Source organism: Lepisosteus platostomus, chromosome 5, assembly GCF_059453375.1.
Source record: "Lepisosteus platostomus isolate fLepPlt1 chromosome 5, fLepPlt1.hap1, whole genome shotgun sequence".
Taxonomy (NCBI): domain Eukaryota; kingdom Metazoa; phylum Chordata; class Actinopteri; order Semionotiformes; family Lepisosteidae; genus Lepisosteus; species Lepisosteus platostomus.
In genome coordinates this window covers 66,123,928-66,196,016 of record NC_142615.1, presented here as the reverse complement: position 1 = coordinate 66,196,016, position 72,089 = coordinate 66,123,928, and the positions used below count along the sequence as shown (strand labels likewise).

At 42.2% G+C, this 72,089-nt stretch overlaps 1 protein-coding gene and 1 pseudogene across 1 annotated transcript; one reads left to right on the top strand and one right to left on the bottom strand.

Annotated features, from left to right (window-relative positions):
* Nucleotides 1-18,614: 18,614 nt before the first annotated feature.
* LOC148671507 (5S ribosomal RNA) lies at nt 18,615-18,733 on the bottom strand (annotated as a pseudogene).
* A 21,793-nt stretch (nt 18,734-40,526) lies between these two features.
* Nucleotides 40,527-67,891, top strand: LOC148671506 (antigen WC1.1-like). Its single transcript, XM_088631053.1, has 15 exons — nt 40,527-40,570; nt 41,005-41,360; nt 54,348-54,653; nt 55,408-55,722; nt 56,636-56,863; nt 57,088-57,186; nt 60,202-60,516; nt 60,908-61,257; nt 62,771-62,975; nt 63,568-63,711; nt 64,046-64,144; nt 64,932-65,003; nt 65,504-65,590; nt 65,962-66,048; nt 67,740-67,891. Exons 1-15 carry the CDS (start codon nt 40,527-40,529, stop codon nt 67,889-67,891), a joined length of 2,859 nt encoding a protein of 952 aa, XP_088487179.1.
* The last annotated feature ends 4,198 nt before the right edge of the window (nt 67,892-72,089 follow it).

The following is a 72,089-nucleotide window of genomic DNA, read 5'->3' as shown; positions in this document are numbered from 1 at the left end:
GCGACAAGCAAAAAGGGTAAAAAAAACAGGTAGTGATGGGCTGCGAGAGGTGGTGATGACGGAGAAGAATGTGAGGTGTGGAGAGGACAGAAGTATAAGCCTGGATGGGTGATAGAAGAAAGAACTGGAGTATAAATGTAAAGAATAACCTTCTGCCTTCCACCTTATAACCCTGGTGAGGCAAGAAAGAATAATACAGCACACAATAGCAGAGAACGTGTGCTCAAAAGTACGATAAGCAAAAAAAAAATTGATTGCAATCTGATTGGAAGTAACAAACATTGCTTGTTGGAAAAAAACTGAATGGAATACGTGATACTGTGTTTATTAAAAGTTACACAGCTGTTAAAATAGATACATGTAAAAGTAAAATGGACGCTGTCATTTCGTATAGTTTTCACTGGAATGTTATTTTGTTCAATCTTTTTATCTGTTATCTACCCGTAGAGTCTACAGTTTTAATCGATAATTTACTACTTATGTCTGTGAAACACAGTGAGAGGGATCTCCCATTGCCTTTCCTCATTCACACTAATCAAAGCCACTGATGAGGAAAGAAAGAGTTGAGTAACTATAAATAATTTCCCTCTTCAGGTAAAAAGTGTATAAAACACGATTGTGATTTGCAGAAAACTTGTCAATGATTTATTATGACAAAAGTATTTTACGGTCAGATTTGAGTGTATTTGTTAAATTATATCGAGTTATTAGAACAAAGTTGGTAGCGCCAATCCTCATGGTTAGCATAAATGCCATGTATTTGGTATATTAAATGAAATGTGAATGTTTTAGTGATTAGCAATTTAGTTAATGTTTGGTAATAGCCTTAGATTATTTCACTGTTCCTGGTTTTCTTTATTTATTGGTGTTTTTTATAATAACCAAAGTGCTCCACATTTATATTGCTAGTGAACATTATGTTTTTAAAGAAATACTAACGTGGTCTTGTGATATCGCCGATTTAGATTGTGTTTTACTGAAATGTAGAATATACTAAGGAGAAGACTGAATAAGACATAATGCAGAATATTTTCTTAATGTATAATTAGAAAAATATTAAGAAGCATTTGTGTAACTTTCAGCTTATATTCTTTGTTATATTGTATTACTGTAAATTGTTTATCCTATATAGAATCACACTAAAAGCCACTGATGAGGAAACGAGTTGAGTGACTGATTATTTTATCATTTCCCTCTTCAGGGGCGCAACACTTCCCCTCTCATGGCAAGATCTCGACTTCTTTAACACCTCTGGATAAGGTTCTTCTGTGGAGCACGCTTCAGACCTCTGCGTACAGCACCCTTGATGTCATTTTATTTTTACAGCATCCGCAATCAGTACAATCAATACAGCGTTCGTACTGGATTTGACTAGGATTCTGAAATGTCTCTTGCAAAGTTATTCAGGTCTGCTTGAACCTTTAATAAAAAAGTGATTTGAAACTACCCAGCTTACAATCTCTGAGGTAGTTGTCACTAAACTCAGACGTGATGTGCCGTGTGCCTTTACTTTTTTTGTGTTCAAGAGTATTCGTTGTGTGAGCTCCACACTGCGTGTCCTGTACTGTACTGTAATTTCGTTTAGATTATCTACGAAGAGTACAGCGACTAGAACACCTTGAATGTCTATAAGAATGTGTATATATAAAAATGCTAAAGAATATGTAAAGTGATTAACATTTTCTTGATGTCGATTTTCTGATTATGTCTCGGCGTCATTTAATGAATTCTCTTAGTGACAGGTCATTTCTTTCCGGTATTTTATTCTGGTGCTGTTATTGATCGCATACGAAACCTTATTCTCATCAGGAAAATGTCACCTACAAAGTCACTGTGAAACTTGTTTTGGGAAAAGTTTCTTAATATTTCTTTTGATTAGCATACAAGAAAATTTGATCATAACCTATGGAATTTCCCGCAAGTGTGGAGCTTGAAATCACAACCTTAAGATTTAGAGTTTAAGAGTCACAGAAGAGGTCGGCCTGGTGTTCAGTTCGCCAACGATAAGCTCCGGCAGTGCTCCTCTGTAAAGCAGATTGTTCGGATCGGTTATGTGGGACGGCACTTCGATACTAAGATGGTTTGCAGCACACGCATGGTTTTCCCCCTTCACGCAAAAAACATAGACGAAGGAAGCTCTCTTGTCTTGGGCTGCTGTCTCCTAGATTTAAAGCACTCTGGGTGCCAGCTAAGTCTCTAACAAGCACACTATAAAGACAGGAATTACACTTTGCTCACGTCACGCATGGAATGGCGAGGCTACTTGTATTCATCCAAAAATGCCAAGTTTCCCACTGGTGATACACACAAGGAAATGAATGTACATTTCCCGCCCCCCCCCCAAATCAACCAGTTTAAAATCAAATACCTCCCTCCTCATCTGTAGGTGGAGAGATTAATGTCAGAAGAAATACAGGTTTAAAAGTCAGGAGCATTGATAGTCCTATTTTAAAATGACACTAAAATGCTCACAATATATTAAAAAGCTCTGTAAAATGCAATAATAATAAAAAAAATATTAAAACAAGGTAAAAAGAAATAATACACAGCTAGAAAGCTCAGGAATTATCAATGGGAAGTTACAATGGGTTGATTGTGTTTCATATGATTTAAAAACAATATGTTTGAAAAATATCCACTTACAATATGCTAAAAATGGCAAGAATACTTAAAACAGGTGTGTATTTTTTTTTACAAAAATAAATAAAACAAGTTAAAAATAAATACTAAATGCGTTTAAAATTCAGGAATGTAATTGGTCAGATGCTTACGATGAGTGATGCTGGTGTTTCGTGTGATTTAGTGAATTCAAAAAAATATTCAAGAGTAAGAGCTCGTATGAAAGTTCGTAAGTATGTACGTATACATTTGAAATTTTTCATTCTTCTCACGATGGCACACCTGTGTCTGTAAAACAGAGTGAAAGCTCTATTCACATTGTGAGTATTTCACAGCCCTGGTTTTACATAGATCTTTTTTCTTTTCTGTAAAAATATGTATAAATAAGTATAAAATAAGTTTTACAACGCACCAAAAGTCACGTGTAGTATTTTTCAATCTACCTTTACAAGTAAGGAGCGTACATACTCATATGGCGAGCGGTCGTCAATTATTTTTCTCAGCAAGTGCTTTATACTCCGCTCAGTATCATCTGTAAAAGTACAGATGCAGCCATTCAAAGTTCGCGTTACAGACACGTACCGCAGGTGACGTTGCTCAGTATGACGCAAGATGACGCGCGGCACCGCAGTACGTGATTGGTTGACCGACAGGGGCGCTCGTGGTCCGTTGGTCTGTCGTAGAAAGACTTACAGTAAAAACGTCTTTGCTGTGCCCGTTGTAGATATTGAATTTTACCACTGAAGGGAAATCTTAGTAGCTGAGCATAAAAAGAATAGGAGCATACTGTAACGCGTGTGAAAGCCATAAACGATATTAATTTTGGAACATAAACATACAGTATATAGCTGGTCTTGGTACTTTAAAGAAAAAAATACACACCAGTATTCCATTTCTCCCTAAACATTGTAAGCTTCGAAGTCTTTAACGTGATACCGGAGTCAACAAGCATACTTTTAGAATTTGATTAAAAGGGAATATAGTATGGAATCTCGTATCTCAAGAATTTAATAACGGTATGATTATATCCGTGTACTGCGGCAGGGCTGTGTAGGGCTGTTTCGGCTGCCTGCTCATGCGAGCTGTCTTGTAGCCTACTGGTCTAGGTGCGTGACTACCAACTCGCAGGTTGTGTTTGAATCCAGCTGGTGCTGGACCTTCCAGTTTTATTTATTTATTTTTTAATCGCGTAACATAAACATATTACTGTATGCAAACTGTACTGTATACACTATGTATATGTATATTTAATGTCTTAACTGTGCCCGTTTAATTGAATTTAAAAAAATTATTTAACACGAACATTAAGCTGTTTACATCTTCCGCCTGAGAACAGTCACCCGTTGCTACCCAACGCAGAATGTTGATTGGCTGACACCATCTGACACCCCTCTGATTGGAGAAAAAAGACGTGCTGGTCTGCTATACATACTGTACCAGGAAGAGGATTTCTTTCTATTCAAAACGTGTATTTTAAAAGTTTAAGAAGTAAAAACCTTACAGCGTACACAGATTTCTAAACTGATCAGGATCGTTATCTTTGTCTTATGCATAATAATATTCACTGCTCTGTCCAGCAAATTAATAATAAACTTTATTTTATATAGCGTTTTAAACGAATAAGTAATTAGATTGCTCATAAACCTAATCACTTGCTTTTTCTTTTTATTTAGGCTCAGATTTCAACTATAGATATAGATTAATAACCATAATAACAACCAACCAACAAAAACAACCATATAAACATAATACCAACCAAAAACATAGATAACAACCACAATACAAAATCAAATATATCAAACCATTTTACTCTCGCAAAGTCCTTCAATTATCATAATCCCGCCCCTTATGCAAAACCAAACCTTCCTCCCATCCCAGTTTATCCTGTTTATCATAAACAAAATCCACCTCAATTTTCAACATAAAGCATTACACAAAATCAATACCTCAACACTCCATACTCAACAACGATAATTCACAAACAGCCAGAACATGTAACTACACATTCCCAAACAGACCTAATTTCCATAGCCCCGCCCCTTATGCAAAACCAACATCCCTCCCCTGTTCTCTCTCTCCCCTGGCGGTTGTAATTGTTTTTATTTTCAAATAAATTTTAGCAAAGTCATGTATTTTAAAAATCTTAAGATTTTTATATTTATGTCTTTATTTAGTAGTTTCATTAGTGACAAAGGCTAAACTTTCTTGGAAAAATGTCTTTTATGTAAACCATGTTTGCTATTAATTCATTCAGGGCTAAAATATGTTCATTGTATTCTAATGAAAGAAGGGTTCCTTTCGCCGTAGTCGGGAGCCTAGCCTTTAACTAGTAAGTACTGTACTTACTGGGTTTTTGAGGGGGGGGAGTGTCTTTCGCTGGAAATCTCGCCTCCTACTTTGAAAATACCTGTGAAACCGGTTCAATTCGTCACAGCCAGCACTCCTGCAGAGAGGGGGGTTGTACTTGCAGTGTATGCAGTATACGCGTTATGCTCTTCGTTAATGTCTAAGCCGGAACATATCATTATATCTCATTTTGTATTTCTTAAAAAAAAACGTTTTCCCAGCCTAACAGTATTGTTTTTAACCTGTAAATTTGCTGGACAGGGAGGTGAACATTATTACACAGAAGACAAAGATAGCGATTTACAGATGCAGCCATTCAAAATGCGCGGGCGATACCGCATTATTTTCCGGTATGCTGTGCGCAGTCTACCGCAAGTTACCGGTAAATACCGCAAGTTACCGGTAAATACCGCTAGCAAAATAATAGTATCCGGAATTTCCGCAAGGTGGAGCTAATAAAGCTCAACCTCTCATGTTTGAGCTGTAGCCATCAAAGTCTTTAACGAAGATATTAATAATAGTATTAATAATAAATGACCTTGGACAAGCTGTAAACTCAAAGTATTGCCCTGGTCCACAGTCTTTTTTTCATTGACCGTCTTTGTAAAAGTAACACCACAGCATTTCGCAATCACGCATTTTTTTCCAATCATGCAAAGTACAGTAATTTTTGAGAATCGATTCACCATGCCTTACACATGTTCATAAAAGAGATTGATTTAGGAACATAAACATATTACCGTATGCAAACTGTACTGTATACAGTATGTATATGTATATTTAATGTCTTAACTGTGCCCGTTTAAGTATTGAATATTCATATCTAATTTTACCACTGAAGGGAAATCTTAGTAGCTGAGCATAAAAAGAATAGGAGCATACTGCAACGCGTGTGAAGGCCATAAACGATATTAATTTTGGAACATAAACATACAGTATATGGCTGGTCTCGGTACTTTAAAGAAAACATACACGAAACATGGTATCATTATGACCAGAATCTGTCTTGAGATATTTTTTAACTTGATTTACAGTATTTGAGAGGTATGTCTTAACACAGATACTACAGTGCTTAAGTACTACTCACGTATATGTTTCTAGGTTTATATTATGCATTTCATACGGTCAAATTACTTTTGAGCAACTAATAAGAAGCGCGAAATGGTATGCGTTTTAGTTTCGTTTCGTGCTGGGACCCGTGGATTGATTAGAGATATCAAGTACATACAAGTCATTTTTTAAATGTTGTAGTTCGTCTTGAAAAAATGTTACGAGTACATCATCTATCAACAATTACACAGGTTCTGTTTCCATATTGCGGATTTTGGTTACGTAATATTATTTTCTAGATTTCACGTTGTGAATATATGATTTGGGCAAACAGAGCCGCAAAGAAGTACATTATGGGTGGTTGTTTTTTTTTTTGCAGTTTTATCTAGAACAAGCGATGCTTAAACCTTTGTCTGATTCTTGTGAAACTATCCACACGACAGTTACAGTACCTAGGAGTTGACTTCAGTGATGTCACTGATGGGATGTTTCTAAACATCCATCCTCTGTAAAACGTCTTCTCTAGTTGTCCTGCATATGTATTCGCTAATGAAGCTGTGTGTTCTGAGCCTGGATCTCTACATTTCTGTATGAACCAGCTTAGAGGGCTAAAGACAGCTTGTGTTTAAATTGAGTGTAAGGCAATTTATGCTTCTAAAGTCATGGTCAGCATTTTTGTACTGTGCTGTAAACTTGTTCTGTGCCAAGTCACATTATTTTATAGCGTTTTTATAGCGTTATCAAATCCGGTGGCGCGGTGTTAGTTTCCTGACTCCCATGTCACATGGTCTGTGATTGAAACCTGTAATACCGGTTTAATTCGTCACAGCCAGCACTCCGGTTGTAAAGTAGAAGCAGGCGAGATTTCCAGCGAAAAACACCTCCCCCTTCTTCAGGTGTGAGGGTCTTCTGCTCAGAATGAAACGCTAAAATGTAATGTAGGCTCTGAATGGGTTCAATTGTGATTTGGGCTTGATTAAGGTCGCTGCCTTTCATCTAAAACCCTACTTGAATCCTTCTAAACTAAAAATCAGTGTTAGTGAGTTCTAAATAAAGAGGTATCCAGGTAACAGTGAAACGGGCGGACAGTCTGGGGAGATCGCCCGTTTTCCATGTAAATAGTTCCCTGGTTCCGCACCCCTTGGTGTTTCTCTCGCTCTCTCTCGGGTCACCTGATCATTAGCTCGAAAGATTTGAGTGCTTTGTGTATATTCTAATGGTAGTGGGGGCAGGGTGTGTGGGAACAGGTTTGGTTGAAATTGCATTGGAGATCTAAGTTCTTCACACCTGAAACATTTTCTCTGAAAGCATTTTCTTCGCTGTTTAACCGATCTTGTTACAGCATGTTACAGTTTACTATTATTAACCATATTAATTTTAAGTGCTTAATGTAAAATCTTGTAAAAATATATTTTCATTGTTCAAATATACATTAAGTCTGACTATCATATAATAAGTTAAATACAAAACTAAAGAAAAAATAGGGTTAAATATAATTCAAAATATTTTGCTAACAATGTTAACTGTTTATGAATAATAAAATGTATTAGCTAAGGAGTAGGATGGCACAGTTGTTAGTATGTTTTTTGTTTTGTTTCTTTTTCATAAATACAACAGTAGTACCTGATGTCTCAGTGGCTTTCAAAATTAAATTATACATGCAAACCTGTGAACTAGAAAGATAACTAAGATATCCATCCATTTATAATGGTGGCAAAGTGGTTAGCATTGCTATCTTGCAGCACTGGGGTCCTAGGTTCAATTCCTGCCATCCTGTGTGTGTGGGGTTTACATGTTCTCTCTGGGTTACATGGTTTTTCTCCATATGTGTGATATGACTCCCTCTCGCACTCCAAAACATACTGGTAAGTTAATTAGTTTATGGGAAACCTGGCCCTGGTCTGTGTGTGTTTGTGTCTGTCTGTCCTGTGATGGACTGGCGCTATGTCCAGGGTGTATTCTGCCTTGTGTCCGTTGCTTACTGGGATAGGCTCCAAATCCTCTGTACTGGATAAAGAGATTAGAAATGGAAGTAAAGGCACTGTGTGGATGGAACTATACACAGTGTTAGAAACCCACTATGAAATGGCAGCATCTCACTGAGAATAAAATATTTTATACTGCTGGCTTAAGGAAACAGCCTTTCCACCTCTCTTGCACATCAGTATCCATACCTAGTTATTTAAACAAATTGCCTCTAATTATAAACATCTTAATATGCTGGCTCTGTGGATCCGCATCAGCTATGTTTGCCCATTCCTTCAATTCATGTGCATCCAACACACAGTTCAATGCCAGCAACTACACATAATCTAAAATACAATCCTTATTTCAGTATCTATGTAAACATATAGTCTGTTAACTTCATCATCTTCATCAAAAGTATGCCTAACCCCATTAGGAAGTGTTCTTGTTATAAGTGTATTCCTCAGCTTTCCCCAAACTATCTTCTTCTTGCCAACATCTCTAGTCTTTTATCCTGCAATAACTCAGCCAACACTTAAATCTCCAAAAGCTGCTTGTGTTAATTTCTTGAAATCACAAATATCATGTGTAAATACTGGCCATGTAATACTCTGCATTGTGGAATAATAGTTTATTTTAAAGGGAACTAGAGAAACTAAGAACTAGAGAAATCAAGAAAGGCTTTTTTTCTAGAATTAATAAATGCACATCCTGTTCACTGGGGAAATTAAATCCACACTGAGCAATCTTCAATATGTTCAGAATATGACAGCAAGACTCCTATCAGGGATGCATTACACCTGTTTTCAAGTCCTTGCACTGGTTACCTATCAGATTTCGAGTCAACTTCAAAATCCTTATCCTCCTTATATACTGTCCTACAACTGTTATTATTGATCTCCGAATTATTGTACTTGACATGACTTCATTCAGCCTTTCCTGAACGTCTATGACAGGCAGAGAGAGTGCTGTTTCTGGTGCGATCTTTTACAGGTGACATTTCACTGTTTTAAACGAACAAGAAATTAGATTGCTCATAAATCACTTATTCTATATAAACACAGCGTAATTGCCCTCCGAAAATCTTCTTTTTCTTGTTCGTTTTAGAGACCTTGATCGAAACTGATTTTAATGTCAGAAAGGATTTATTTTCTCTGTATTTCCTACATTGCTTTGTCGAGATTTTAACTTTATATCTAACTTTATATCTAGGCTCAGATTTCAACTATAAATCGTACAGTAATTAATAGCAGTAAATACTGATGTTTATACATAAAAAAGTCATGCCTTGGAGTATAGACCCCCAAAGGAATGCCATAGACTCAAACTGCAAAATAAACACATACAGAAAGAAAGTATTTGTATTGTAATTGCAAATCCTGGTACTGTATGAGTGATTGGTATGACTTTCCTCATTACAAATCTCTTATTAGAATTTAAATTTCTCTGTAACTCCAGGTCAGAACAGAGAAAATGTAACTGCCTTAAGGAGTTTACGATTATGAAAAATAGAAGGATAAGCATGATACGTATGTCTTCTGTCATTTTCTAAGTCATGTTACTGAGCACCAAATCTTATTGAGAATATGAATCCATTTAAGGTTTATACCATTAAAGTAACGGTTTATTCCATGCTGAAAATGTTTGTACCAGACTTTTTTGAGGCCTGTTTAATTGTGTCTGAAGTCTGATGTTGTAAATTTTATTGTTAAAAAGATCCATGAAAATGTCACTACTAAAGTTAGCTGGTACTGTTGGTACTGTAAGTGGCAAGTAGAGCTCATATTTTAGATTTTGTGTAGTTGCTAGCGTTGAACTGTGTGTTGGATGCACATGAATTGAAGGAATGGGCAAACATAGCTGATGCGGATCCACAGAGCCAGCATATTAAGATGTTTATAATTAGAGGCAATTTGTTTAAATAACTAGGTATGGATACTGATGTGCAAGAGAGGTGGAAAGGCTGTTTCCTTAAGCCAGCAGTATAAAATATTTTATTCTCAGTGAGATGCTGCCATTTCATAGTGGGTTTCTAACACTGTGTATAGTTCCATCCACACAGTGCCTTTACTTCCATCCATTTCTAATCTCTTTATCCAGTACAGAGGATTTGGAGCCTATCCCAGTAAGCGACGGACACAAGGCAGAATACACCCTGGACATAGCGCCAGTCCATCACAGGACAGACACAAACACACACACACCAGGGCCAGTTTAAATCTAACCTCAGAACCTTTCTTTTCAGAAGACTTAGTGTCTGTATCTGCTTCATTTTCTAATTTTGGTAGCACCTCTACCTGCTTGTCTTTCTTATATGCATTTACTTTGTAATCTGTGGTCCTTTTATCTGTTTTTACATCTACTGTATTGCTTTGAGATGCCACCTTTAATGGTGATATATCAAATAAAGTTTTTTATTATTGTTATAGGGAAACATGATCAGATTGTCCCTGGTTCAGAAAAAAAAGATCTAAAGTATACTAGTTTGTCACTCTTCTAATTCCCTTTGCGAAATGACTTTTCATACTCATCTGATCAATCTAAATGCCAGTTTTCTGTGCTTTCTCTATCCTGCTAGATTTGCAATTATTCTGAAAATTTTCATCTTGAAATAACTCATTTCTAAATACCTTTTTCACTGTTAACATCTTGCAGCAACTTTGCGAACAAAATATACACTCTGACAGTTCATCCTGCTACCAACATTAAATAAAACAAATCTTAAGATTTCTATATTTATGTCTTTATTTAGTGGTTTCATTAGTGACAAAGGCTAAACTTTCTTGGAAAAATGTATTTTATGTGTTGCGGAAAAAACTGACTTGCTTTAACAAAATATGTTTACAAATCCTTTCACCTGGCATTTTCGTAGTTAGAAATTATGGAACGCTCTATTAAAAGCAAGGGAGTTTTTATGTCCGTTGCAGTTCTTTTGCAACATGAATATAATTATATCGTTATTAATTTCTTGAGATACGCGATTCCATATTATATTCCCTTTTAATCAAATTCTAAAAGTATGCTTGTTGACTCCGGTATCGCGGTAGTTAAAGACTTCGATGCTTAAAATGTTTAGCGAGAAATGGAATACTGGTGTGTATGTTTTCTTTAAAGTACCGAGACCAGCCATATACTGTATGTTTAAGTTCCAAAATTAATATAGTTTATGGACTTCATACGCGTTGCAGTATGCTCCTATTCTTTTTATGCTCAGGCACAAAGTAAAAGGAGATGCTTCATATTGCTTGACTAATTTTAAAAACTAAGTTAGAAATGCAGACGCTCCCTCGGTGCGCTGCTCTGGTGCGCCGGCTCTTACACAGTGCCTGTCTGCCGTAAGCGTTACAATATACATACCCAACACTGCTTGTACCCATCTGTCATGCAAATAAAACACCTTGAATTGAATTGAATTGAGGGGAGAGGGGGGGAGTACTAAAGCCAATACTGGCTCAATACCCTCGATGGGCTTTGACGTGCTAATGCGTTGGTTTAAGAGTCCGGGTGTGGCAGGCTTCCAATGTCAACTCGACTCGATTGGAAGACAATGAACGTATTTTGAGATATTTAGAAATATAAATTTGTTTGGTGCGAGTGAGGTTTTATTTAATCTCTGACCAAGGGAAACGTTTCATTTTTTCAAAGAAATGTTTGTTAAAAAATAAAGTCATAGTTCTATGGGATTCAATCACAGACCATGTGACATGGGAGTCAGGAAACTACTGTAACACACAGCGCCACCGGATTTAATAACGCAATAAAAACGCCATAAAATAATGTGACTAGGCACAGAAAAAGTTTACAGCACAGTCCGATAATAAATGCTGACCATGACTTTAGAAGCATAAATTACCTTACACTCAATTTAAACACAAGCTGTCTTTCTGTATGAACCTCTAAGCTGGTTCATACAGAAAATGTAGAAATGCATTAGCCTGATTATGATTAAAAAACACATAATTAAACACGCGTTTGCGATTTAAATCAGAACACGATTTAAATCAATAGAAATGTTTATATTGTAACGCATACTGTCCAGCCTCCATTTCTCTATAAAAATTTACTCTGTTGCACACACACACACAATAGAAGGAGGAACCGCTGTCAGAAGGGAAGATATGTTCAAAATATCGCAAATATCGATTATGTTGCGATATTTTGAAATATAAAAGTCAATTGATTGTCCATAATATCGCTATTCTATTTTTTCGAAGAAATGTTTGTTAAAAGAGAAGTCCGGTACCAGCTGGATTTGAACACACAACCTACTAGTTGCTAGTCACGCACCTAGACCAGTCGGCTACAAGACAGCTCACATGAACAGGCAGGCGAAACAGCCCTACACAGCCCTGTCACAGCACACGGATACCATTATTAAATTCCTTACATACGCGATTCCATATTCTATTCCCTATTAATCAAATTCTAAAAGTATGCTTGTTGACTCCGGTATCATGTTAGTTAAAGACTTCAAAGCTTAAAATGTTTAGGGAGAAATGGAATACTGGTGTGTATTTTTTTCTTTAAAGTACCAAGACCAGCTATATACTGTATGTTTATGTTCCAAAATTAATATCGTTTATGGCCTTCACACGCGTTACAGTATGCTCCCATTCTTTTTATGCTCAGCTACTAAGATTTCCCTTCAGTGGTAAAATTCAATATCTACAACGGGCACAGCAAAGACGTTTACTGTAAGTCTTTCTACGACAGACCAACGGACCACGAGTGCCCCTGTTGGTCAACCAATCACTTACTGCGGTGCCACGCGTCATCTTGCGTCATACTGAGCGACGTCACCTGTGGTACGTGTCTGTGACGCGCACTTTGAATGGCTGCATCTGTACGTTGCATTGTGTATCGTGCTGCTTTAATACAGTTTTAAATAATTGAAAGTCTAAACAGTATCAGCTTTATTTATGGGTTTTAAATAAAGGTGATTTAAACGCGATTTAAATCAATATAAATGTTTATATTGTAACGCATAGGTGACTATTCACTGTTATTAAAATGACTTAAATTCGATCATGTTGTGATATTTAGAAACATACATTTGTTTGGTGCGAGTGAAGTTTTATTTAATCTCTGAGCCATACTGATTCTTCTGGAAGCCAGTTTCCGCCAGGGAGTAAAAAAAAACACACTATGGTATTCTCTCCAATGCAGTGCAGTTAAAAACATACCTCTGACGCTGCTCCTAAATGAATATTGTTTATGACCATCAGAAGCTTTATGCTCCTTTTCTTTTTTCCAGTGGATTGAACAGGGAGAGGCATTTCATGATGTACTTTTCACTGATGAAACAACAGTGGCTCTGGAACAGTTTTCAACCATGTCGTTTTATAAAAAGGGGAGATATGTACACGTTACTGAAGCTAAAAGTTTAGCCTTTGTCACTAATGTAACCACTAAATAAAGACATATAGAAATCCCTAGGTTACAGACTGTATATGGCTGGTATTGGTAGTTTAAAGAAAAAATACACACCAGTATTCCACTTTCTCCCTAAACATTTTAAGCATCAGAGTCTTACATGTGGTTATTTATTGCATAATTTAATTTTGAAAGCCACTGAGACATCAGGTACTACTGTTGTATTTATGAAAAAGAAACATAACAAAAAACATACTAACAACTGTGCCATCCTACTCCTTAGTTAATACATTTTATTATTCATAAACAGTTAACATTGTTAGCAAAATATTTTGAATTATATTCAACCCTATTTTTTCTTTAGTTTTGTATTTAACTTATTATATGATAGTCAGACTTAATGAATATTTGAACAATGAAAATATATTTTTACAAGATTTTACATTAAGCACTTAAAATTAATATGATTAATAAAAGTAAACTGTAACATGCTGTAACAAGATCGGTTAAACTGCGAAGAAAATGCTTTCAGAGAAAATGTTTCAGGTGTGAAGAACATAGATCTCCAATGCAATTTCAACCAAACCTGTTCCCACACACCCTGCCCCCACTACCATTAGAATATACACAAACATTTTAGCGTTTCATTCTGAGCAGAAGACCCTCACACCTGAAGAGTGCTGGCTGTGACGAATTAATCCGGTTTTACAGGCTTCAATCACAGACCATGTGACATGGGACTCAGTAAACTAACAGCGCCACTGGATTTGATAATACCTAATCAAAATCCGCAATATGGAAACAGAGTATTAATGATGATAGCATTACTGATAGTTTTAGTTTTAATGCTAGTATTTATGTAATATAAGTGATACTTATAGTGTTAGTGTCAGAGTATTAACACTCATCATCATCATGTTAATTTTCATGAGAGTATTACTGTGTGATTGTTGACAGATGATGTACTCGTAACATTTTTTCAAGACGAACTACAACATTTAAAAAATGACTTGTATGTACTTGATATCTCTAATCAATCCACGGGTCCCAGCACAAAACGAAAGTAAAATGCATACCGTTTCGCGCTTCTTATTAGTTGCTCAAAAGTAATTTGACCGTATGAAATGCATAATATAAACCTAGAAACATATACGTGAGCAGTACTTAAGCACTGTAGTATCGGTGTTAAGACATACCTCTCAAATACTGTAAATCAAGTTAAAAATATCTCAAGACCGATTCTGGTCGTAATGAAACCATGTTTCGTGTATGTTTTCTTTTTCATCTTGAAATAACTCATTTCTAAATTCCTTTTTCACTGTTAACATCTTGCAGCAACTTTGCGAACAAAATATACACTCTGACAGTTCATCCTGCTACCAACATTAAATAAAACAAATCTTAAGATTTCTATATTTATGTCTTTATTTAGTGGTTTCATTAGTGACAAAGGCTAAACTTTCTTGGAAAAATGTATTTTATGTGTTGCAGAAAAAACTGACTTGCTTTAACAAAATATGTTTACAAATCCTTTCACCTGGCATTTTCGTAGTTAGAAATTATGGAACGCTCTGTTAAAAGCAAGGGAGTTTTTATGTCCGTTGCAGTTCTTTTGCAACATGAATATAATTATATCGTTATTAATTTCTTGAGATACGCGATTCCATATTATATTCCCTTTTAATCAAATTCTAAAAGTATGCTTGTTGACTCCTGTATCACGTTAGTTAAAGACTTCGAAGCTTACAATGTTTAGGGAGAAATGGAATACTGGTGTGTATGTTTTCTTTAAAGTACCGAGACCAGCCATATACTGTATGTTTATGTTAAGATTTCCCTTCAGTGGTTAAATTAGATATGAATATTCAATACTTAAACGGGCACAGTTAAGACATTAAATATACATATACATACTGTATACAGTACAGTTTGCATACGGTAATATGTTATGCGATTAAAAAATAAATAAATAAAACTGGAAGGTCCAGCACCAGCTGGATTCGAGCACACAACCTGCCCGTTGGCAGGCACGCACCTAGACCAGCTGGCTACAAGACAGCTCGCATGAGCAGGCAGGCGAAACAGCCCTACACAGCCCTGCCGCAGTACACGGATATAATCATACCGTTATTAAATTCTTGAGATACGCGATTCCATATTATATTCCCTTTTAATCAAATTCTAAAAGTATGCTTGTTGACTCCGGTATCACGTTAGTTAAAGACTTCGAAGCTTACAATGTTTAGGGAGAAATGGAATACCGGTGTGTATTTTTCCTTGTGATATTTTAAGCTCTAGTTGAATGATAGGTGTCGCATTTTAAATCATTTTCGTAGTTAGAAATTATGAAATGCCCTGTTAAAAGCAAGGAAGTTTTTATGCCCGTTGAAGTAAAACAAAATGCCTGACAAAGTATGGCTTGGACAGATTCCAAGTGCTTGTACAAATGTGCTAAAGAAATTATACTTTGAGTATACAGCTTGTCCAAAGTCATCCATTATTAATACTATTAGTAATATCTTCGGTAAAGGCTTTGATGCATAAATATTTCTGATAAAGGTAGGTTGTGTACTTTTGTCCAACTGAGCAATCTTGCTTTCATAAAATATACCAACATTTTAATGACTGAATATTAACATGCTGTAATACACTGTTCAAAATTAAAGGCTCAAATGCTGTACATGAGAGGTTAAGCTCCCCCTGGCGGTTTTACAAGGTGACGCCAGTTAGTTTCCGGCAGAGCGTCAAATGACGCGCGATTAACCACGTGACACTGCGTGACACCGCGTGATACCGCGACACGCCCACCGGGGTATGCCGCAAAATAACTCACCCATTTTGAATGGCTGCATCTGTATAGGCACCCAGGCCACTGGCGATGTACAGAACAGCCGATAAAATTCAGGCTAAACTTATAAATTTCAAACTTATAAACTTATAGAGACACTTATAAATTTCTAATGCGGCAAACAACACATCTTTGTACTGTAACATGACCAGGGGAAGGGTCATTCATAACAGGTATTTTCGGAATGACCTACTTAAAATACTAGATATGAACCGTAGCAAAATGGCTGCCAAAAAGAATCAGCTGACCGGTAAATGGAAAGGGTCTACCCTGAGAAACAATGAGACACAGCTGAGCCGCATCAGGAACCGAAATATAAGTGCCCCGGAGGCAGTGAACAGGGCGGAAGCCGATAAGGTGAATGCTTTTTTTTAAAAAATTTTATTTATGCTTAACAAAAGAACAAACATTACAATACAAACAAGAGTACATATAACAATTCCAAACAAAAATATCGTCAGGGTACATACTACTACATCAATTCAAGTTATGAAAAAAGATTAAACAAATTAAATAAAAATAATGTCCGCACCGCTTTCATATTTTTGCATTTCGAAATAGTCTGCAAATACCCCTTTACATCCATTTTAAAATACTCAAACACAGGGTACCCGATAAGGTGAATGCGGTTTGGAGGAAAAGAGAGGAAAGAGGTGTATGTTAAAGATCGGGCTAAGGAATAACGGACTACTGAAAGGAGAAAAGGTTTATGGTTTTTGGATTACGGACACTGGATAAGGATACATCGCGGATTGGCTTTATTACGGACTTTTGGAACTCGGATCGGATCAGGATTAAGGGAACGGATTACGGACTGTATTTGGAAGATAGTTGGAGGAAGGAACGCCACGAAACTCAGGAAAGAAAAGTGTGGTGTGAGTACTACTTTCATTTACATAAACTTTCCCCCAGAGACACCACAGTACCCATCCGCGCACCCGAAAACTAGGCATGTGTGACCCCGTTGACCTGGATGATTAATCAAACAGGCCGCACATTCATCAACCACAACCCCCTTTAAACAATGGTTGAAGGTGCAACATACCACCGACTTTACAATCTGATCCATAGCATCGGGCTCATTAGAGCCATCGTTAGCTAAACTAGGTTGAACATCATCATTAATCACATATTGGCGAGCACACATGAACAGACACGAAACATTCAAGCTTGATGGTAGTTTGAAGATTGATGCGTCGACCTCTTCGTTATTCTATTAAAGGAAAAAAGAAAAGGAAGGCTTAACAAAATAAATAGGCATGCTTTTTACCTAAAATATTTACAATTGTAATGCATCTTTTGTGTTAGAGTTTTTCGTTTGCTTCGAACTTGCTGTGGTTTAATATTTACCATTTGTAGCAACTCTTCATCAGTCGTTGATGGACCCTCAACACCTGAATCACCGTCAGAGTTCACATGACAGCCACTGTCACACACCACTGAGTGCTGGGTCAGCTTTTGCTAAAAAGAAGACAAAGTGTTGAAAACGAAATACGCTAAACCCAGATTGAAACGACAATTCCACTATCAGAAAAAATATTTTAGCAACCTACTTCTTCAGTTTGCATAGCAGAGGAATCCGATGATTCACTACTCAAAGAAGCCATCTTCGCAGCAGTCAATATCTGGGCCTGACAGCTCAGGTGTCACACTTCAAAACCGGCAAGTCGGCTAATTTAAGCATAAACTCCAAATTTGTAACCATGCCTACATAGCTCAAGACATTTTTCAAATGGTTGTGATGTTTTAGAACGCCCCACCATATTCCCCCGCCCCAAAATCACACGTGTTTTATCGAGAGTGAAAAGTAATCACGTTGAATTCAAATATGTAAGCTTATTTCAATGACAAATTCTCAACAACTTTTCAAAAGTTTGAAATGATTTTCCACGTACCGTGAACGTAAAGTCTTTAAACCTTAAAAATATTAACATGCAACCCAAGCCTCAAATGATGTGTGTTTCTCTAGAAAAGAAATTACATTGAATCAAAAAATGTAAAACTTATTTTATCTTTTGAGAAGAGCGTTGTAGGGCGGGTCTTTATATTTTAGTGGATAGGTCATAAAAGTGTTAAAATAATTGAATAAGACACATTTAGCAGCGATAACTTATAAGCACGAGCAAAAATTGATATTTATAACGCTTATAGATTTTAACAATATAACAGACTTTACTAAAATGTTTACTTTTAAAATAAATATTACATCACAACATGTCAACACCCAGGCACCTACCGTTAAAGGTTATGGGATGTAGAGATACAGTATATAAGGTTCATAATGACAATAAAAAACGCTCATGCTAATACACAAGCACCTGTGTAAAAGCTGACAAATAAAAAGCCAAAAAGCGCACTGCACATGTGAACAGGGGAGTGAGCAAGCAGGGATAGGGCGCCTCCTGTGCTTAGAAGCTTACAGCACCTGGTATTCCCAGGCAGTCTCCCATCCGAGTACTAACCAGGCCCATCCCTGTTTAGCTTCCGAGATCAGACGAGATCAGGCGTGCTCAAGGGGGTGTGGCCGTAAGCGAGAGCAAGGCTCGCTGGCACCCTTCTTATAGAGAGGACAGCTCCGTCACCTCATTTACGACGCTGCTTTTTTTCCCTTGCGTTTTTCTCTTCTTCCCACGTTCTCTCTCTTCACTGCCTTCGTCCCTGCTCTATTTCACTTCAGCCTTTCACTCTTGCTTCCTTCCAATGAGGACGGAGCTGCGGGAGAAAGGGCGCTATAGAGGATCGCTGTGGAGAGCTGCTGCTGTGCTTTGACATCTGAGCTCTGTGGAAAACGATCTCAATACAATTCTGAAAAACGCGACTCCCCGAACGCCAGCCGAACAAGTCTCCACAGCTGAAGCGCTGTGTCTCTTTTCAGCTGGCGATAAACCTTTCCTCGATCCTTTGCGGACTTGTAAAACTGTTCATGATCAGAATAAAAAACACTCACGCTAATACACAAGCACCCGTGTCTCGCCAAAGCTGACAAATAAACAGATGGACAAGACCCTCAAGGGGGGGTGGCCGTAAGCGAGAGTAAGGCTCGCTGGCACCCTTCTTATAGAGAGGACAGCTCCGTCACCTCTTTTACGACGCTGCTTTTTTTCCCTTGTTTTTTTTTTCTCTTCTTCCCACGTTCTCTCTCTTCACTGCCTTCGTCCCCGCTCTATTTCACTTCAGCCTTTCACTTGTAGCGGCAATGGTTGTTAATAAGACAGAATTAAGTGTTGCTGTGCTTTTTCAAATGAGGCCCCATCTCTCTGTTCATCTCTGTGGTGCAGCCACAGAGAAACTATTCATGCAGGCTGATTTAAAGATATTTTCTTTTGATAAGGGACAGCTCCCAAATGGGGATGCACTTAGCTAAGCCTAGCTATCATGATCAATGGTCATCCATTGGCGCCTATCTGTCTAGGGTGTGCCAGATGGACATCTGGACTGCATTCCTAAGTGTCAGGTGTAAGTGACTCATATCTCACCTTGATCAACCAATCAGGGACTGGTAGGGCCGAGTAACCCACGTGGGACTCTGATGCGCATGGAACTTTCAGCCAATGAACGAGCTGAAGTTCCTCCAGGTAAAAACAGGCAACACAGAGGGCCTGAGAGACTATTTCGTGGACTTTTCTAAAGGGAATTCAAAGGAGAATTCCAGGGCAGGACAGCCCAGGAGCAGAATGCTCCCAAGGGCAGGACATTCTCTTAGCGCGCCTCCTGACCATCCTGAGACTCAGCCCGGACAACCACGGAACGGCCAGTGTGTCTGAGTGCCAGAACTTTCCTTTGTTCTAAGAGTCTAGAGCGGAGGTTGCCACAGAGTAACCAGAGGATCCACCCGAGGTTAGCACCAGCAGCAAGCCTCGTGAACAGGTCGTAATCTGTGGACAGCTGAATCACTATTCAGAACTAGCGCTTCATCAGGAATGAACCAGTCCTCTTCCTGACTTGCTGGGACCCGCACTCATCTTTTCTCCTGTGCAGAAACTTTGCTAGTGAAAGCCAACACTAACTAACCGGTCAGTGAGCATCTGCAGCACAGCACAGCCTGGCACGGAGCCAGAGAGCCCGCAGGAGATCTGAATCCCCAGAGATTGGATGAGTATTCAACTTCAATGCATTACAGCTTGAGAATTCAATTGTTATCCCAACCAGTTGATATCAATTTAATTCCTAAGAGTTATGTACTTGTTTTCAGTATCTAATGTAGAAGTTGTAACCAAGTTCACTTTATGAAACGGTTTAAATGAATGATATACTGAACGTATGTCCTCTTGATATATGTAACTCTTTGTAACTGATTGTATATATACCTTTTGTATTCTGATAACCCTCTCAATAAGATCTGTTAGGTTTATATGCATATTTTATGTATTAATAAATGTATCCTCGTGTATTAGTACCCGTGTGTGTGCGTTGTTTGAGTAATATTGCATGGTTGGATTCTAAGGCCATCAAAAGAATCATTTTGTGATTTACGGCTACAATTAATAAATGTCCCCGTAAATGCCCAAACCCTACAGAACTGGTGCCTTCAGAGAGCACACTACATTTATTGGCATCCCTGGAGTCATTTCAGTCATACCTGGGCTATGGTAAGACTGAAATGAGTCAACCAAGCAGAATCATTCAATATAATACGCCGCGGGTTTCATACGCGACAATACAGTGTGCTGAAAGCCGAAAGGAAAAAAATTCCCCTTGCTCTTTAAGCAGTGCTTGATTGTTTTGTGATTTTTTGCGATCAACCAGGTTGATTGCATACTTGATCTTGTGGTTTTCTGTGGTAGAACTGTGATTTCGTACTTAAAAGTAATACTCTTTAAGTTTAACGATGGTTGCTAAAAGGTCTGAATTCGAGTCGCTATTAAGCACTCTCTCTAGCAGCGACAGGTCTGACCACGATCTCCGTCATATCTCCGTCAGCGGAGAAGCTAGGAGAATAAACCTCCATTCTCTGAGAGAGCTAGCGAAGGACATGGAGAGATATGACCCTGCAGTGTCAGAGAATAATATCGAGAGTTATATTCAAGACCTCAGGTATACCCTGCAGTACCTGCCAAACGCCACAGACCAGGAGAAAGTGTTTCTGGTCAGGAAAACTAGCAGCAGAGCTGTACATGAGTGGATGGCTAGGAAGATGAAGAAAGTCTGCGATGACTTTGAAGAGCTGTGTCAAGCACTTATCCGAGAATACAGTGCGTTTATTGACCCGACTGCCGCGATAGCCGCCGCCATTAACATTAAGCACGAGAGAGCAGAGTCCCATCGCGAATATTACGAGAGACTTAGACGAACTAATTTTGCAGGGGAAATGATGAGGGTTGTGAAGAGAACACACATTTCAAGGGTTTATTCATTGCGAATCTCCACCCGTCAGTCAGAAAGATGATCTTAATGCATACAGATGCACAGACCATGAAAATGACTGATATTAAGAGATTCGTGCAGAAAGCCTGGGAGTATGATGTCCAAAGTCGCTCTGAGCAAAAAGCTGTTAAAGCGACTGTGTTCGCCCTCAGAGCCAGCAGGGTTAATTCCCCCCAGCTCGAAGGGGCACAGGCTCCTGAGCTGGCTAAGCCCCGTTCCAAAGCAGGTACACAGGACCGCACACAGCGTCCTAAGTGCCATGAGAACACCGGGGGAGGGAAAGGGCTAGATAAAGCTGAACAAAAGGATTCAGTAGCCGCCCGCCTGGCCAGGCTTGAACAAGTTTTATTAGGACAGAGACAACCGCTCCCCAAGGCTGCCGGAAGCGTGAATGAGCTGATACTCTTCACTGGAGGAGGCGGAGACCCGCCCCCTCTCCTTCCCTCAGTCTATCTGATTGAGTGGAAGGGTTCCTGCCTGGATGAGGTCAGCCACTCCCAAGCGAGTGCTGACTCCACCCCTGAAGTCACAGAGCAGGCAGTAAAACAGAGAGGAAAAGCAGGAAGCTTTTACCTCAAGGCTGCCATGGGAGATGTCTTACACAGTGAGACATTGATTGACACTGAGGTTGAAAGGTGTTTGATGTCATACAGCAAGCTCAAATGGTAGAAAAAGAAAAGGGCATGCGACTCAGAGATGAACCTTTGGTGGATCACCAGAAAGGCAAAGAGTGGAAACAGGTCAAGGCTCCTAAGCCTTCTGTACAGAAGGAAAGGGGGGCCAAGAGGCAGAATTTGCTCACACAGTGCCCACCGAACACAGAAGCCTATGTGGAGATTCCTTGTGTTCCCTCTGGACAAGAAATAAAAATATTTTCTTGTTCCCCGGATATACAGGGAAGTCATGTCCCGGCTGAGGTCACAACAGCCTCCATGCCACAGGAGCGGTGCTCCGAGCAGCCGCCTGATCCACCTGGTAAAGCACACCCCTTTTACATCCCTAAAGAGGAGCAGATCTCCCCACCTGGCGATGAAAAGGAGCTTTCCCTGTGCACCCTGGCACCCAAGAGGGGTCAGGACCACCACCCTGCAGTGGTGGAAGGGATCCAGATGGCAGGAGAGCAGGTTGGTGATGTAGCCCTCACCCTTAGCCCTGAGAGGTCCTCTATCAGTGAGGATCTGCTTGAGCAGCTGTCACAGGGCCACCACCAGGTGCCCCTGGTGCAACATTCACAGGTTAGACAGGAGGTCCAGCTGGACACCGAGACTACTGCGCTGTGGACACACCTGATCCCAGATGCCGATTCCCTCTGCTGTGACCCAGGGAACCTGCAGTCAGGTAACATTATTTCTCACAACTACCAGGTAGTGAGTGAGACCGACCTGATTTTCCTGCCTCAACGGCAAGGTTTCCAACACACCCAGTCCCCCAGAAGGGACAAGGAATGAAAGCCAAGCCGGTTTTCCTACAGCCACCAGCTCAGTCTGTCAGTCTGAGGCTGACCAACAGTGGTTCAACCAGACTGGAGCTGGATGGTCAAGCCACCCGCCTGCCAGTGCAGAACACGGAAAAGTGGGGTGTCAGAATCCCCGCCTGCACTGACACGGGCCTGGTGTGTGATAGCGAGTTCGAAGACTGTGAACTGGCTATCCCAGTGCTGGGGCAGCTCCCTGAACCCCTAGCGAGGGAAGGGGGGAGCGAGCAGGTGTCCTACACCAGCCCCCAGCGAACGACTGTAAACATGCCGATAGAGGGATTCCTCAATCAGGAAGTGTGCAGGGTGGACCTGAACAGTGAGAATGGGGTAACAATTTCAGATCACTCAGGTGCTCCAGATGACCACTCAGCCGGGGGTCAGGCATGCTCCACCGCTGCACCGCCCCCTGCAGGGTTCCTAGAGCACAGGCATGAACAAATCGAAAAAGCAAATGCCCTGGAAAAGGAGGAGCAGCATCAGCAGCTGCGTCAGATCTCCCCAGATTTCCAGGATGTCGGTGCCCAAGATGCCACATGGCATACTGAGAAAGACACCATGTACACGCTGAGCCAGCATAGAAAGGCAACAGTCACTCAGAAGGAGATGACTGGGATCAGCCACCCTAAAAGACTTTTGGGAGGAGTGATTGCTGCCGCCACTGTTGTGCATTTGCTATTTCTGGTAGGTTTGTTTGCTACTGGCACTCTCACCCTGACTGCCCCAAGAAGGCAGGTGTCAGAGATGCCAGAGGGTAGTGACAGACTGTATCAACAGCAGCAAAAGTTGGAAAGCATAGGGAAAACCCTACAGGCAATTTCCTATGCAACAGGGTTAAACCTTATCCCCCAACCAGTGGACATGATTGCCGGTGTTATACAGTGGGTTTATCCTTGTGTGCAACAGGCCAGAATGTTGACACAAGACCTGTTAAGGGAGTTCAGTGCCACTGTAGCCAGTCTAGCCATGGCACAATTCCCAACCCACTTGATTCCACTCTTCTCAGTAGAGGAGTATGTGACATTAACCACCCCATCGCTCATAGCTCACCCAGAAGGCAATCCAAGATTGAATTTGGTTCCAAATCTTGAGATGGGTATGGCTACCAAAGCTATCCATTGGCTGTGTCTAAATGATTCACCAATGAAGGGTGTAAAGCTACTAACGAGCAGAGGGAGGTTAATGAACCCCATGAAGAGCAGGTGGGAAGTAAATGGCTGGTCAGCACACCACACTTAACTGTCACTATGACTTGTGACAGGCATGATACAGCTACCACAATGCAGCTACCTAACCAACAGATTCCTGCAAGTTCCCGAGGAGGCCATAGTACAGCTTGGTGACTTAACACTGTACGGTCTGGAACCAGACAATATAAGACCAAACTTGAGGTCGTGGATGCCTTCAGGTGCCACACTATTGAATTGGATAGAAATCCAAGAAACACTACGCCCTGAAGAGGTACAGGTAGTTAGTTTGCTTTAATGGAACAAACCTCCAACCCACCCTGGCAGGTGCCCAACACAGGTGTCGTGGTTTATCAGGGGGGCTGGGAACAGGAACTGTTGTTATTGTAACACTACTGCCGGGTAGCTGGGTCATGACTGACAGTGTACTCAGAATGCTGTACTCTTACATCAAGATGTACTCCGGGTAGCATGAATGAGTCAAAGGTAGCATGTCAAAAGAAAGGAAGTTACTTCTTCCCAAATATCTGCTTACAGAGGTATCGGATATTGACAGTGAACTTCCTGATGTGTAATGCCTAGACTGAGACGATGTCTCCTACCGTGTTTATACATACTCCAGATTTTATTCATCCTGTTTGTTCCCAATGCTGGTTCCGGTATGAATTCTCGAGGAGTAATGTGGACATTTAAGGTTAATGTTCTAATGACAAGGGACATCACTTAACTCTGTTTTGTTTTGAAGGCAACAACGCCTCAGGACCTCGTGACCTTCAAAAAGGGGGGATATGTAGCAGCAATGCTTATTAATAAGACAGAATTAAGTGTTGCTGTGCTTTCCCAAATGAGGCCCCATCTCTCTCTTCAAATCTGTGGTGCAGCCACAGAGAAGCTATTCATGCAGGCTGATTTAAAGATGTTTTCTTTTGATAAGGGACAGCTCCCAAATGGGGATGCACTTAGCTAAGCCTGGCTATCATGATCAATGGTCATTCATTGGCGCCTATCTGTCTAGGGAGTGCCAGATGGACATCTGGACTACATTCCTAAGTGTCAGGAGTAAGTGACTCATATCTCACCTTGATCAACCAATCAGGGACTGGTAGGGCCGAGTAACCCACGTGGGATTCTGATGCCCATGGAACTTTCAGCCAATGAATGAGCTGAAGTTTCTCCAGGTAAAAACAGGCAACACAGAGCTTCAAGACTATTCTAAAGACTTTTCTAAGGAGAATTCCAGGGCAGGACGGTCCAGGAGCAGAAGGCTCCCAAGTGCAGGACATTCTCGCAGCGCGCCTCCTGACCATCCCATCCTGAGCCTGGACAACCACGGAACAGCCAGTGTGTCCAAGTGCCAGAACTTTCCTCTGTTCTAAGAGTCGAGAGCGGAGGTTGACAGAGAGTAACCAAAGGATCCACCCGAGGTTAGCATCAGCAGCAAGCCTCGTGAATAGGTCGGAACTGTGGACAGCTGAATCACTATTCAGAACTAGTGCGTCATGACTTGCTGGGACCCACATTCATCTTTTCTCCTGTGCACAAACTCTGCTAGTTAAAGCCAACACTAACTAGCCGGTCAGTGAGCATCTGCAGCACAGCACAGCCTGGCACGGAGCCAGAGAGCCCGCAGGAGATCTGAATCCCCAGAGATTGGATGAGTATTCAACTTCAATGCATTACTGCTTGAGATTTCAATTTTTATCCCAACCAGTTGATATCAATTTAATTCCTAAGAGTTATGTACTTGTTTTGAGTATCTAATGTAGAAGTTATAACCAAGTTCATTTACGAAACGGTCTAAATGAATGATATACTGAACGTATGTCCTCTTGATATATGTAACTCTTCGTAACTGACTGAATATATACCTTTTGTATTCTGATAACCCTCTCGATAAGATCTGTTAGGTTTACATGCATATTCTATGTATTAATAAATGTATCCTCGTGTATTAGTACCCGTGTGTGTGCGTTGTTTGAGTTATATCGCATGGTTGGATTCTAAAGCCATCAAAAGAATCAATTTTGTGATTTACGGCTACAATTAATAATTGTCCCCGTAAATGCCCAAACCCTACAGAACTGGTGCCTCGTGAGAGCACACTACACTGTGAAGGGGAAGAAGTTTGTGACTTCCAGGTGTTTCCAGAAGGGAGAGGTGGTGTGTGATTACAACAGCAAGGTCATCACAAAGACAACTGCTGAAGCTCACAGATGACAGAGGGAGACATGAGATGTCTTTTCTTTTCAGATGAACCTGCACAAAAACTGTGCATTGATGCTCGTGAAAAACACTGAGCCTGCCTCCCGGATAAGGAGGCAAATCGGAAGATGGATAAATCAATCAAAGAGAAAAGACAATGTAAGGGCTGTAAGAAAGTCATTTACAATCAACGAACAGCCTGTCATAATTCTGTCTGTGACAAAAAGGGACATTGTTGAGGGGAGAAGAGCTCCTCTGTGATTACAGCATTTCCAGGAAATAATTTCAAGGTGAAGGACAAGCTCTGGAGTGGTTGGTTCACTGACCATTTCCAAAAAAGAAACTAAGTAAGTATATTAAAGTGCATATTTTGAAGATATTCATTTTCTTGTACCTTGGAATTAATGTAAAAATTATATTCGTGTTAATGTCTTGAAAATAGCATTTCTCATTCTCATCAGCAAGGATATAAGAAAAGATGGAAAGATGGCGATGGTTTACAGAAAGCTCTCTCGTTGTGTGTCTGTTTTAATGTTTATTTATACGTTAATACTCTTGTTTTGTGTTGGACGCTCAATGTCTGTCATTACTTATGATAGACAAATGCTTTTAAACCTGAGGACAGACTCCTTAATGTCATCAAACAACTTTTTTCACGTACCGGACCCCACCTGCTGGATCGGACAAAGATGCGGCAAACAACAACAACAGGTGGGCAGACGCCAGGGGAGACGAGGCGGCGTACTAGCGCGACTACGAAGGCGTCCGCACAGACCACCGCTGCCGTCTATTTTGTTAGCTAATGTTCAGTCACTGGACAATAAGATAGATGAGCTACATTGTCGGATCAACGCGGAAAGGGACCTGAGGGACTGCTGTGTTTATGCCTTCACTGAAACCTGGCTGAATGCATGCGTCCCGGACACCGCCATCCAGCCAAAGGGGTTCACCGTTTACCGCATGGACAGAAACCACCAAGCAACCGGCAAACACAAAGGAGGAGGCGTCTGCTTCCTGGTCAACAGCAAGTGGTGCACCGACGTGAAGGTAATCTCTAAATCCTGCTCGCGGAATCTAGAACACCTGACCATAAAATGTCGACCCTTTTATTTGCCGAGGGAGTTTTCCGCCACTATCATCACAACCGTTTACATTCAACCTCAAGCCTGCGTGGAAGCAGCACATAGCGAACTACACGACATTATCAACAAGCACGAAAACTTGTAGTTCTTGTAGTTCGCGACTTCAACCACTGCACTCTGAGGAAAGTACTGCAAAAATACATTCAGCATGTCACAGTACCGACAAGAGGAGGCAATATTTTGGATCACTGCTACACAGCAATAAAAGGAGCATACAAAGCGCTTCCCAAACCGAGTTTCGGTAAGTCGGACCACATTGCTCTCCTGTTGCTTCCTGAGTACAAACAGAAGCTGAAGACCTCCCCCATTGCGAACAGGTCAGTGCGTTGTTGGTCTGAGGAGGCGGAAAGCAAGTTAATAGACTGCTTTGATAGTACAGACTGGGACGCATTCAGAGCTCCCGACACAGATTTAAATGAGTATACGGACGCGGTCACCAGCTATATTAAATACTGCACCGACATTTGTGTACCAGAAATGAAAATTAGGTCATTTCCCAATCAGAAACCGTGGTTCAACAACGACATTCGCAGTAAAATAAAAGATAGATCCATCGCGTTCAAATCGGGGGACAAAGAGCTGTACAAGAAATCACGGTATGCATTAGAGGAAGCCATAAAACGCGCCAAACGGAGCAACAGAGTGCGGCTTGAAACGCAGTGCGCTGACACCCGGAGGCTGTGGCAGGGATTACAGTCAATCACAGCCTACAAGGGCTGCAGCCAGGAAATTGACACGAACAACGCATCCCTGCCTGACGAGCTGAACCATTTCTATGCCCGCTTTGATGCTCTGAACACGGGCAATGCTGAGAAGACCCCAAGTGTGCAGGGCGAGTTTGTTCTGAAACTCTCAGAGCAGGACGTGCAGAAGACTCTGAGCAGGGTGAAAATCCATAAGGCTGCAGGGCCTGATGGGATACCACCTCGAGTCCTAAGGACATGTGCAGCCCAGCTGACCACAGTGCTTACGGACATCTTTAACTCCTCCCTGTCACAGTCCATGGTCCCCACCTGCTTAAAAAAAAACACTATTGTTCCAACCCCCAAAAAGGCAAAAGTGACATGCCTGAATGATTACTGCCCAGTAGCATTAACATCTGTGGTGATGAAATGCCTGGAGAAGCTGGTGTTGTCATCACAGAGCCCCTGGACCCCTTGCAGTTCGCCTACCAGAACAACAGATCAGTGGATGATGCTGTCTCCCTGGCTCTGCATACAGCCTTGGAACACCTGGACACTAAGAACTCGTATGTGAGAATGCCGTTTGTGGACTACAGTTCAGCATTCAATTCCATCATACCCAGTCAGTTGGTGACAAAGCTCAGGGGATTAGGTCTGTGCAACTCTGTCTGCAACTGGCTGCTGGACTTTCTTATCGAGAGACCACAGGTGGTGCGGATAGGCAATTAAACATCAACACCACTCACCCTGAGCACTGGAACCCCACAAGGCTGCTGTCTGAGTCCAAGGTTGTACTCCCTGTTCACTCACGACTGCACAGCAAGACACAGCAACAACCGCATCATTAAGTTTGCCGATGACACCACATAATAGGACTGATCAGTGATGATGACGAGTCCACTTACATGGATGAAGTTGTACAGCTGCTTAGGTGGTGTCATAGCAATAACCTGGACTTGAACATAAAGAAAACGAAAGAGCTAATAGTGGACTTTCGGAGACACAGGCCATACACTCACAGCCCACTCAGTATTGATGGAATGGAAGTGGAAACAGTCACCAGCTTTAGGTTTTTAGGAATTCACATCTCTAAAGATCTAACCTGGACTGTGAACACTGACTCTATCATGAAGAAGGCTCAGCAGCGCCTTTATTTCTTGAGGTGCCTCAAGCGATGGGGGATGCCAATACATGTGTTGGTGAACTTCTACCACTGCACCATCGAGAGCGTCCTCACCAACGGGATCACCGTGTGGTACGGCAACACCTCCTCACGAGAAAGAAAGGCACTGCAGAGAATGGTCAATATGGCCCAGAAGATCATCGGCTGCGGTCTCACCGAGATTAAACAGCTCTATGAGGACCGCTGCCGTGGTAGAATTCTGGCAATCACAGAGGACAGTCACCACGCCGGGTATGAGCTCTTCACCCCACTGCCCTCAGGCAAGAGATATAAGAGCATACGGACACTTACCACCAGATTCTTCAATAGCTTCTATCCACAAGCAGTGAGACTGGCGAACACATTTAGCCATCCCCCTCGGACCACACCTACACCATCACCATCTACCTCTTTATGATTTCTTATCTATTGCACATCTCCAGTCATTGTTTACACGTCTGTATTGTTTACATTCAAACTGTCTACATGTTTACTTGCACATTGTCTATTGTTTGTTTGTACATTGTCTTGTTGCACTGTTTGCACTTTGTCTTGTTTTTTACACTTGTTTTACAATCGAGAGACTTTCTGTAAGTAAGAATTCCATTGTACCAGTACCGGTTACATATGGCAATAAAGTTCAAGTTCAAGTTCAAGCTCTCAGTTCCTCAGCCAGTTTGGTGATTTAATTAATTGTATAACTGTTATCAGACTCTGTTTAACTGTATATTTATAAGACTCCGTGAGAGACGTGTGGGAGACACTGTATCCCAGGGCTGGTGTGGAATCACACACAGACAGCTCTTCTGTGTGATCTGAGTCCCACTGCTCAGAGCTACAGACTTGTCAATTGGTCACTATTGTAGACAAGACCATCAGTCTAAGAGAAGCAATACTGCTGTTCATTAAATCAGTAAAAATAATAATAAGAGATAAACACATATTGCTCAATTTTCAGTAAAACACTTCTGACAGAGGGTTGGAGGAGTGACTTACAGTAAATGAATCAGGGCAGTAATACTGAGGGAAAGGGTTAATAGAAACTTCTTGCTTCTGACCTGGAACAGAGCCCACAGCTGCCAGATCAGTGACCCCTGAGCCCAGTTCACAGAGAGGAGAACCAGGAGCTCTGCTCTGTCTCTAAGAGGCTGTGAGGAAGGAGAAAAAGGGGAGATGTGACCTGAGTCCAGGCTGTTCTGTCTGATATTGTTCATGTAGCAGCACTGATTGTCTGAATGTCCTCTGGTTCTGAATTGTCAGGATAAAGAGAAGGATGGAGATGAGCTTCTGTCTGTTCAGGAGGTAGGAGTTTGGGTAAAGTACTGAGGGACCCAGAGCTCTGTGTGTGAGTCTGAGCTGTGAATCTGACTGAGAGGAGAAAAATATTTTTGTTTTATTCTGCCTCTGAGAAGTCTTTTCCTTTGCCAAGCAATGTTCCATCCCCTTCAAATACTCTTCACAGACTGTCAGAGTAAGCAGAGAGGAGAGAGAGAGAGATGGACAGATAAGAGCACACACTGCGAGAGAGACAGAAAGGGGGAGAGAGAGGAGAAGGAGCAGGAAGACAGTGCAGGTGTTCAACCACACTGTGACCACAGGAGACAGGAGGCTTTTCTCAGCTGCTGAGGAGCTCAGTGCTTATGGCCACTCAGGCTCAGAGGCTCTGGCAGCAGTCAGGTCTGAGAGCTTCTCCTCATACTGATACTGGAGCTCTGAGAGTCAGCCTCCATTCTGACAGGAACAGCCCCTCCTGTTTAGCCCTGAGAGACACACTGAGAGAGCTGTGTGGGGAGAGGACCTGTCACCCTGTAGAGCTCTGAACACTGGACTCTCCTGTGTCTCCCTGTGCAGCACTAGAGCTCTGAACCCTGGGCTCCCTGTGTGTCTCCCTGTACAGCTCAGCTCTCAGCTGCCTCATCACACTGACACCCACAGCCTCACAGTACAGCCTGGCTTCCTGTGCTGGAAGAGCTCGGAGGAGCACAAACCACAGACTCACTGCAGAGCCTGACCTGTAGCTCCAGTGAAGCTCTGCCTTAAATCAGCGCTGTATTAACAAGGACTGAACTTTTTTTTCATAATTTTGTTGCTTTTTCAAATTTGAAACTGACTCCTGCTCTGTGGCTCCTGCTGCTGCAGCTATTATGGTGAAGCTGTAACACAAGAACTCTGCTATATTGAACAGGAGAGTTTAAATACAGCATAACTGCTAATACTACTACTGCTACCACAACTGCTGCTGCCACTGCTACTACTAATATTTTACTGCTGCTCCTACTACCTATAATAATAAGGAAGAGGATGTGAGCTGTGCCCTGACACTGTTCAGACTGGGGGTGTATCAGTGTATCAGTATCAGTTCAGCTCCACTGTGCTGTTAGAAAGTCTCAGTCATGCAGTCGGCTCCACACAGAGAGACACTGGGGCCACAACTGGACGGGTTGGAACATCTGTGTGGACTGGAGCTGCGCAGGGACAGACTCAGGGTCTGAGGGACTCAACTGGAAGAGCTGCTGTCCAACAGGCTCAGTACATAGGGGACAATCAATGCTGAGCTTTTCTTTCTTTTTCATTTAAATTATTGATCACAGTCACAGGACAGCCAGTTCTTATTCAGTCCACCTTGTCTCCGTATTCCTGTGCTGACCTGAATGACCTCACTGCCACCTTGAGCACAGGCTCTCCTCACACTGCCCTTGACCAGGACCAGAAGACATTACTGTCTGGAGACACGACAACTCTGTGACTCACTGCAGGACACCAGTCACTGGACACTGCAAGACACCGACAGCAAGACGACAGCAAGACAGGACCATATTCAGGACACCAGTCACTGGACACTGCCTGACACAGACAGCAAGACAGGACCATATTCAGGACACCAGTCACTGGACACTGCCTGACACAGACAGCAAGACAGGACCACGTTCTAGACACTTCCTGATACAGACTGCAAGAATTACAGGACCATATATACATAATTGATTATCTTGATACTGTTTTAAAAATATAATACTTGTCTACAATTTTTTCAGTGTTAATATCTGATCTCTTCCTGCCCCTGCAGCACCTGCAGCCCTGCTGTCTGTATCTGTATCTGTGTTTCCTCCAGTGAGACACAGAGCTGCTCCTGTCTCTCCTCTCCTCCGCACTGCTGGGAGTGTCTTCAGGGAGAGGAAACAGTGATGTGTCTCTGATATATATGGAGAAGACTGAAAGGGCCCTGTGTGATTGGCCGTCCCGCCTGTGTGAGAGGTTCCTGCTGTCAGTCTGAAAAGGCAGTGCTGTGTGTGATTGGCGGGGCAGGGGGCTGTGTTGTTACTGGGGGTCCAGGGTGCGGAGCAGCAGCTCAGTTGCCCTGTGGGCTCAGGGGTGAAGACAGGGGTTTCAGCTGCGCTCTGTACTGATGACAATGGAGAGCTGCCTGTCCATCTTCTCTCTCGCTGTCCTGGTGCTGCACAGCTCAGCCAGTAAGTGTTCAGTCTTCTCCTATCATGTCCAGTCATTAACTGCTCTCCTGTCCAGACAGAAAACAACTGGAATTAAAGTTAAGATGGGAAAGAAGAATAAGAAGTGGGCTGAAAAATTATTAATGTTTTGTTTTAATTCAGCTATGTGGGTATTTTTTTACAAGTATTACAACTTTTTTTTTCTTGGTCTGCAAGTGAGTAAAAATAATTGGTTGCTTAAAACTGTTTTATTTTGAAATCTTTGTATTTAATTTTAAATTAAACTCTACAGGATTTTAAAATATTATTAAAATTATAAATATATCGTTATTAAGTTTATAATTCATTTTATTCAGGTTTTATAACTCAAGGAAAAAAAACCAATTAATTTCATTTAAAAAAGCTTTGATATTAATAATAATTTAATGTCCATCAATGTACAATTAATCAAAAGGTTATAGTTCAAGCAACGGAGTAGAAGTACTGATTAAATTGAAAATGAGCTTTGGTGGAGAGATTTTATTTTAAATGGGTTTGCAATTTTCAGAAATAAAATAATAATCTACAGTAATTTTATTCAAATATAGAATTAATAATATGTACACCTTGGATGTTACATGTACTAGACTCATATCTCCAGTATACTTGTCAGTTAACTACATATTAACAGATTATTAATATGCAGTTTATACAGATTTATAAAGTACTGTATATGACATATCTGTGTCAGGTTGGGTCAGGATTGGACTATTTTCTGCCACCATGTTAACCATCTACAATAGAGGCTGGTCATTTTCACCCTCTATTTATAATTTAAGAAAATATTTTGTGTATAAAATCTTTGAATTCTTTTTTACAATTCCTAATCTGTTGCTGTTATATTATAATGAAATTCTTCATACATCAGCAGCAATTTGAGTGATTTGCTGGAACATGTGAGAAATTCTTCATTTACATGAAAACAGAAGAAGTGCGAGCAAAAAAGAAAAATGTCTCTACAATAATATAGTACAGGGTGTTTCAGGAATAATTTACCTGGATTGTTTACTGTTTTATTGTCACACAAGTTGATTCTGAAATATACTGTAAATGTCACATTCTCTACCAGTGTAGAAGTTAGAAAATTAGTAATTTAATATCAGTTGTGAAAATTGTAAGTATTGCTGGTGTACTATTAGCCACTGGGGTGTAATTAGAAACTGAGGTGTAACAGCAATAATGTAACAGCTACATGGCATTGTGGCTTTACAACAAAAAAAAATAAAAAATAGAAGTTGTGGTTTATGTTTATACAGGATTTGACTGTTATTTCACAGCTAAATCATTTAATGTGTGTTTAGATTTTGTCTTAGTTATTTAATGACGGGGCTTACTTTTGTATATAGTGAAGGTTAAATAAGAATGTTTTATTTTATTTGTTCTGTGTTCATTAGAAATGTATAATAAAATGCAAGTACTTAGGTATGGGTAATACACAATAAATATTTAATTACATAATATCATATGATTTACATTTAGATTTAAATATGTGACAATCTCTTAGAGATTCATAAGCAGTTGCTATATTGAGCAGTGTCCAAAACACAGGGACACAGTCATTACAGCAACTATCCACTGTATTGACCAGAGCACAAATATCAAGGGAACACAGTCACTGTGGCTGCCGTCACATCATCCAGGTGGGGCTACACACTGGTGGTGGAATGGAGTCCCTAAATCCTGTAAAGCACTTTGAGTGGAGTGTCCAGAAAAGTGCAATATAAGTAAAATAAGTGAAGGAATTATTATTATTAAAAAAACACACATAAATCCAAGTCCTCTGAAGACACAGTCATTACAGACACTGTCCACTTTGGTAACCACAGCTCACAGAAAAAATAAAGGATCACAAGTCCCAGCCCTCTGAAGTCAAAAAGCCATTAAAGCCATTGACCACTGAAGTGACCACAGCTCCCAGAAACCCAAGAATGCAGTAATCAGTCACAATAGTGACCAAAGCCTACTAAAAAAAAACAGAAACACAAGTCTCAGCCCCCTGAACTCATAGTCATTACAGGCACTGTCCACTGTGGTGACAAGAAATCCAGGAAGTCAGTCATTGCAAACACTGTCCATTGTACTGACCACAGCATTAAGAAACAGAAGTCCCAGCCCTGTGAATTCATACAGTGATTAAACCCACTGTCCACCTTTGAGACCACATCTTCCTGAAACACTTAAACAAACTCCCAACTGTCTGAAATCATACAGTCATTACAGCCACTGTCCACTGTGGTAATAATAGATCTCAAATACCCAATAACACAAGTCCCAGCCCTTTGACATCATAAAGTCATTATAACCACTGACCACTGCAGTGACCACAGCTCCCAGAAATACAGGAATACAGGAATACAGGAAGTCCCAGGCTTCTGATGTCCTACAGGCATTACTGTCAATGTCTGCTGTCATGACAACATCTTCTGGATTATAGAAAAAATATAGCAATATTTCCATGTGTTCATATATATTATTCAACCTTTCAATGACATTAGTTGGGTGAGTCAGTGTCTGTACTAATCAGTCTATGTCTCTTTCTGGAAACTGACATATTAGATTTTATCAATGTCTATCAATGTCTCTCTATCTCTATAGACACTGGGTTATTAAGATACTGTCAGTTTGTGTATTAATCAGTCTGTGTCTCTCTCTACAGACACTGGGTTATTAGAGACTGTCACTGTGTGTATTAATCAGTGTGTGTGTCTCTGTCTGGACACTGGGTTATTAGAGACTGTCACTGTGTGTATTAATCAGTCTGTGTGTCTCTCACCAGACAGTGAATTATTAGATACTGTCAGTGTGTGTATTAATCAGTCACTCTCTCTCTGCAGGCACGTCTGATGTGCGGCTGGTGAATGGTGCCAGTCCCTGTGAGGGGATAGTGGAGTTGTATCATGATGGGGAGTGGGGGACAGTAGCTCAAGGTGGCTGGGATCTCAATGATGCTGCAGTGGTGTGCAGACAGCTGGGCTGTGGATTTGCTGTTTCAGCACCAAGTGGAGCTCATTTTGGACCAGGGTCTGGATCAGTCCTGCTTAATAACATCTCCTGCAGTGGGTCAGAGTCTGCATTGAGAGACTGTGTATCAAGTTCAGATAATAACTCCAATGAATTCATCAATGAATATGAAGATCAATATACATATGACTATGACAATGGTGCTGGAGTAATCTGTTCAGGTATCTGTCATCTAAAATGAATATTCATGTATGATATGATTTACATTAGAATTGCAATTATACCATAACAATAAGATACTGAAAAAAAAAGAAGAGCACACAATGTTTCGGCCGTGGAACCTTCTTCAGGTTTGTCACACCTGAAGAAGGCTCCACGGCCGAAACATTGTGTTCTCTTTCTTCTTTTTTTTCAGTATGGAATAAACCTATTACTTGTTCCTTTGCAGCCTACGGATGGTGACGCAGCTACCCACCTGAACTATAACAATAACATATACTAACAATAACAAATAATAGTCACTAATATGAGAGGTATTTTCTGCCTATCTTGCCTTTTAATTTCTTCAAATGGTTACTTAATTCAAGATGTCTTGCTCTCTTCCAGACATTTCTTGACAGTTACAAGATTATCAGTATCAGCTTTAGTACAATGGTTTGCTTGTTCCATGTGTTGTTCAGAGTAAACTATTGGTAATTTTTTAAATATTCCCAAGTTGCATAAAGTTTGCAATTTATACCCATAGAATTTGCATGGAACGTCAGAGTTGTTACCTTCCTTAGCTAGGACCCTTTTGAATCTCCAAAAATTATCGTCTACTCAATTCCAATGTGACATCTCACAGCAGACATCTCATATTTTTGGTGTATGCCATAGTGTTGTTCTGGAGAGGAGTCACCAGAGACTTTGAAGACCAGCTGGTTGACAGACTCGGTCCTGGTTGAGGTGGATAGTTTCAGGACCGGCTGACTGAGGGACTCTGTCCTGTTCAGTGTGGACACTTTCAGGGTCAACCAAAGGTCTTTGTGGACATTGTGGAAAGTTTCAGAACCAGCTAACTGAGGGACTCTGTCCTTGTCAGTGTGGACAGTTTCAAGACAAGCTCAAGACAGTGATCTGTTACTCTATTCGGATATTTCAGCTCATGGAGGGCTCAGACTGGTCAGGGACAGTGATCTCTGTTATTGTTCTGATATTCCAGCTCATGGAGGGCTCAGACTGGTCAGGGACAGTGATCTCTTTTATTGTTCTGATATTCCAGCTCATCGAGGGGTCAGACTGGTTGAGGGCATTGGTCTCTGCTCTGGAAGAGTGGAAGTGCAGCACGGAGAGACGTGGGGGTCAGTGTGTGACTCTGACTTCGACTGGCAGGACGCAGAAGTTGTCTGTAGACAGTTGGACTGTGGGGTTCCCTCACAGGTGCTGAAAGGGGCTCATTGCGAGAAGAGTGAGGGACAGGTCTGGAAAGAGGAGCTCCAGTGCCAGGGCAATGACTCAAATTTTCTCCTGTCCACGATCCACAAAATCACAGAACTGCACCCATGAGAACAACGTGGGACTAAAGTGTTTTGGTAAGAACAGGAAAAAATGTGTATTTTTTAGTGTAGCTCTGAGTTGAAATTACAGTAGTTTCACAGAGACAATCCTCGGCTCCCACCAGTCACCTGCTCATTTTGGTACAAACCTGCAGCCCATCCTTCCCAGCAGTCTTTGCTCTAGGGCCCCTCCCCTGACTCAATGTCAATACAGCAGGGACAGCAGCTCTGTGTCTTTTAATACAACAACAGGCTGTGCTGCCTCAGGCCAAAAGAGATTCAGACAAACATGTTTTGAAGTCTTAACTGCATGGATCGCAAGTCTTTACAGATTTTAGATTATCAGTGTAGGGGTTTTGTGCATTTACTGGGACAATTATTAATTGTAGCAGTAAGTCACAAAATCATTATTTGATGGCTATTAGAAAACCGACCTCGTGGGATAACTCAGCAACGCACACACACGGAAACTAATACATGACAATACATTTATTAAGACATGAAATGTTATTATAAACATAACAGATTTTATAGTGAGTATTAGCATAATAGAAAAGGTATTGTTCAATCACGAAGAGTTACAAACCAAGAGAGACATACATTCAGTATACCATTCATTTATACTGTTTCCTTAATGAGCTATGATTACAACTTCGACACTAGATACTCAAAAGCAAGTACGTCACTCATAGGAATTAAATTGATATCAACTGAGGTTGAGGTAACAATTGAATTCTCGAGCTGTAATGCAGAATGTTGAATACTCATCAAATCTGTGTGGATTCAGATCTCCCGTGGACACAAGGGAACAGTGACAGGCTGTTGCTGCATCCAATCTGCGTCCTCTGGCCCGGTTCCAGCCAGTGCTGGTCCGGTGTGAGGTGTGGGAGGAGGGAGAGATTCCTGCTGCGATTCTGGCAGTGGGCTCTCTGAAGGCTGGCTAGTTAGACCTGACAGAACTAGAAGAGTTTGTGCACATGAAAAGTGACTGCAGGTCCAAGCAAGTCACACTCTTTAGATGGGAAGAAGAGCAGTTTGTCCCAATGTAGTGCTGGTCCTGAATACTGAGATTCAGCTGTTGACAGTTCCAACCGTAGTTCACTCGTTGATCAGGCGAGCGTTCGCGGTGGGGTACCGCGGTTCACGAGGCTGTCAGCTGGACTAACCTCAGGAGGATCCTTTGGTTACGCGCGGGTGATCTCCGTTCTCGACTCTAACAAAGTAAAGTCCTGGCACTCGGACACACTGGCTGTCACGTGATTGTTCGAGCTGACTCTGAGAATGTCCTGGAAGGGCACCTTCTGGGCTTTGTGCTGCCTGTTTTATCTGGAGAAACTACAGTCTCTCATTGGTTGAAGGTTCTGTGGGCATTCGAGACCCACGTGGGGTTACCCTGCCCTACCAGTTCCTGATTGGCTGATTGAGGTGGAGGATGAGTAACTATGCTCTCTGACATTAGGGTTGTAAACAACCTGGGATGAGACTCTCCCTTGGAATCTCCCAGACAGTAAGGCACCAGAGATGACCATTTGTTAGGGTGGCTGGTGAATCTCAGCCTTGGGAGCTGTTCCTTATCAGGAAACTCTATCAGCTAGAAAAACACCTTAAATGTGAACCAGGCGGGATGGCATCTCTGTGTCCAGCACCACTGAGATGAGAGACAGAGGGACTGGCAAGGGAGCAGCAAACTTAATTCCTGTATTTTTAATAAGCCTTGCCGCTACATCAGGTTTCATCTATATTCATCTATATAACGTTTATTTCACAATTCCACTTATATTAATAGTTCTGCCTAATTAAAATATCAAGAAATTGTTAAATAATTATTAAATAACTTAATTATCTGATACTAGTAAAAATATTAAAAAATCAGACCTCTGGAACTTAACTCTGTATATGTGAAAGAAAACAATCCTGCCCACATGGTACAGACTATCCATCTGTTCTGACTCCGTTTGTGTCAGAGGGATCTCTGTCACCTCCCGTGGGCAGCACTTCACATCACAAACCTAAAAAACAGCATTAACTGACTCAAATTATTCACAGATCCATACATTCATTTTCCTGTCAGCTGGCTAGCTTGAGAGGGTGCACACTGTTTCAGACATGCATTAACACAACCATGTTTTACCCTCAATCAGTTCCTGGTGTTTGTAAAGAAATCAGACACGCACACTCGAGCATAACATTACATGTAGATCTTATCTGTACATATCTGTGTGAAAAAGAGTCCCCTGTCTGCCTGTTTGTCAGTCCTTTCCCTGTTGTGGTTTCTTGCTGCATGTCCTGAGCTGTCAGACCCTGCCGATACATGTGAAAAGCATGCGCACATCTCCTGGGAAAGGAAGCACCATTGCAGTAAATATGGTTGGAGGGGAAAGAATTTTACTCAAGAAAATTAGCAGTTTTTTTTCTGACATTATATGTATTTTCTATTGTTTAATGATTATAAATGGATTGTTATGGGTCCATTTTCTGTGAAATACAGAGTTGGATAATTTTAAAGGGAGAATGGTAGGTTCTGAGGGGATAGAGCTTTAGCTAGGCTGCCTTTATCTAGGAGGGGGGATCAACTTATAGTAACTCAGACAGAAGGGGGAGTCAGCTTACAGGACATTAATGCAGTGGGACTCACAATTTTATAACTCTCTGGAAATGCTTTTGTGCAATTTTTGTTTAGTCTATTATAGCTGTATATATAATTTTTGGTTTGTGGGAGCTTTGTCAAAACAATCCATCACTTCTGCACCTGAGTAATTGCTGCTGAGCCTTTATTTTGTGCTTGAGGACACAGAGCTCACTTTGGCATTCCCTCTCACCCTCCCTGTGACAGCAGGGCAGTTCTGCCCTCTGCCCTCTCCCCTCTGGCTCGGGGTCACAGGTCAGTGACAAGACTTGAGTGTGACCTGAGTTCAGGTCTTAAACAGTGAATGACTAAATCCACTTGGAGATTTATGCACACCTCTGTGAGACCATTGAAGAGAAAAGAACAGAAATATCACTTCACTAGGAATAATCCAAGAATAAAGTGTCCTGAAAGGACTATGGAGTGTTTAGTGAAAATTTAGCTTAATTTTCAAAAGTCAAAAGTCAGAATCTTTTTAAAGATTCAAAGACTCAGTTCAGAATGTTACAGATCATGGACACTCTCACACAGCAGTCACTGTCATTGTGAGGCTCTATAAGGACTCGGTTAACAATGTGCGAGATCATGGATAGTTCCACACAGACATGTTTAGAATGTGACACACCTGAAGAAGGCTCCACGGACGAAACATTGTGTTTTCTTTCTTTTTTTCAGCATGGAATAAACCAATTACTTGTTCCTTTGCAGCCTACGCATGCTGACACATCTACCCACCTGAACTACTATGTTTAGAATGTTAACATTAAAATGAATCACACAAATCAACAGGACCAGCTCCCATCGATGACTGTTGCTATAACTCAGTGTATCAGTACTGTGGATTCATGCCAAACCATGACACTTTACTAGAACAGCCTCATGATCAACAGTAACATATTAGTGAGTTATCTAAAAATCAAGTTTGTAAATATCCTTGAAGGTGCAATTCAGGGTTATTGCTGGTTGTTGTGCTGTGAAGTTGTGTGTCTGCTCTATCTCCCTTTGTCCTGTCTGCAGGATACACAGGGTTCAGGCTGGTGAACGGCTCGGACTCCTGCTCTGGCCGAGTGGAGTTACAGTCCCTCTTTGGGGACTGGGGGACAGTGTGTGACCAATACTGGGACCTGACAGACACCAGTGTTCTCTGCCAGCAGCTGGGCTGTGGGAAGGCTGTAGCAGCTCCAGGACAGGCCTGGTTTGGACAGGGCAGTGGACCAGTATGGGCTGATGTGTTTGAGTGCCGGGGCAATGAGAGCCGTTTCTCACACTGCGCTGTCTCTTCATGGGGGAGTGCAGGATGCTCTCATGGACAGGAAGCAGGAGTCATCTGCTCTGGTGAGAATTGTGCATTTAAAACACAGTGACACCCCCTCTGCTTACACACAGCAGCACACTGTCTTCATGATTGACTGAAGGACTTCTCTTTTACACGCTACCAGTTAAAGGACAGAGATGCACAAATACAATTCTTAATGTATTTCAGTGTATTTACATCTTTAAAGATGTTAAATCCTACCAAAGATGTGATGATCTGCACGTATGGAGAAGGTGTGGATGCTTTCATTACACGCAAATTGTAGAGAAGCTTTTGACACACTATACATGTTACACTTACATTAATCTGTTTCTCCTTTAAACTCAATTTGTTCTATGAATTCAGTTTGGAAAGAGTGATGAGAAAATTCCCCAAATCATTCATATAAGACAATTATTTTTAGCCTCTAACTTGCACAGCCTTTGTTACGCATTCCACTCGCGCCGCTCTTCCTTCTTGCATTCCCACGCGCACGCCCTGTAAAACAAGCTCACGCCGGAAGTAACGCCAATCACCTTTCTCTCCCGTCTCTATTTTAGTTCTCCTTTTTCCTCACTTCCCCGCTCACTATTGCGGATTCTCTTCGAGCTCCATAGTGCGCATTTACCTCTTGCTTCTCTCCGGTTTCCGATCTCCTAGCCTGCTGTTCGTTTTCGGTTTCGCCTTGTGATTTGGATTGCTGCTTCCTCGTTTGTGCTTCCGTGTTCTGAACTACTTGCCTGCTTCCTGGATTCGATTTCGCCTAGTGTTTTGGATTGTTGCTTCCTCCTTGTCTCTCTGTGTTCCGACCTACTCACCTGCCTCCTGGTTTTCGTTTTTGCCTAGCATATCTGCTTAGTGTCTTTCTCTTGTCTTGAGTCCTGCATAGGATCCTATTGCCCTAGCAGCCCTGTCTTACAGAATAGTGAGCCAACATGGATCCAGCGGACCAGAACACCACCGCCACCACCACCTTTTTGCAACAGCAGTCCCAGGCTCTTCTACAACTGACCACTGCAGTTCAACGCTTAGTGGACCACACCACCCGGCCACCACCACCTCCAGTGGCTCCCGTGCCTGTCCCTCCCCTGGCTGCTGCTGCTTGCCCCTTGCCCCCTCCCACCCTGGAGAAATCTGAGGGTGACCCAGCAACGCTTCAGAATTTTTTAACCCAGTGCTGGATGGTCTTCCACCTTCGACCAGACTGTTTTCCCTCTGACAGAGAGAAGATTGCCATCATGGTCTCCCACCTCTTCGGTCTAGCCCTGGACTGGGCTACCTCCTTCCTTGCTCGGAATCTCCCTGTGACTGCTGATGTCAACCGGTTCTCAGCTGCCATGCAGTCCATTTTTGGTCAGCTCCACTCCCACCATATTGCCATCTCCCGTCTCACCTCTCTCACCCAGGGTTCCCGTTCTTTTCAAGATTATGCCATGGGATTCCGCCTCCTGGCCTCCCAGGTCCCCTGGAATGAAGAGGCTCTTATCCACCAGTTCTGCCAGGGCTTTTCTTCTGCTTTCCAGGACCACCTCACATATCTCCCATTGGACTTTCCCTCCTTGGAGCACCTCATCTCCCGTCTGTCTGAAATTGACATCAGGCTCCAAGAACAATGCTCCTGGCTTCTGCCACCTCCCGCCCGACCTCCTTCTCCAGGCTTTCTTCTGAGGACCGACACCACCGACTCTCCCAAGGTTGTTGCCTTTATTGCGGGGCTGCTGGCCATCTCCGAGCTTTATGCCCTCTGTCAAGGTCGGTATTCTTGCCCCTTCTGCCTCTTCTGGCCTCTTTTTGCCCGCACTGGTTTCAGGGGATGGATTCAAAGAATCTCTTCTGGCTTTTGTTGATTCAGGCGCAGAGGAAAACTTCCTAGACTCCGGACTCGCCACCACTTGGAATATTCCTCGCATCCCTGTTTCTCCCCCTATTCGCCTCCTCACCCTGGATGGATCCCCTCTCACTCTTGTTGAATGGCAAACATTTCCCCTTACTCTCCGCATTGGCACCCTCCACACTGAGAGCATCCAATTCCTACTCCTTCACTCTCCTTCCCATCCTTTGGTTCTTGGATACCCTTGGTTGAAGATGCACAACCCCCACTTTCACTGGTCCAACAGTGAACTACTCGCCTGGGGACCCAATTGTCATCATCGTTGTCTGCAGTTGCCTCTCAGACTTTCCTCTGTTCACATCTCCCAGGAGGACACCAGCGGAATCCCTTCTGTATATTCTGACCTGCACCTCACCTTCAGCAAGCAAAAAGCACTCTCCTTGCCGCCACACCGTCCCTCCGATTGCGCCATTGACCTACTGCCTGGAACTCTCCCTCCGAGAGGAAGAATCTACCCTCTTTCTCTTAATGAATCTGACGCCCTGGAGTCCTACATCCGTGATTCCTTGGAATCTGGCTTCATTCGCCCGTCTACTTCACCGGCCTGTGCAGGTTTCTTTTTCGTGGAGAAGAAGGACGGATCCCTGCGGCCCTGCATCGATTATAGAGGTCTTAATGAGATTACTATCGAGAACCGGTATCCCCTTCCACTCATTAACTCTGCATTGGAATCTCTTCAGGGGGCCTCTGTCTTCACCAAACTTGACCTATGGGGTGCCTACAACCTCATTCGCATCCGTGAAGGTGACGAGTGGAAGACAGCCTTCATTACTACTCTTGGTCATTATGAATATCAGGTCATGCCCTTTGGCCTGGCTAATGGTCCTGCTGTATTCCAGGGCTTTATGAATGACATTTTTAGGGACATTGTTCAGAAGTATGTTTTGGTTTACCTTGATGATATTTTAATTTTTTCTCGCAACATGGATGATCATGTCCTTCACGTCCGCAAAGTTCTCACCCGACTCATCAATAACCATCTTTATGCCAAGCTGGAGAAATGTACTTTCCATACATCCAGGATCCACTTTCTAGGCTATATAATCTCCTCTCTGGGTGTCGAGATGGACCCTGCTTAGGTCTCTGCTGTCCTGGACTGGCCCACACCCAAGAACCTGAAACAAGTGCAGCGTTTCCTAAGCTTTGCCAACTTTTACCGCCGTTTCATCCGAAACTTCAGTTCTGTTGTAGCACCCATCACGGCCCTTACTCGTAAAGGTCCTGGACAGGGAAGGTGGACCCCAGAGGCTGATAGGGCCTTTCGTCGCCTCAAGCAGAACTTTTCCTCAGCCCCAGTTCTCCGTCACCCCGATCCCTCTCTTCCTTTTGTGCTCGAGGTCGATGCCTCCGCTCTTGGGGTTGGTGCCATTTTATTTCAACGCCATGGTCCGAAGGGCACACTCCATCCGTGCGCCTTTTTTTCAAGATGCCTATCCCCTGCCGAGATGAATTATGATGTTGGGAACAGGGACCTTTTGGCCATCAAGCTTGCCTTGGAGGAGTGGAGACACTGGCTAGAAGGGGCCATCCATCCCTTTACTATCCTCACTGACCACAAGAACTTGGCCTACCTGCAATCTGCTAAACGCCTCAACCCCCGCCAGGCTAGGTGGTCCCTGTTCTTCTCCAGGTTCCGTTTTTTCATTACCTATACTCCAGGCTCCAAGAATCTCAAAGCTGATGCCCTTTCCCACGTTCACGACCCCACGGACTCCGAAGACTCTCCAGTGCCCATCGTGCCGCTTGACAGGTTCCTCGCAGCTGTACATTGGGACATCGAGGACAAGGTGAGACGGGCTCTCCGGAACCTCACAGTTCCTCCCCAGTGCCCCCCAGACCGACTCTTTGTTCCTGATTCAGTGCGCTCCACAGTTCTTCAATGGGGCCATGACTCCCGCTTCGCTGCTCACTCTGGCACCCGTCGTTCCATCGAATTCATTTCCAGGGACTTCTGGTGGCCTTCCCTAAAGTCTGATGTAACAGAATACGTACGAGCCTGCCCCACCTGTGCTAGGAGCAAGACCCCTCGGCAGAAGAGGGCTGGTCTCTTACAACCTCTTCCCATTCCTTCACAGCCTTGGTCTCATCTCTCGGTCGACTTCCTGATGGATCTCCCGAAAAGCCACGGTAAAACAACAATCATGGTGGTCATCGACCGTTTCTCTAAAGCTGCGCATTTTGTTCCTCTTCCAGCCCTCCCATCAGCCCGGGAGATGGCAGACCTTTTTGTCCAACATGTTTTCCGCCTCCATGGCATTCCAAAGGATATTGTTTCTGACAGTAAATTTTGGAAGGCTTTCTGCCAGACTTTAGGGGCATCCTCCTCCCTCACTTCTGGTTACCACCCCGAAGCCAATGGTCAGGCGGAGAGGATTAACCAGGACCTGCTGACTTACCTCAGGTCTTATGTCTCCGCTGCCCATGATAACTGGGCTTCCCTTCTCCCCTGGGCTGAATATGCCTACAATCCTCTATATACCTCCTCCACTAATATGTCTCCGTTTCTCTGTTCACTGGGCTATCAACCCTCGCTCTTCCCTCTCGGAGACAGAAGACTTCTGCTGATAGACTCCGACGCCCCTTTCCCCGTTTACGTCGAGACCAATTTCTCTGGTTGTCATCCAAGAATATTCCACTCCAGCAACCTTCCCGCAAGCTGGGTCCTCGCTTCATTGGCCCTTTCAGAATTCTATCCCGGGTTACCCCTGTTTCTTACCGCCTCGCCCTCCCCCCCCACCCTCAGGATTCACCCCACCTTCCATGTTTCCCTCTTGAAGCCTTAGCACAGATCCCCACTTTATGCTCGGCAACCTCGCCCACCTCCTCCCCGACTGATGGATGGATTTCCCACCTATACTGTGAATAAGATCTTGGACACCCGATGGCGTAGAGGTATCCGCCAGTTTTTGATTGACTGGGAGGGTTATGGTCCAGAGGAACGTTCCTGGGTTTCTGAAGTGGATATCCTGGACCAAAACCTTATTCGAGACTTCCTTCACACCCATCCCGCGCCAGCTATCAGGTCGTCAGGAGCCGACCCTGTGGGGGGGGGGGTTACTGTTACGCATTCCACTCGCGCCGCTCTTCCTTCTTGCATTCCCACGCGCACGCCCTGTAAAACAAGCCGCAAGTGAACGCCAATCACCTTTCTCTCCCGTCTCTATTTTAGTTCTCCTTTTTCCTCACTTCCCCACTCACTATTGCGGATTCTCTTCGAGCTCCCTAGTGCGCGTTTACCTCTTGCTTCTCTCCGGTTCCCGATCTCCTAGCCTGCTATTTGTTTTCGGTTTCACCTTGTGATTTGGATTGCTGCTTCCTCGTTTGTGCTTCCGTGTTCTGAACTACTCGCCTGCTTCCTGGATTCGATTTCACCTAGTGTTTTGGATTGTTGCTTCCTCCTTGTCTCTCTGTGTTCCGACCTACTCACCTGCCTCCTGGTTTTCATTTTTGCCTAGCATATCTGCTTAGTGTCTTTCTCTTGTCTTGAGTCCTGCATAGGATCCTATTGCCCTAGCAGCCCTATCTTACAGCCTTGACATGATGAAACGAAATCCTCTGGAAGTATCAGTGTATTCAGATATTCAGTAGTGCATTGAAAACAAGGTGTACATGGCTGCTTACTGTACATAGCAGAGGTTGTTAATATTTTCACCATTAAGTTATAAAATCACCAATAAAACCATTCTTGCTTGATGGTAGTCACTCAATGTGATAAATAATCACACAAATGAGTGAAATACAATATTCAAACAACATTTTGCTGTATAACTGTTAATCTTAAAAAACAATACTTTCTGATGTAGAAAGTGGGGAAATATCAAGTGAATTTTACCTGAAGATTGTATTGTTCTTGTAAGCTGCAATAAAACAAGTATAATCAATAAGTTGTGAACATGTCATTGTTCAAGATGATTCCTCTCATGTTATGAATGCAGGTCAGCATTTAAAACATCTATGGATCAGCTTTCTGGTAATGATGTGCAGTTGACCAAAACTTAATGATTTTTACAGGTTCATCCCTGTCAGCTCTAGACGGTGGAGTCCGGCTGTCAGGAGGAGAGAGTCACTGTGATGGTCAAGTGGAGGTTCACTACAACAGCACCTGGGGGAGACTCCTCCAGCACTCCTGGGGCTACAGAGAGGCCTCTGTGGTCTGCAGACAGCTGGGCTGTGGCTCTGTAGTGCTAATATACAACTCCTCTCTGTATGAGACAGGTGACAGTGCACTGTGTCTGACAGGTATTCAGTGCTCTGTAGTACAAGTCTATAACTCCTCTGTGTATGGGACAGTGACAGTGCTGTGTGTCTGACAGGTATTCAGTGTTCTGTAGTACAAGTCTATAACTCCTCTCTGTACGGGACAGTGACAGTGCTGTGTGACAGGTATTCAGTGCTCTGTAGTACAAGTCTATAACTCCTCTCTAGCCATTTGGTCTATTTGAAGTTTCTTTTTCATTAGTTTAACACATCAGTCTTCACTGTCATGGTATGGTTTCAATACGGTTTCAATATATGGATGAGCTGTTCTCCGGTTAGCGGCAATTGTAAAAATAGCCCTTCTTCCCTTCTTTGTTTAACCTAAAGAATTCCATGAAGAAATCCTTAATCATGAAACCATCACTTATAATAATTCATCCAGATTCACACGCTCACACTGGAGACAACAGCAGCCTATAATAGTGGACTATTTTTATGTATTCGGCTATGTAAGAAACAGACCAAAAGTAATTCTCTGATTGGGCTGTGAGCCGCCTGGGTGCAGCATTACAGTCCATTGCCAATTACCACTATGAAGACAATAAAAGTTAAAAAAATGTTAATATGTTTCCAAAACATCCACTTGTGATATTTTAGCTGCTTAGTTACACAATTAATATTACTATCAAGTGGTATAAAATCAGTACAACTTTGATTTTTTACAAAAACAGCAAGTGGTGTTCTTACTACATATTCTAAGAAAAGGATAAAACGTTATAATTTTTATTAAATACAGTATATAAATTATATAATGTTGGAACAAGCTTAAAACCATAACCCACTGTAAGTTACCAAGCTAAAGACTTTGATGCATAAAATATTTCTGAAGAAGGGGGAATAATGTGTATTTCTGTCCTACTGAGCAATCTTGCTTTTAGAAAAAATATAGCTAGTTTTTAATCAGTTTAATGTTGTAAACTGTAATACACAGTTTAAAACTATTAAAAGTCTAAATACATAAATTCTGTAACTGGAAAGCAATTGTTCCTTAGCATTGACCAGGATTCGAAACCAGATTTCTGGTGAAAGCCGAAATGCTTCACTTGCCATGTAAGCTTTCACTGCTCCAGCTGGCGGTTTTACAAACTACTGCATCCTATTTAAAAAAACCTGCGGTACCTTGCAAACCGTGCACTGCGAATTACTGCAGCATCCCTCGCACATTGTGACTAGCTGGATCTGTATATTGTGATACCTGCTGCACTGATCTGGTAGAGGCAGACTGGAGCCAGGAGGTCTGAGTAAAGCAGGCTGAGCAAACAGATAAAAGTGAAACTAAATCCAAAAACTTTCCTTGAGAGATCTACTCAGTCTGATGTCTTTGTCATCCTTTCCACTCTTAGGTGAGAATCACACTTCTCACTCCAACATCAGCTGACATCTTACCCTCTTTACAAAATGAATACAAAAGGTAAAAATCATCCCAGCCCCTAAATATCTCCTTTAAAACCCCTTCTCTTTCCAAAACCCAGTCAACAAACCTATTCTACAAACTTAACCAATGAAACTCCTTAACAGACTTTCCCTCACAACATACCAAATACCTGAAGATGACTAAATCTGTGCTTTGAGATACAGCAGGACAGATTTTATTTTGAAATCATCTGAATCACAATGACAAAACGCAGGTTACAATTGACAATGGACAATTTACAATCGACAATCAACAATCATCTATTAAAAATTAACTTATTGTGTAATTTGGAAGGCAAATGGTTAAATCAGCACATACTAACTATGACAAAGGGGTTTATAAACTTATCCTACCAATTTTTCTAGGGGTTTCATTTGTAATTACTTATCAGAATGACTTCACAACACAGTAGATAAACAGAAAAAATGAAACGTTACTGAATGTGCAGTGTATGGAATATAATTCAGTCATGAATTAAATATTAAGATTCTAATAGGTTACGGTAAAAAAAAAATTACATAATTAATATTTTCAAGGCAAACAATGTATAAATCTAAAAAATAGATCAGTATAAAAATGAGTTATCTATAATGGAAGCAATATGACATGCTCCAGATTGAACGTGAATGAATACTGAGCATCTGTGAAGCACTTGTTCGTTATGAATAGTTTGTACTATTACTATTTTTTTATTTTGTGTTCTCACTTACAAAGTACAACACTCAGAGTAAGGTGACTCACCAATGTTTAAATATCTTACCTGATATAGACTAGCGGTCAGACCACTCTTATGCAGTTTTTACATGTGGGGTTCTCGTGTACTAAAGCAACAGACTGGTTATCAGTGATTCAGCTTTCTCACACCACAGCAACTGACCACTGTAGTGACCACAGTTCCAAGAAAACATGTCCCAGCCCTCTGAGGACACACACACACACAGACACACACACACACAGACACACACACACACAGACACACAGACACACACACACACACAGACACACACACTGTGCTGGTGGACTATGCAGTATCTCTCACACAGTCACTGTACTGGGAGACTCTCCAGTATCTCACACACAGTCACTGCTCTGGGAGACTCTCAGTATCTCACATACAATCAATGTGCTGCTAGACTCTCAGTATCTCACACACAATCAATGTGCTGCTAGACTCTCCAGTATTTGACACACAGTCACTGTGCCGCTAGACTCTCCAGTATTTGACACACAGTCACTGTACCGCTAGACTCTCCAGTATTTGACACACAGTCACTGTGCCACTTGACTCTCCAGTATGTTACAGACAATCAGGATCTGAAGATGACAGCTAGTGGACTTTGTGTCTCCACTGTTTCTAATAGCAATCCAGTCAAATAGGTTCAAGAAAATGTAACTATGTGTGTACATTATGAATATCTATAAATATACAAAATATTCTGTAGTAATGGTAATAAGTACTTTTCTCTCTCTCCAGGCCATGATGATGTGAGACTGGTGAATGGTGCCAGTCCCTGTGAGGGTACAGTGGAGATTAGGTATAAAGGAGAGTGGGGGACAGTTTTTCAGGCTAACTGGGATCTGGATGATGCTGCAGTGGTGTGCAGACAGCTGGGCTGTGGATCTGCTCTATCAGCTCCAGGAAGAGCTCACTTTGGACCAGGGTCTGGATCAGTTCTGCTGGGATACATTTCCTGCAGAGGGTCAGAGTCTGCACTGAGGGACTGTGGAAACACTGAAGTGAAAGACTGGGCCATACCTCATGACTATGACGCTGGAGTGAGGTGTTTTGGTAGGAGTCACAAACTCTCTCAAAACTCTTCTGACTTTTGAAAATGATAAAAAAACAGTATATAACTGTTATACAGTATCTAACCAGTATATTGAAACCAACTGTAACTTACTTTACACTATGCCTGGTTTTTACAGTTACTGCTCCCTCTTTTACATGTTTTTATTAAAAACAAATATTATAAATACATTTTATAATTAAATAAAATATTACATAATTTTAATGTAGCAATTATACCTAAAATAACTCAAGTAAATATTATATTTATTAACTGATAATTATATTTCAAATTGTACCTGATTTGTGTGTTTCTGCAGAAGGACAATATGAAGTGTCTCTGTCTCTTTGAACCTCTGTCCAGGACTTTTATTAGTGTCAGTCAGTTTAAACAGCCAGGCTATGGTCACTGAGTCTGTATCTACTTCACTGTGCCTATATTGTTCAAAACTCTTAATGCCTACAGAGGCCACACAAGAGATGAGCTGCCTTCTAACTAAATACAATGCAACCTGCAGTTAGATCTCTCCATCTACACCCTGGATGTCACAAAATAAATAGGAGCTTATATCCCTATCCATAAAATGCACACTAAGCAGGAAAGACACTTCTAACCGATGTGTCTTTTACCCAGGAAACCCAAGTTCCCTAAAAACACAGAATAGCATGCTCTCTCTAGCAAGGTTCAGATACTTAGCTCCAGTAAGATTTAATTTGGATGATCACGAACTAGGGGCTCTTGTCTGACACAAGCCTCAAGTCCCATCTCCTCTGGACTTCTCTCTCTCTTCTCCTTCCTGCTTATTGTTTCTTCTTCCTTTTCTTCTTCTTAATGTGATCTCAAATTTTGTGTCTGTACTGCTCCTTGACAATCATTAATCCACAACTTACCTAGGTATACTAAGGTAAATTTTACAATAATTTTTGCTCAAGGTATCCCCCAGACCTTAGCAAACATCCTCACTGCTTTGAAGTTAGAAGTGTTTACTCTTCCAAGTTTCACAAACTTTATCTAAAATCTAAGAGACACTTCTCAGTTACCTAAAACTGTAACAGTGGTATTTTGGTGTCAGTTTTAGGTGTGTCTTAATGGTATTGTGGGCTCAGTGATGTAGTGGACTGTGTATTTAGCTGCACTACCAGCTGTCCAAGGGGCTGATTCTTGGTGGTGGAGTGACTGTCAGTCTGATTCAGATGAGCCCAGCATTTGAGAATTTAATGTGAGATTAGCTCTCAGCGTAGCATTGGATATAAATAGAAAAGAAAGAGAGCAGTTCATATTTTGCCTTCTTTAAGGTGGTCATGCATTTTCTTGCAATGCACTGTAGCCAGGAGCTGACTGCTAGACCCAGTTGTATGTAAGTAGAGCTGAACTCCATGAGATTGTGGTAGTCTCTGAGATCTGCTTTCATGTGGAGAAGAACAACCCTGGTCTTGTCCAGATGTGTGTCAGTGCCCAGGTCAGACTGGTCTGCTCCAGCAGTGCCAGGCTGTGACAGTCCTGGTGTTGTCCAGAGTGTCTGTCAGTGCCCAGGTCAGACAGTCCTGCTCCAGCAGTGCCAGACTGTGACAGTGCTGGTCTTGTCCAGAGTGTGTGTCAGTGCCCAGGTCAGACAGTCCTGCTCCACCAGTGCCAGGCTGTGACAGTCCTGGTCTTGTCCTGAGTGTCTGTCAGTGCCCAGGCCAGGCTGTGACAGTCCTGGTCTTGACTAGAGTGTGTTTCAGTACCCAGGTCAGACAGTCCCTGCTCCAGTCTCTGAACTGTGTGAAACCTGGAAGGAGAGACATGCTGTATGATAATCAACTATTCTAGAGTTTTTATTTGTTCCATGGGTGGTTCTCTTTTCAGCAGTTCAGTAATATCTATGGACATGCTGAGCAGCAGGACTTATAATAATAGTTTAAATGCTTAATTTGTTGGAACAGGAGCTGAGTCTCATATGGTCAAGACACCAGTCTGAATGCTGACCTGTGTCTCAGCTGATTCTGGGAAAATTTTGACAGATTTTCAATGGACTCCTCAGCAGTATCTATGGCCCTGGTGATGACAAAGAGAAAGACTTAACAATCCTGCATTCAGACACACCTACACCAGTCATTCTGTGTGTACTAGTCTCTTTCATTTCTTACTCAAGAGCTGTAATAAGACCCCTGTGACAGAGTGGGTTTTCGGGCTGCCTTTTCGCCCAGTAGAGGGTTGATACTTCTAGTAGAAGTAGAGAGCTGACACACAGTGTATGAGATGTGTTTCTTCTTGTCCTCAAGTTTGACCTAATAGCGAGAGACTCTTGGGCACTGATCGTGAAGTAATACAGATTTCTGCTGTCTTGCAGCTGATGCTGGGGTTCTGAGGCAAACACAAGGGGAATCACGTGAGAATGTTTTATAGGGTTCCCTAATGAGGACCCAGGTGATACTAATTCCCTTTTCATGCAAAAACTGGTTAGAGAGGGAACAGCTGGAGTGCCCTCTAGTAGTGTACAGTACAAGGACTTTTCATACTGTCACACCCCACACTGCAGTTTTAAGATTAAACACTTAACCTTTTTTACAGAAAACCAAAAACAAACTAACACTGTAAACCAAAGATTTTTAATATAATAGTAATAACTGTTTCTGCTGAAGGGAACGTGAGAGATCTGTCAAACTCTCAACACCCTGGCAGCATCATATCCAAGGAAAGGGAACAGACTGATTTGATCATTTAACAAGATGTTTTTGTATTTTTTACTGGACTTTTTTTTATTGTACAGCCTGTTGTAGTGAAAATCTTTATCGAGACTCAGGATTATGGACATTTTTTAGTTTGATTTAATGCAGCTCTTCTAGAAGCAGGTTGATTGGATTCACTTGGGTAGATTTAAACCCAGCAAAGTACCTCCAGACCTGACAGTTTTATGAGCTACCACATCCCAAGAGCTATAGAAGAATACAGGGTTTGTATGACTTGTACACGTTGTCTGATGATTTTAATTGTTGCTTAAGCATATCTCAAGGTAGATCTGGGCATGAGGCTTCAGTTTCTCTGACTGCTGTTGAGACCCCAGGAGCTGCTCCTACTGTCTGTCTAGATCTCAGTCCTGCTTCATTCTCTCTCAAGATCTCAGGTCTGTACAGAGTCCAGTCCAACTCTCTGACTGTCCTTCTGCACCTCTTCCTGGATGAAAGGGTGCTGAGGCTATATTGACCTGCTAATATTAAATTATCTAAATTTAAAAACTGAGTTTATTTTGACAGTTTATATGTCCGAACATTTAGAAATGCTACTTGAATTATTGAATAAAAAGATGGTTTTGTGCTGTTTTAAATTTAGGATTAAAATATTTAATACAAAAGATCTACACACAGTTATCTCTTTACATTTACATTACTGTGTCATGTTATGCACACTGTTAATGTGCTCTAATACTGCTACAGTTTGTCAGATGCTTTGTGTATACCTGTGTCACATGTCTGGTCAAGTCTATTGTACTGGATGCAGATGGATGTGTCCCAGATGGATGAGATTAAAATAAGCAGGCATCACTGTCACGCCAGAGCAGAACAAGACGTTTTAAACACAGAGAGGGTTCACTCTTATGTTTTAAATACAGTAAATACTAGAAGGGGAACTCATAAGAACCTCAGTTAATGTCTTGCAGCATTGTGAAGATTAAATGTCAACTTATCTTTAGGTACAGGAGTGCGGCTAGCAGGGGGCAGGAGTCTCTGCTCTGGTAGAGTCGAGGTTCTACGTGGTCCGTCCTGGAGTACGATCTGTGAGGCCGACTTTGACATGAAGGACGCAGAGGTCATCTGTCGCCAACTAGACTGCGGATTTCCGACACAGCTGCTGAGAGGGGCTCATTTCGGAGAGGGGCAGGGGCTGATCAGGACAGAGGAGATCCAGTGTCGGGGAAATGAGACCAGAATCCATGACTGTCCCACCTCAACCAGAGAGCATCAGAGCTGCACTCACAGCAGTGACATCAGCCTGGTCTGTACAGGTGAGAGCACTGCTGTCTATACTGATCCCCAGCTGTGTAAACACTTCAATATCTCACTCTGAGCTGCTCTCACAGCAATGAGATCGGCCTGGTCTGTACAGGTGAGAGCACTGCTGTCTATACTGATCCCCACTTATGTAAATACTTCAGTATCTCACGCTGGGCAGTGTGGGCTAATTAGTTCTCTTCATCATAGCTTTGCCCACTAACCTTTGAGAGCATTGTCTGTTCTACAGTGACATCATCTTTTTTAATTAAATACCTAAAGACAAAATGGCAAAAGTCATTAGTGTGTATGTCCTTGCTTTTTTGAAGGTATTTAGTAATTTTAAGACATTTTAATTTGCACGTTTTATTTGTTTGTCTTTTGCGTTTCGGGCCACCGTATATTGCACCCCAAACTAATATCTTTGGATCAGTCAGCGAGCTGCAGCAGGCAGTGGCCTTGTGATCATGTGATTTCCACATTGCTTGATTCATCTTTGTTTGTCACAGTGTGACAGATAATTACTCTTGTGTACTGAAGTTAAATATTCAATAAGTATGTGTAACTTTGAGAAGTTATTGTACAATGAACACACTGTTAAAATCAACCATTATAACACTGCATTCATACAGTACAGCTCCTGACTCCTCTGTCCTTTGTATAAAGACTATAGTGATGTTAATGCCGCACAGCTCCTGAGTCATCAGTCCTTTGTATAAAGACTAGAATGGTGTTAATGTTCTACTGACTCACCTGTCCTGTCTGCAGACTACAGTGGCTACAGGCTGGTGGGCGGTCCTGACTCCTGTTCTGGCCGGGTGGAGCTGCAGTACCGCGGTGAAAACAGGACAGTGTGTGACCAGTACTGGGACCTGAGAGACGCCACTGTTCTCTGCCAGCAGCTGGGCTGTGGGGAGGCTGTAGCAGCTCCAGGACAGGCCTGGTTTGGACCAGGCAGTGGATCAAGGGGGGTTGATGTGTTTGACTGCCAGGGCAATGAGACACATCTCTCTCAGTGTGCTGTCTCTTCATGGGGCAGAGCGGCTTGCTCTCATGGGCAGGACGCTGGAGTCATTTGTTCTAGTAAGAATCAACACATATTTATATTTTCAGAATTAATAAAGCTTCAAACAAAAGATCAGTAAGAGGTCAAATCCAAATCTCTCCCACTTACTCATGAAGCAGCCAAATCCATTTACATCCAAGTCAGCTACACCAGTCCAACAGTTCAAGGTGCCACTGAAAGCAGTCCTCTTACTGGAATCACCAAGCCTCCCTTCCTTTTCAAACTGTCCTGACTTCCAGCACAACCATAGTCACCTCTCACCCAGACCTTTATTCCCATAATCCTCTCTCATTTCCACAGAGGTCCAGCACAACTTCTCAAGACCTCAAGACCACCCTTCATTCCATGATTTCCTCCATCCTTATCTGCTTTCTCTTTTCCTTCCATTACCCACCTCTTCATGCTGTTCTACAGGAGCCTGCCCTGCAGCTAATTCCAGCTCCACCCTCCTTGTGTTATCAAACACACAAGTCAGTCCACATTCACATTCCTCATTCATAGCCCTGCAGTTTGTGCACCATCTAGTGTCCCAGTCACCTGCTGAGGTGCTGAGAATCCCTCCATCCCCTTACACGTGGGCTCAACTGACCTGCCCAGCACTGGCACATCCTCTTCAACCATGAGGAAGCTGCTGCACGGATGCAGCTGAAGTGAAGGAAGGGAAACTAAAAAAGATGTGCAGAGTTGTGGGCAGCCAGCCAGAATTTACACTGAACAGAGAGGAAGTGTGACATTAGAACTCGATGTCTTGCCAAATGTCTGAAACCATTTTGAAAATTATTAGGAATATGTTTATGACAATATGTTCTGATTTAATAAACTGGGGTGTGTCATGCTAATTTTATATGAAAAAAAATGTTGTTCCTGAAAACCCTTCTGTTATTATTCTGATGTGTGAATGACAGTAAACATGATGATTCATTTTTACAGATTCCTCCCTGTCAGCTCTAGACGGTGGAGTCCGGCTGTTAGGAGGAAAGAGTCACTGTGATGGCCGGGTGGAGGTTCACTACAACAGCACCTGGGGGAGACTCCTCCAGCACTCCTGGGGCTACAGAGAGGCCTCTGTGGTCTGCAGACAGCTGGGCTGTGGCTCAGTGGTGCAAATATACAACTCCTCTGTGTTTGAGACAGGTGACAGTGCTGTGTGTCTAACAGGTATTCAGTGCTCTGTAGGACAAGTCTATAACTCCTCTCTGTATGAGACAGGCAACAGTGCTGTGTGTCTGACAGGTATTCAGTGCTCTGTAGGACAAGTCTATAACTCCTCTCTGTATGAAACAGGCAACAGTGCTGTGTGTCTGACAGGTATTCAGTGCTCTGTAGTACAAGTCTATAACACCTCTCTGTATGGGACAGTGACAGTGCTGTGTGTCTGACAGGTATTCAGTGCTCTGGGGACGAGTCTCACCTGGTGAACTGCAGTTCTCCACAGACAGTCAGCTGCAACACTGGACAGGATGCTGCCCTGCTCTGCTCAGGTAGGAGCCATTCGAAGTATTTTTTTTATTTATTTTTAACATATGCACATTGATATGTAGGACATAAAACACAAACCCTAAAATATTTTTCACAAAATATAACAACCGGACCTGTCAACAACAGTTAATATATTGTATGAAGTGATTTTTGTTTTTATTTTAAGTCCATTAATATGGACTGGCAATAAACCAGGGATAAATGTTTGAAATTTGAGTATGATTATAGAAGAGATTCCATATATTGTTCAATCCAGTCATCCCATTCTGTAGAGATACAGTGTTTAGTCATCAGGTTAATGCACTGCTGACAACAGATGTGAGGCCTGTAATTCAAATTCATTAAGATCTCCTTTCTTGCAGTTGTAAGCAACAGAGATAAGAACTGAGAATAGTTCCCTGACAAGTCAATAGATTAATTAAAACAGATGGGAACAATGAAAGCTTACAGCCTAAAGCAAAAAAACGTTTTATCTATTTCTTTTTTTGATAAAGAATGATTGATGGGCAATACCGGAAGGTATGGATGTAGATGCACTTACTACATCATGAGCAGAGTATTGAAAAGTACTGGTTCATTATGGCAATAAACAACCTTTTTAGTTATATTACTGATATGTAATGTTTTTTATTGAATGAGCTGGACTTAAATGGATATGACAGGAAAGTAAGTATTAAAACATTCAGATTCCTAACAACTGTATTGGAGATAGAGTCACAGAATCCAGGGGCTGGAAGGATGTGCCCTTAAGCATCTTGGAATGCAATATCTTGCTTGACAACAGAGGTCTGGTTCAGGGTTTGAATTGAAGCGTATCCATTGGGCATTGCTGTAAGTCTGAATCATCAGATTTCTTCTATGTCTTACTGTGTGTACTCAATCAAAAGAAATATGCATAACACATTTCATTTTTCTTTCTTCAGAATTATTTTTTCCATGTTGTGTCACTCTGAGAAAGCTGAAAATGTAGGCCTGGTCCTATGAGTCTACTACCTTGGATAGAAATTTGAGACAGATTGAACAAATATAAAAAAAAATCTACATATTTTTTATGGAGACAGAACCTGGAATATTTTTTCACCTTCCAAAAATATTTAAAAAATAATAAAAAATTTAAGATACACTGGCAGAGCTAGATGGCCTATACAGTATATAGCATTTAAGCAGTATAAAAAAGTTTCTTACTAACTTATCGCTACCTAATCAGAATCTGATTGATCTTCACTTGACAGGCTGACAATGAAAAGTAAAGAAAAGCTTGGCTTTTGCTCAGAATTGCCCTGAACATCTGTAATAATAATAATAATAATTGCTTACGCTTACATAGTGCTTTTCTGGACACTCCACTCAAGGCACTTTACAGGTAATGGGGACTCCCCTCCACCACTACCAATGTGCAGCATCTACCTGGATGATGCGACGGCAGCCATAGTGCACCAGAATGCTCACCACACAGCAGCTATCAATGGGGAGGAGAGCAGAGTAATGAAGCCAATTCATAGATGGGGATTATTAGGAGGCTAGCATTGGTAAGGGCCAATGGGAAATTTGCCAGGACACCAGGGTTACACCCCTACTCTTTTTGAGAAATGCCCCAGGATTTTTAATGACCACAGAGAGTCAGGACCTCGGTTTTAACCCTAACCCTAACCTCCCTTAGCCTGTGAATGGTCAGAAATCCCTGACTGACAGCTATTTCTATCTATCCGTTCAGATTTTCTGTAGGCAGTCAGTTTGATAATAGGCTACAAATCCATAGTTTTCCCCTTCTTATAGAAAACGTTTTTCCCTTATAACTCTATAATATGAAATCCTCTATAATGCAATCAGAGATTTACCCTGCATCCTAAATTAACAGAATAGCACTAATATGATGCCCAAAAGTGAATGAAAAACTACTATATTTCTATTCTAAACCTCCATCACAAACTAGGAGAGAATGTCTTCAGCCTGAGGATGGCACAATATAGGAAACCAGAATCTTCTTAAATTACAAGACTGAGAGCTCTCTGTCACGACCACCAGCCAGCGGAGATCAACCCATAAGAAAACTAATCAGCACCAGCAGCGCGTTATTAATAGCAAGCGCCGCCGCAGGTGTTAACCCACCAGCACACGCTCTACCGTGCGGTACACTATTTAAACCATCCGCTGCTCAGTATTGAGTCTACTCTCTGAGAGCTCTACCTGGCGATTACTGTACCTTGTATCACTCTGGTTTTTGGACTCCTTTTGCCTTTTGACTTCGGACCTCACCTCTCGACTCGGATTGTTTGCCACCTGTGTTTGTCCCGGATTTTGACCCACCTTACTCCCTTCGACCACGATCTCTCCTCTTGATTTGGATTGTTTGCTTATATCGAACTCCCTGGTTTCTGAATCACCTATTCTCTTCGGACCACGAACTCGCCTTTTGTATTGATAGTACACCTGCTGTGTCTTCCGCCTACTCCTGCAGCTGCACAGGATCCATGTCTCTTCATCAGAAATTCCTTACCAAGGTTCACATTATTTAACAAGAATCTGAACTCCAGTTCTTCTCATCTGACATGCTTCTTCTCTCTTCCTTCCTTCAGTTACCTCTCTTTATCTTTGCTTATATTTCATCCTGTGAATTTTGACTCATGACGATTCTAATGACGAGGTAATTAGAGTAAACCAAAAGATTCCCTTTGTTCCTCTGTGCTTACCAGTCCTGCAGCTCTGTAAATTACTATTTTTTAGACTCCTAACTTTTTTTTCTAACGTCCTCATGTTAGCTTGAATGGCACCACACCAGCCACAATGATATATGTGTCTATATCACTGGGTACTGTCTCTCTCCTAGCCCAGTGCTCCCTCAGGCTGGTTGAGGCAGGAGGGGATTGTGTCAGTAATGTTTATAGATATGTGTTTATATCACTGGGTACTGTCTCTCTCCTAGCCCAGTGCTCCCTCAGGCTGGTTGAGGTAGGAAGTGATTGTGTCAGTCATGTTTATAGATATGTGTCTGTATCACTGGGTATTGTCTCTCCTAGCCCAGCGCTCCCTCAGGCTGGTTGGGGCAGGAGGCGACTGTGCTGGGAGGCTGGAGGTTTATCACAATGGCTCCTGGGGGACAGTCTGCGATGACTCCTGGGACCTGGCAGACTCTCAGGTGGTGTGCAGGCAGCTCCAGTGTGGAACGGCCCTTAGTGCTCCAGTTCCAGCCTCCTTCAGTCAGGGAACTGGACCCATCTGGCTGGACGAGGTGGGCTGTCTGGGGAATGAGTCATCTCTGTGGGAGTGTCCCTCAGCAGGGTGGGGACTGCATGACTGTGGACACAAGGAGGATGTTGGAGTGGTGTGTTCAGGTACAGGACTCCAGTCACACCAGGACTGTGTTCATATACTGCCAGGATCAAGCACAGTAACCCCTGTTCAAGACAAGAACAGGGACAGTAATGTGAAAATAAGCTTTATTGTAATAGTAATAGGGTGCTTGACATAATAATCCAAATATTCTCCAATTGGATTGTAATTTACAGAATGTTGACATTGATTAAAAAAATGTCAAGATTGTATTATTTTCTATTGAAAAACAGAATTTCATTACATTTATATAATTTGGGGAAAAAAGAAAATGAAATTATCTAATGTCACAGTAGTTAGCAGACACACTGTTTCTATCTGAGGTCTTTAATCTAGAAGTCTGTGTCAGTTCAGAGCAGGGTTCTCTCAGTCTGTCCACTTGTGTGTCCCCAGAGTTCAAGGAGCTGAGACTGGCCGAGGGCTGCTCTGGTCAGCTGGAGCTGTTCTACAATGGCACCTGGGGCAACGTGTGCTGGAATAGCATGAGTGAGGACACAGTGAGTCTGATCTGTCAGGAGCTAAACTGTGGGAAGAGTGGGCGTGTCGTTGATTCAGCCCCCAGACGGGACTCCGCTCCTCACTGGCTTGATGAATTTAAATGCCGCCCTCACGACTCCACGCTGTGGCACTGCCCCTCCTCTGCCTGGAACCAGAACCAGTGCACAGACTCTGAAGTGGCTTTGATCACCTGCTCAGGTAAGGACTCCGTCTTCCACCTGTCTGAGGGTCATAAGGGGCTGGATGTGTGTGTGTATGAAGGAGAGGGTGAAGGGGAAGGAGATCATGACTAGACTACAGACAGACCAGTGTTTCACTGTATTTGACCACACCCTGTGTTGGACAGTAAGACACTGAAGGTCAGGATTATGGTGGGATGACCCACAAGCTAATTTGACATAAATCTGTCTTCGGGTGAGGAAAACATTGACACCCAAACACGTCAATGATTGATTGGTTTCACAAACACTGCTCCTAGTAGCGTTTATTGCAATCTAAAAATGATGTTTGTGACTAACATGCTTGTCATTATTATCAAAACAAAAACAGGCAAAATACTTTGTGGTTCAAGAGAATTTTAAATTTCTTCATGGAAGAACAAGGAATGCCAAAATGTTTAATCTGTACACAACAGGTAACTGTTGTCAGAGAGCAATAGCAGTACTTGGAAAAGTGATTGTCTTGCTGATTTTATATTGCTTATCCCTAGTAAATAATGTTCTGTATTTATGGTGTTTATCTTGAGTCACATAATGCCTGTTTAGCCTTGCCCATTACTGATTATTTCCCACTTCTGAGACTGAACAATCTGCTAATAAAAAAATAAGGTGAGTCATCACTTATCAAAGGTGCTGAATGTTAGTTTTTTCAGACTTGTAAACTGAATTCCAGTATTTCTAATCCCTAATCCCAGAGTGCATGAAACTTTAAATCCAGCAGTTTACCAAAAGGTGTGCATGCAAGTCCCTCTTCAGACTTTCACACGGTGTTCATATTTTATTGCTCTAAAGCTGGCAATCACAGCATTTTCAAGTAGCAATTAATATTTGTTATATACACAATCCATACAACACATTAAAAAATGAAAGTAAATAAATATCTTATTTCAAAGATTAAAGGAGACATTATGACATTATGAGTACTGAAACCTGTAGCTAACGTACTCTGACATAATACACATCAATGTCATCATGCCCTGTATAATAATCTTAAATTAACAAGGTTTTTTATTCTTTTAGCTGACGAGAAGAAGTCTGTGCCTCAAAGCTTCAAATCCTGTTCCACAGCCTCAGGCCACGAAATATGTTCAAGTGAGTTTAAAAAATGTGTGCATATGTTGATAAATTAAATCAGTTTTAAATTGTGTTTCACAGGTATGTGCCATATACACAGATACTGTGTACACTTAAAAAAATCCAAACAGATCCAGTCAGTGCACTGAACCAGACAGCAGCCTGGTTGTATTTTGCTTTGATGTTTATAAGATGTGTCAAACCGGGAAGGAGGAATATAGATTGGAGCACAGGCTGGTGGGGTCTGTGTCTCTGTGTCTGTCAATCAGTGTTATTTTGGTCTCTAGATTCCTGGCCCCTCAGGCTGGTGATCTTTGTGTCTCTTTGTCTGTTAATCAGTTTTATTTTGGTCTCTAGATTCCTGGCCCCTCAGGCTGGTCGGAGGAGGAGGTCACTGCTCAGGAGGGTGGAGGTTTATCACAATGGCTCCTGGGGGACAGTCTGTGATGACTCCTGGGACCTGCAGGATGCCCAGGTGGTCTGCAGGCAGCTGGGCTGTGGCGACGCAGTGGGCACAGTGGCTAATACATCATTTGGACAAGGGAGTGGCACCATCTGGCTGGACGAGGTGAACTGCAGGGGCAGTGAGCTCCACCTGAGGGACTGCTGGCACCTTCCCCTGGGACAGAGCGACTGTCGGCACAAGGAGGATGCTGGGGTCACCTGTACAGGTGAGTGGGAGCAGCTGGACGTCCCAGGGTGTTCAGGGCTGCTCTCAATACAGGAATACTGATGTAAATAATAAAAGCCAACACAAGCTCTGCTTGTTAAGATGAGTGCTTCTGGCCATTAAATACTCTTTATTGCTGCAGTGTGTGTTTCTCTGGGTCCATCATCACGCTTCCCTGCTCTCTGAAACTCAACCCATCACTTTTATGTTTTTCAGGTTGGGGATCTCAAAACCATCCAGTGACTACAGGTAATACAGTTTGGCAGAAGAGGATAAGAGACATTTCAGTTTGTCTAAATGGTCCTGCTGATTCTCAGGAGTACTGCTGTCTATAAACCGTGGCATCTCTGTGTTTCATTTTTGTCAAGAAGAATAGAAGAACTGCTGTGAATCTCCTCATCAAAACCATTTTATCCTGTGTTACAGCTCTTCCTACTTCAACCAGCACTTCGTCTGTGAAAACAGGTAAATCCTCCAGTTTCTAATCTCTGTCCAGATGAGCTCACAGTAACTTTACTGTTGTCTAAGATGCTTCTTGCCACTATGTGGTTGAGAAAGAAGATCATTTCCTGATCTGTCTACCTCTCCCTCAGGCAGCACCAGGACAACACCCCAGACACAGCCGCTGGGAGGCCTGTCTGCCTCGCCCCTGGTCCTCCTGCTGCTGGGTGCTCTGCTCTTCGTGGTGCTGGCCCTGTTAGTGGGGCAGCTGATCCAGAACAGGAAGCTGAGGAAAGGTAGGGAGGAACTCATCTCTAGTGGTCATTACTGTCACTGTCATAGAACTCAGATTTCTATACTGAACTTGAGGAAGAAATCAAAATTTAAAATCAAGGTGAACCTGTCTAATTTAAAGGTTTGCTGGATCTGAACATTATTAATAGGGTAGAGAAATCCAGCCGAAGCTTGAAAAAGATTATCAACAATTACAGATGGAGATATGAGGAGATTTGCCAATCAAGAATCATAACATTTATGTGCACAAATGTCCAAAGAAGGTTTAGCAGCGAATTATTGATCTTGTACTCCACTCCCTGCATGTTAACCCTGAGTGTCTGTTTCCTCACACAGCCCTATCTAAGGGAGCACTCGCCCCCTATCATGATGCCGTCTATGAGGAAATAGAGTACAAACTGGCCAGAGAGGGAACCTACAGCGCCCCCAGGAGAGGTGAGTGGAGAGAGTCTTCAGGTGTGATTAGTCTTCACACTTGAGGATGATATTGTTACAATGCGTTGGTCAGGATCCGGACGTATGTGAAACAGACACTGGGAGGAGTCGATGAGAAACTGGGCAGGTTGACGAACAGTGGGGCGTGATGACTGTGCACTGGTCCTTGGGGAGGTGTGGTCCTGGCGTACAAGTCCAAGGGAGTCCAAAGAAAAATCAAGGGTGAAGTTCAAAAGTCCAGAGCCGGGTAATCCAAACGAGACAAGACAAGACAAGGTTTAGGAACTGGAATGGGATCCGGTGCAGGGACAGGGAATAAAACAGGATCACGAGGCCAGGCACTCTGAGACCCAGACTCAGCTTGGTCAGGATGCCGATAGGAGGCCTATGCCCTCAAGCCGCGGGCGTAGGGCGACTTGGTGGTAGGCGGGCCTCCTGGCATCCGTCTTCCAATGCAGAACCCAGAATAGTGTGAGTATCTGGCTTATATAAGGGGGGCTGGATAGAAGGCAGGTGCACAAAATCAACTAAAATGTGAAAGAGCCCAAGCGCCCTTAAGAGGAGGGATTACAATCTTGACAGATCTGAGTACTTACACTTGTAGAAAATCTCACACAAAAACCCACACTGGTTTTAAACCTGTAGAGTTTTCTTTCTCAACTGCTGTTAAAGTAAGTGAAGAAAATGAGCATAAACTCTGTGTTTCTGTTGACACCCTGTCTTCTCCCCCAGTAAGAGACAGTGCTGACTGACTGCAGCTATTACTGATCTGCCCTCCTGTTCACAGGAAGATTCCTCTCTGATGAGCTGCCCTCTGGATACGATGATGTGGAGGACAGTGAGGGAGACCCAGTACCAGGTGAGTGGAGGTGGAGTCAGGGGGCTCAGTGTAGGAGTGGGGGGTCTTCAGTCCAGTACTCACTCTCATCCCAAACCAGGCTGACATTTAGAGAACTTGAGTAGAAAATCCTGAATCTTACAAATCTTACCAAATATGTTCTATTCCTTACAAACTCTCCTCTTCAGTGTTGCCTCACGCTAACCAGCAGATCACAGAGGCTGAGTAACACTAGACCTGGTCAATACTGGGGTGGTAGACAGGGTGCTGCTCTAATTGGTTTTGATAGAAAAGGAGATGGTGCCTCAGGTCCAGAATGATGACTGAGAAACTATGCTGCAAAAACTGCCTTTCAGATCACATGTTAAATTAGGGACCCTACAGTCTTGGCTTAACTATACTTAACCACACAGCATTTAAAATCACATTTAGAATTAGACTTGACAGTAACTTTGCAGCTCTGTGGTCAAAGTAACTCAGAGTCCTGAAGTGTAAATTCTCTGTCTCTCTGTGTGGTTCAGAAGAGTCGATACCCTCTCTGAAAGAAGAGATCCCAGAGCACTATGATGATGCTGTAACTGTACCTCAAAGCCCAGATGCCTTGTCAGGTGGGTTATTTCAGTCCAGTCAAATGGGAAACTCTGCACAAATCTAAGTGAGTCTGAGTCTGCTGCCAGTGTCCAGCTCCTCTTCAGTTTCTCAAAGTGTCCACATCACCACTCTCTCTGTCCAAATACAGTCAACCTTTCTCTGCGCTGTTGTCCTTCAATGTCTTAATTGAAAATCTAGAAATTGTTCTTACAGAAGTGAATAGGACTAGAAATTGGGTTAATTGATCTTCTGTACTTAGAGCCTGGAGTTTGAGTTCCAGTGTGATGTTCAGTTAATCAGTTGGTTCTGATGAACTCCAGCAGTCCTGTGCTCTAGATAACTCAGTGTTCTGATTTGTGACAGTGAAGCTGTGCTCTGTGTGCTCTAGGAGAGCTGATGTCCTCTGTGAAAGAAGAGGCCCCAGAGTACTATGATGATGCTGTAACTATACCTCAGAGTCCAGATGCCTTGTCAGGTGGGTTATTTCAGTCCAGTCCCAAAGAGAAACCTTGCACCAATCCCAGAAACTCTGACTCTCTCTCCTCTCTCTATGCACTGCAGAGCACATCACACTGAGTCTGATTATTCTGCTGCCAGTGTCCAGCTCCTCTTTACATATTTCACAAGAATTCACAGCATAGCGCTCTCTGTACTGATACAGGCTGCACTGTTGTCATTCACCATCTCAATTAAAAAAAATGGAATGGGTTTGAAATGTATAATAGAATAGGGCTGCCTGATCCCCTGTAATTTAAATTTGATGTGTTACAGTGTTACATCTATGAACTGGCTTCATTACTCTGCTCTCCTCCCCACTAATAGCCGATGTGTGGTGAGCGTTCTGGCGCACTATGGCTGCCGTCGCATCATCCAGGTGGAAGCTGCACATTGGTGGTGGTGAAGGGGATCCCCATTACCTGTAAAGCGCTTTGAGTGGAGTGTCCAGAAAAAGCGCTTTATAAAGTGTAAGCAATTATTATTATTAATTACAGTAAAACTATCTCTGTGTGCTTCAGGAGACCTGATGTCATCTGTGAGAAGAGGCTCCAGATTACTATGATGATGCTGTAACTGTGCCCCAGAGCCCAGACACTGTGTCAGGTGAGTTATTATAAATTAGACTCAGGAGAACCCCCTGTAATCAGCCTACACATGCCTTCATATTAATTAAATTAAACACTAGCTCAATTACAATAAGAAAGAAGGGGTCTCAGGGAGACAGGCCAGTCAGAATGACAGAGACATTACTGACCTGCTCTTCTGTTCACAGGGAGACTCCTCTCTGATGAGACACCCTCTGGATACAGTGCGGGCGACAGTGAGGGAGACCCCATTTCAGGTAATGGGGCTACAGCCAGGGGCCTCAGTGTGAAAGAGGTAGTTCAGGAATAGAGAAGATGACCCCCAGTAATCCATCTCTGTGCCACTCTCATCCAAGACAAGAGGGTACCAGGTCTAAGTGGTGGCTCAAATTGTGCTTTATCCTGCAGGGATCAATAGAAGCTAATACAGATTGAGAGTCTTGATTGCCACAAGCTTTAAACACTTAGATCAGGGTCTCTGCAAAACCCACCCACTGTCACACCCAGCCAATCGGATGCTTTCAGTATCGTTTTCTGGCTATAGTCCAGCCAATCCCTGACCAGGAGTCCTGAACTCTACATGTCAGCCTAGTGTTTCCCTGTCCTGTTCAGCCCTGATAGAGGCCTGAGATCACCTACCGATCTGACCAGAGAGAGGTCTTCAGATACCCAAAGAGAATTTTAGAAAATACTGTCAAAGCTTTTCCGCACTCTGGTTTTATAACACTGGTACATTGTTGGTAAGTAAAATCTGAAGTAATCATCAATTTGTTCTAAAAGGTACATTTTTAATTTTAATTCAAATGAATTCCTATAAAAGCTTTGGATTATAATATACTTTCACTAACTTATTCATCTGACCAATCGTATTCACGTCTTAAGTATAACATTCTTTTTTGTAATCCTGTCTAATATTATTCGTTTATATAATTAATGGTTGTTAAAATCACACTTAAAAAAACATACTGTACCCATGCATAAAAAATCATGGGTCCAATTCTAAATCAAAAATGTCATCTAGGAGAGTCATTCCTGTCCATCAGCCTCTCCACAGCCTGTCTCTGACTCTGTGTCTCTCTGTCAGGTGTCCCCCACACTGGTCCTGGAGTGGACAGGGTCCTGCCCACACTGCCCCCTGAAGAACAAGCCCCTGCCCCTGACAGGACTGACTATGATGATGTTGGGGACGAGTCTCAGGGAGAGGATGGGTTCTATGAGACTGACAGGGCTGTCTGAGAGAAATTCCTCCTGCAGGTCTAGACACAGAAGAGCTTCACTAACAGAGTCACACAGTCTTAGAGCAACTCTGAGCACTGAGACTGTCTCACACTGTCTGTGACCTGAGTCCACTTCACTCCACTGTTCCACACTGACACTGTCTGTGACCTGAATCCACTTCACTCCACTGTTTCCACACTGACACTGTCTATGACCTGAGTCCACTTCACTCCATTGTTTCCACATTCAGACTGTGGCCTGAGTGCACTTCACTCCACTGTTTCCACACTGTCCTCAGTGTCTGTGTCTACCTGCAGCTTGTGTTTTGCAAAACTGAGGCTTGAACATCCCATTTCTGCTCAGCCTTTCTTTTTCTACCATTTGATATAGGATATCAAATCCAGATATAGGAAATAAAATTGTTGATTGATGTACAGTTCTGAATGTACCACTTTTGATGGGAATATTTTTAAATACGTTTTATTAAAGTTTTGCTTTGCAATAATCCTTGGTTTTGTTATGCTCATTTCTAATGTATGACATTAAAGGTATCATTAAAAATTAAGGAGCCCTTGGTCACTCGCTAAAATCAAGAGAAAGAAGAAAGTTACTTGTTTGTTTCAAATCATAAGTATCAGTAGATCGACACAAATGAACACTGTACACAAAGTTAGACACAACATGATACAACCTAAATGTTATTTAAATTTCCCTACAAATCAAGAGAAATCATGGGTCCTGCAAGAAGACACTGTACAGCATCACTAATCCTAAACCTACAGAAATTGTATAGCTACAGTGAGTTACAAAAGCATCTGGATTTAAATAACTGGAACACAGGAAAGTTAAAACTATAAACAGGAATGACGTACATTGGAAAACTCATGATCATAAAGGGTCAGGCCTTTTTAAACTAACTTGCTAAAATAATATCAGAATGTTTTTGGACTGTGGTAAAAAAATATAATTAATAATTGCTTGTACTTATATAGCACTTTTCTGGACACTCCACTCAAAGCACTTTACAGGTAATGGGGACACCCCTCCACCACCACCAATGTGGAACCCCACCTGGATGATGGGACCACAGCCATAGTGCACAAGAATACTCACCACACATCAGCTCTCAGTGAGAAGGAGAGCAGAGTAATGAAGCCAAATCATACATGGGGATTATTAGGAGGCCATGATTGGTTAAGGCCAATGGGAAATTTGACACATCTATGTAGAACAGAGGGACAGTTAGTCCTCAGTAATATACTCTACTTTGGCCTCTACTCTTTTTGAAAGAGGTCCCAGCATTTTTAATGGCCACAAAGAGTCAGGACCTCAGTTTTACATCTTACCAGAAGGACAGAGCCAGTTTACAGTATAGTGTCCACATCACTATACTGGGCTATTAGCACCCCCTGCTGGCCCCACTAACACCTCTTCCAGCAGCAACCAGTTTTTTTTTTTCCCCAGGAGGTCTCCCATCCAGGTACTGGCCAGGCACACACTTTTTTAGCTTCAGTGGGCTGTTAGTTATGAGTTGCAAAGTGATATGGCTGCTGGCAAGAAACTAGACCACCTGAAGGAAACTAATGCACACATGGGGAGAAACCACTCAGCTCTACTCAAGGACAATTTTTATCTTCCACCTACGATTTCAACATTTTCCTTGGAAGATGTCAAACCACAGAGCCTGTGCTGCGCTTCAGTGCCGGCTGTAGTGGACATCCTGTTGAACATAAAAAGCATATTGAGTTCCTTGGACATGAAATTACCAGATAAAAGCCATTTCTCGTCACTTGCTCAGCGAGCAGGCTCAGCACAAACAGAACGCAGGTGTCTCAGAGTGGTGTGTCCAAGTGGCTGTAAAAGGGCAGGCCTCCACCAGGGCCACAGCTTAGCTGGTTAAAGTACCTGTCTAGTAAACTGGTGAACCTGAATTCAAATCCTGCCAGTGCCTTTCTTTCTCGTCGTGTAGAGTTTATCATTATGGACAGCAGCAGGCGTCTGCCTTCAGTTTAATGTAAGTGTTCATTTCTGGAACAACTTGTTTTCAAAAACTGCACACAAGTTGCGATAGATAAAATACTAATCTCCCCTGTCAGTGCAGAATTACTACCAGCTGGCAAGAAAATAAAAACGATTTTTTTGTCTTTAGCCTTAAACCTATGAATGTAGAAGAAAAGATGATACAGAAGATAACCCTTAGACGTTCATCGAAAGCTCAGTAAACGATAAAGCAGAGGCTCGTGTTCTGAATTCTCCTCGCATCTGATTGTCTTCGACCATTAAAAATTACACTGTGTAGACATGTCACTCTTCCTAACACAATTAAAGAGCCACAGGCAAAAGTGCCTCTCAGGAGTTTAGTTCAGTGGTAGAGTGCTTGCATTGCGTGTGTAAGGCTTTGTTTTCTATTGCCACTTTGGATTTCTTTTTAAACGCGATATCTTATCTGCAATTATCTTTCATGTGACTTCCCCCGTGTGTGAATTTCAGCGCGACACATAAAACCGTTTGTCTGTTTTAAAGAGATGCTATTTTTAAAACAGACCAAATGACCTAGTAGCTAAATACAAGTAGGAAACACAAGAATCTAATTGAGAAAAATTGGACCGGAGCAATGTACAGTATTACTAATAGCGGCACAAAGCTCATAGTTAGGAAGCACACTCACAGGGCCAGTGACTTCAGATAAGAAGATTGTAGGTTCGACTCCTACCTGGAGTTGTGAAGTTTTAAAACCACGATTCTCAGTGCTGTCACTGTAGTGTGCGCGGTCCTACACAACCTTTCTATCGACTGGGTGAGTCTTCTGTTCCATCTCCGATTCTTTCTGCACATTCCACCTATTTCACCACCATTATTGTAGGACAACAGCCATAGATACGAGAAGAGATACATTTCCGAGCAACTGTCTTAAATAATCACGTTGAAAAAGGTGACAAAGTTTTTTTTTTTAATTTAACATAACCTTACATTTGCCTGTTCAGTTCAAGTTATTTTCTGTACGCGCAAATTCCCCAATTTTTCTGCTGTCTCCTGAGAAATACAAGTATATATCAAATCACAATAAGTAATACAAAAATCTATTCAGCTAACACCCAGATGTGACAAAACACATGTAAGACTTACACCCCCTTTAAATATGTATTTCCTTCATTTCCGTTTTCTTCCCTCCCCAGGATACCTGACAATCCACTATCCCATATTAAGGGCTGTACATGCATTACCGGTAATACAGCTACAAATAAAGATATACATTAATCTGAATTATTAATAAATTACACTTTTATTAATAAAGACATGTATTGATACAATTCATTGTGAATAGTTGTGGTGCCTAGAAAACAATTTTAGCTAAATATTTCAAGGGAGTGGTGCATATGTTCGTTATTGTGACTATATTATTTCCACTACATTCAGAACAGTTCAAATGCGATTGACTGTTCCACTACTGACCTACTTAAACCCTGTGAAGAGGTGGTTTAAGTTAGTCTCCTACATCAGTAACATCTAATGGGCAGCAGATGTTATTTTAGGTTTGTTGCAATTGAGAACAGGTTTAGAACAGCGCTGCTGACAAATTTCAGCAGCCAAGATCGTTGCAATGACCCCTTGTAGATACCAATCAGCCGCAAGAAAAAAAACCATAATTTGTGCCTTTATTAAAAAAAAAAGAAAAACAGATGAGTAGTTTATGTGGTAATTTCAGGTATAATGTAATAACTTAAGTTAAGTAGTCCCACAGTAATGCGTGGGGTCCTATCAATAGAAAAAAATACTTGTAACCCAAAAACACAACAACCACAAAGCCAGAAGTCTTCCGGGAACCTAGGAAAAGTAGTAGTCTAACGACTACAGAAAATAAAAAAAAAAACATTAAAAACAAATCTGAGGAACAACAAAAACACAGAATCTAATGCGAGAGCTTTTTCAAGTCTTCATCGTGCTCTCTTAGTCCCAGTAGACCTCACACATATACAGTATCTGTGTACAGATCAGCAGGGGGTCCACAGCTGGTGGGAATTTAAGTAGTGACCTTACCGCGGAATTACTGCGCGCTGACCGATTGCTCCACTGGAGCTGTAAAATTTGCTTTCCCTTCACAGACTGACAATGCACAAACACAGGGTGAAACAGGGTTTTGGTTGTGGATCCATCTCCACATGGGGGAAAGGGACAGTAAAATAGCAAGGAAAATACAAGAGAAGAAACTGAAAGA

Coding starts and splice junctions, on each gene's coding strand:
- LOC148671506 (XM_088631053.1), top strand. CDS start 40,527: ATGTTACAGATCATGGACACTCTCACACAGCAGTCACTGTCATT. Junction 61,258..62,770: donor AGGGTCATAAGGGGCTGGAT/GTGTGTGTGTAT, acceptor TGGGACCTGCAG/GATGCCCAGGTGGTCTGCAG. Junction 63,712..64,045: donor GAACAGGAAGCTGAGGAAAG/GTAGGGAGGAAC, acceptor TTCCTCACACAG/CCCTATCTAAGGGAGCACTC.